Raw genomic sequence first — 72,089 nt, 5'->3', positions numbered from 1 at the left:
ACAAAGTCGGTTAGTAATGTTTCTTCACTTTGTGTCTTTATCAACATGTCATCCACATAGACCTCCATGATTTTTCCGATGTGGTCTGAGAAGACTTTATTCATTAGCCTTTGATAAGTGGCTCCCGCGTTCTTAAGGCCGAAAGGCATTACGATGTAACAATAATTTGCTTTTGGTGTGAGAAACGAGGTTTTTTCTTGATCCGGTGGATACATTGGGATCTGGTTGTACCCTGAGTATGCGTCCATGAATGAGAGATACTTATATCCCGATGAGGCATCTACTAGAGCGTCGATGCTTGGGAGTGGATAAGGGTCTTTTGGGCAGGCTTTGTTGAGGTCGGTGTAGTCGGTGCACATTCGCCACTTCCCATTTGACTTTCTCACCAAGACGATGTTTGCTAGCCATAGTGGGTATTTAACTTCTCTTATGAACCCTGCCTCTAGTAGTTCTTGTACTTGTTCTTCTACAGCCTGAGACCGTTCTGGCCCGAGTTTTCTTCGTCTTTGTTGTACCGGCCGGGATCCCGGGTAGACTGCCAACCTGTGGCTCATTAGTTCGGGATCTATGCCTGGCATGTCGGCAGCTTTCCATGCGAAGAGATCAACATTATCTCGTAGGAACCGTATTAGTGATTCCTTTGCGTCTCCTTTCAGGATTGTGCCAATATTAGTTGTTTTATTCGAGGTATCTCCGATCTGGACTCTTTTTATTTCTCCTTCGGGTCGTGGGCGGAGTTCTTCTCATCTCTGAACTCCGCCGAGTTCAATTGTGTGGAACTTTCCTCCTTCACCTCGGAGGTTTAGACTTTTGTTATAACAGCGACGCGCCATCTTTTGATCTGCTTTTATTGTAGCTATCCCTTCTGCAGTTAGGAATTTCATACATAGATGTGGAGTTGAGACTATTGCGCCGAGTTGATTTAACATTGTCCGACCTATTAAGGCATTGTAGGTTGAGCTTACATCGACCACGATATAGTCTATCTTGAGTGTTCTGGATTGGTTCCCCTTTCCGAAGGTTGTATGTAACGATACGTTTCCCAGTGGCTGTACTGGGGTATCCCCAAGTCCGAACAGGCTGTTAGGGTATGCTCTTAGCTCTCTTTCTTCTAAGCCGAGCCTGTCGAAGGCAGTTTTGAATAAGATGTCGGCGGAGCTTCCTTGGTCAATTAATGTACGGTGGAGGTTAGCGTTTGCCAATATTATTGTGATGACCATGGGGTCGTCGTGTCCTGAGATGATTCCGGATGCATCTTCTTTGGTAAACGTGATTGCTGGGATGTCTGGCGCTTCCTTCTTTCCTTTGACATGGTATACGTCTTTGAGGTGTCACTTGCGGGATGATTTGGAGATTCCTCCTCCAGCAAATCCGCCATGTATCACGTGGGCGTGCCTCTCCGGTGTGCGGGGTGATCGTTTAGATCGTCCGACATCTTCATCCCTTCTTCTTTTTCTCGGTTCTTCATCCCGATTGGCCAGGAACCGATCTTATTTTCCTTCCCTTACTAATTTCTCTATGACGTTTTTCAAGTCAAAGCATTCGTTGGTGGAATGTCCTCGGACTCGATGATACTCACAGTATTCGTTCCGATTTCCTCCTCCCCTTTTGCCTTTGAGTGGCCGAGCTGGGGGTATTTTTTCCGTATGGCAGACTTCTTTGTAAACATCTACCAAGGATACCCTAAGAGGGGTGTAGTTATGATATTTTTTTATTTTCTGCCCGGAGCGATCTTCCTTTTTCTTGGATTCTTTATCTTTATCTCGGTAGGCAGAACCGAACCTCGAGGCTTCCCCAAGTCGAGAATTCTCCTCCATGTTGATGTACTTCTGCGCCCGTTCTTGTACTTCATCTAGGGATGTTGGGTACTTCTTTGATATAGATTGGCTAAATGGTCATTCTCGTAGGCCATTTATGAGGCCCATGATGGCAGCTTCTATTGGTAGACTTTGTATGTCCATACATGTTTTGTTGAATCTTTCCATGTAGTTACGAAGACTCTCCCGATCTTCTTGCTTGATTCCTAGTAGGCTGGGTGCGTGTTTGGCTTTGTCCTTTTGTATGGAAAATCGGGCCAGGAACTTTTTCGTCGAAACTCGAGATGGATTTTGGAGGTAGGTTGTCGAACCATCTAATGGCTGTCTTGGTAAGAGTTGTTGGAAAGGCTTTGCAGCGAACTGCATCTGAGGCGTCAGTGAGGTACATTCTACTTCTGAAGTTGCTGAAATGGTGGTTGGGGTCCGAGGTGCCGTCATACAGAGTCATATCCGAAAGTTTGAAATCTTTTAGGATTTTGGTCTTCATAATTTCCCTGGTGAATGGATCTTGATCTTTGTGAGAGCTATCCTCTGGGGTGGATCGAGTAGCTTTAGTTTTGAGATCAGCTTCGAGTTTCATAAGCTTATCTTATAATTCTCGGCGCCGCCTTATCTCCCGATGTAGATCCTCTTCTTTTTCGCGTTGATGTTGGGCTTCTTTCTCAAGTTGCTTTAATCGATCTTGAAGTGCTTCTATCACCCCTGGATTTGATGAATTTTTGTCTTTATTGGATTCCGGAGCATCTTTAAGTATCGCATCCATGTTCTTGTGCGGCGTTCTATCTTCCAAACCTGAGTCGTGGTCGTTGTCATGGTTGTCCGCCATGGTGTTGGGATAACTTCCAGGTTCCCCAGCAACGGCGCCAATGTTCCGAGGGTTACCTGAAACTATAGGTCGATCTCAGTCGAGATCTTCTGTGTTGGTCGGAGCCGACGTGTCCGGCAGGTGTATAGCGGCCGGAGCTGGTGTGTCCGACTTGTGGAACTGAGAGTGCTGCTGATCCTTTGTCACCGAAGGGTGGGGGTACTTGCAAGGGACTCCGATGCTTAAGTTAGCAAGGGTATTAAGCAGGTATTGAGTAGAATCAGAGTATGAGTTATACCTGGGTGCTCCAGTGTATTTATAATGGTGAGATGTGGCCTCTTGTGGATAAGATAAGTTAGTTATCTTATCTTATCTTTATCTTATCTTCAAGTGAGGTCATCTTATCTTCAAGGGAACCGCCCTTCTCTTGTAGGCTTGGGCTGCCTTAGGATCTGGGGCGTGTTCCTCTATTTGGGCCCTTTGTTTGGGCTTTCTCGTGACTTGGCCGAGCTCTTTGAGAAGAGGTTGGATTGTCCTGACCTGAAGAGGTCGATCGCTTTGTCTGTAGAACATCCCGGGTCGGACAACTCGACCCAGGATATGAACAGAAGCTATGATCAATGCTGGTGCTGAAATCAAGGGACTTATAGCTTTGGTGAATTTTGATACCCTACTATGCATTACTTCTTCTTTTGTGTGTAATAATTGATAACATTAGAGGGCCTAGTGGCTTTACATAAGTAATTCAGATTATCTTTATGTTCCTTCTTTTCTAATTTTTCTGGTGATTTTTGTGGCAGTTTCATCAAGTTTTTGTTATGCACCACCCTTCTTCACTTCCCTCCTCATCCAACAGTTAAGATATTATTTTCTTCTTCCTCTTCTTTTTTTTAATAAGTCTCAATATATATTTATTATAATATATATATATAGGGTGTAGAATGCTAGGATTTTATTACTACTATTAGAATTGCTACTATTATAAAACAAATATAATCAGTGGATCAGAGCCTAAGACATGTAATTCATCATTTCTATGTATTTAGTTGTTTTCATATTCTATATATTTGTCAGATGATATACCAAAAGAAAGAGAAAAAAAACTCAAAAAAAGCTTTGCACTTTTGCTTTCCTTTTGAAACTTGTTTGAGATGCAAGAGTAGATTTTTGTTATTAATGCCATCAATTAACTTATTTTTCATGCAAATTATGGTCAATGATAGCATATGTATGGCTGAACAACCTAATTTTGTGTTACTTATGTGTAAAAAATACACTTCCAGAACCCATGAAATACACTGCCAGAACTGGAGATAACAGTCCAAGATCTTCTGGTACCTCACCGCTTAGGACTCTTAGAATTCAGTCTTTGGAAAAGCTGAATCCAATTGATTTGAAACGCTTGTCTTTCCATATGTCACCACCCCACAAGGCAACTCAAAACAAGAAGATTAATGAGGAACCAGACAGAGAAATGGAAGTGGATCACAAAGATGTAAAAGCTGAAAAGGTTGACACACCAGAGTTATAGCCGATAGTTTTAGTATGGTTGAACAATATACTGGGAATTATAGTTGATGATCAATATACTTTGTTTATGTTTTGAATTATATTGACTTGCTTGTTTATAGTACTTTTCTTTTAGTTTGATAATACAATGAATTTGTTTATTTTTTGAAATATTATAAAAATTCGAATACAAATTAGATAAAAATTTGTATTAAATTTATATTTATTTTGTATGAAAACAAATTTATTTTGTAATTAGAAAAATAAAAAATTCTATTTTACCTTATTGACGGATTTTCTGTCTGTAATTAGAGTGTGAGATGATTCTCTAAAGTTCAAATTACAGACAAAAAATTCGTCTATAATTACAGACAGAAAATCCATCTGTAATTACAGACAGAAAATCCATCTGCTTCGGGAAATGGATGGAGAATTTAAAGAGAAAAAATCCGTCGGTAACTGGTAAAATTCTGTTGGTAATTTTTTGACAGAAAAAAATCCGTTGGTAAATAATTTCCGACAGAACTTTTACAGAGGAACAAAATCCATCAGTAATTTCGTCGATAACCAAAAATCCGTCTATAATAAATACTAAATCTATCTATAAATCTATCTGTATTTATCTATTTTCTAATTCTGCGTATCGAATTCACTATCAGCAATTTTTAAATTTGTATCTGATCCGATTCGATTCACATATTTATAAGATAACAAAAAATATAAATGAACCCAAATCATCCTATTCCAAGATAAAAGAAGCTTCAATTTCTTCCTATGCTCATTTCTTTTCTTTCTTTGGTTTTTCTTATTAAAATCTTTATCATAAAATATGCCTTTTTCTTTTTAAATAGAAAGACTCAAAATCAAAATCCGGAGATATGAAATTAAGACTCAACGGAAAAAAAAAAAAGAGAAATCCACGTGCTTTGATGTATCTGTTGGATTTTCTTAGTCTTTATTAATGCTTGATGATGTTCTTATAATATAACAATTGTTTGTTCTTCCAAGTCCTATTGCAATCCTAAATTTTAGATATGTCTAAAATGAGTACAACAATTATGTATGTACTTATTGAATGTGCTATGTTTATATAAATTATTAGATTTTATTAGATAAAAATCAAAAGTTAATATAAAAGAAAAGTATTGATGGACTCTAATAAATATAAAATATTTTAATACATAAATAAATATTTTAAATGACAGTACTTTGATACATAATAATTTAAATGGTAATAGAATCTTTCATTCTTAAACAATTAAGTATAAAACATATAAATACAAAAAATGAGTATTTTTTTATTCATTAAGATTAATTATTATGCCAGAAATTTATATAATATTAAAAAATTATATTAAAATAATATTTTAAACTGTTACATAAAAATATAAAATAATTAAGATTTTATTTTCATGTATTATATATAATATTTTAAATAAATTATATTTTTAAAATATTTTGATGAAAAATTATATGATATAATAATATCTTCAACAAAAATAGTTAGTTAATAAATTTTGAATATAATAATCTAATTATTTATCAAGTAATCTAAAATAAAATTTTGATTATTTTATATTTTTATGTTATAGTTTAAAATATTATTTTAATATAAGTTTTTAATATTATAAAAAAATTTTGCATGATAATTAATCTTAATGAATAAAAGATACTCATATATTTTGTATTTATATATTTTATATTTAATTATTTAAGAATAAAAGATTATGTTGCCATTTAAAATATTATGTATTAAAGTATTGTCATTTAAAGCATTTATTTATGTACTAAGATATTCTATATTTACTAGAGTCCATCAATACTCTTCTTTTATATTTGCCTTTAATTTTAACCTAATAAAATCTAATGGTGTATATAAATATATCACATCCAATAAGCACATAATTATTGTACTCATTTTAGACATACCTTTAAATCTCCAGCATTAATCGTATTTGTCATAATAATTTCCATTACTGATAACAACTGTTGTCTCTTCTTGATTCTCATCAACTCTTGCTTTTGATAAGATTATACTTTTTTAATAGGGTTAAATATAATTTTGGTCCCAAAGGTAGGGGCTGAAATTTTTTCTATCCTCAATCTTTTTTTTGCTTATAAAATCCTCCTTAAGATTTAACTTATTTTTAAAACCGCCCTTCGGATCAAAATACCCTTCTCCTTCATTCACGAAAATTCCCAATTTTTATTATTCTTTTTTGTTCTTATCCATCAACAGCAACAACAACACTAAAATAACCAGCAACAACAATAAAATTAGCACCAATGAATCCAAAGAAAAAACAATGAAGCACAAGAACGATTAATCTGTATCCGAATCCAAATTCGAGTCGGAAGCATAAGAACAATTAATCAAAAGCAAAAACAATGAAGCCATTTCTTCTTTTTTTTTCTTTCTTCTTCTTCTTCAACAACAACAATGAAGCATAAGCAGAATTGGAAACAAAAGTTGAAGCAAAACTGGAAATAGAAATAGAAGAACAAACTGAAGTAACACAAGCATCAAAATTAAAAGAACAAAGAATCAGATGCAGAATTAAAAAAAAAAGCAAAATCAAAAGCATCAAAATAAGAAAAATCAGATGTGGAAGTAACAAAAGTAGAAGAACAAAGAATCAAAATTGGAAACAATGTGATTAACAAATTGAGAATCAGAATCAAAATTGGTGGATTAACAAAATCAGAATAGGAAACATGTGATTAACAATCTGATTAAAAAAACTAGAAACAGAAGCAAAATTGGGGATAAACGACGATGCGACGATGCGACACGAAGAGGGAGAAACTGCTGCCGCCGTTCGTGCATGTCGTTGCCACTGGAAGGATGCCTGGCCACCGTCGTCGTCACGGTGGGTTGAAGCCATCGACGTGCATGCTGCTGCCAAAGGAGTAGAACGTGAGAAAGAGGAGCAGCGAGATCTGGCGGCGGGGACCGACGTGGTAGTGGATTCGCTTCCCCTACTCTTCTCCACCTTTCCTTCCGGTCTTCCCCCTCTTCTTCCCTAGAAAAACCCCCTCCCCAACGTGATTCGTTTCCTTTAACCCATTTTTATATTTTTTTTAAATTAGGGATAATTTGGTAAAAAAAGTTAAAATTTTGGTAAAAAAGACAATTCTAAACATAAGTTAAACTTTAGGGATGATTTTGTAAGAAAAAAAAGTTGTGGCCGAAAAAAATTTTCAACCCCTACCTTAGGAACCAAAATCGTACTTAACTCTTTCCAATATAACTAAACTAGTAACAGTAGCCTTTTAATTATAATTTCAAATCAATTTGTACCTGAAATACTTAATACATAATTAATCGTAAAATTATTTGGTCAAACTTAATTAATGCAACTAATATAAAATACTAGAATCGGACAAGGAACAGAACTGGCAACAACCAATTTGGCCCAGTCAATTTTTGTTAAAACCAGTGGATTTGCGGGTTTGAGAAACCCAAATTTGAAATTTTTTTAATCTCTAAGACAATGTCGTTTTCTCTTTTTCCATTTCTTTTTTTTTTGAAAAAAACATCCTAATGCTCGAGTCTCAAAGGGAGCCTCATCTCCACCTAAATCATTCTTAGACTCAATCTCACAAAGGCAGAGCTCTCAGCCTCTCACTCTCTCACTCAGTCTATCACTGCTATCGCACGATTGCTTCAAGTTAACAGATCCTCTGCATCATCTTGCTGGCTCCGGTGCATCTTTTTCTCTATATCGTCGCCTCTGTCTATGGCTCGCCTTCACTTCGTCATGGCATGCGACTCTTTTGTTCCTATGCTTCTATCCTCGTTTCGGCTACATCTGTCATATTAGCTTGTTCTCACTACTGTAATGCTGCCTCCCTCTTGCTAGTCTCTACTTTGTCGTGGCTTGTTCTCCCTCTTCTCTGGTGCATGCTGTCAATCTTGAGGTGAGATTTTATTTTATTTTTTGTTATCCTATATTAATCTTTTATGGCTGATTACTTGATTGTTGTTATTTTATTTTTCAATGTGAGTTTAGTGGTTTATTGATGCTTTTTTTCTAATTGTTGTTGTTCATAGTTGATTTTGTTACTATTCTATAGACTTTGTAAATTTATTGTTGGATAAACTCGGTGAATTTATTGTTGTTGTTCTATACTATAGGATAGGCTCTACTCTATATTGATCTATATTATTGTTATTTTACACAATGGTTAGATAGGCTCTGTGAATTGATTAAATGATAGGTTATAATATTATATTGTTGTTGTCTTATTTTTTATTGAATTAGGATGGGTTCACTAAATACACCATCAGAAATACCATTATCCTAAGAACAAGGATCAACTCCTGACGTAACAATTGCAACACAAAAAAATAATAATTGAGAAAAAATGATCCCGCATGGAGCCATTATAAACAGGTTGTTGAATCTAGAAAAACTATTCTATTTTAAATATATTGTGAGAAGATTATTGGGGGTCAAAGAATCAATCGGTTTAAGCATTATTTGGCCGAAAAAAGAGGAGATAGTGAGACACGCTGAAAGGTGCTAGCACAAGATTTGTTCAAAACATTAAAGTCCTTCAAAGTAAGAAGAGGAAAGCTAAAAAATAGTATGCAAAAAGTTATAATAATTGTGATGAAATTGAAAGATAATTTGATGAGATCGAACGCAATGAAGTGTGACAGCAACAAAAATCAAGACTTCCACCACCTAACACTAGTAAGATTTGTTCAAAACATTAAAGACCTTCAAAGCAAGAAGAGGAAAGCTTAAGAACAACATGCAGAAAGTTATCATGATTGTGATGAAATTAAAAGAGAATTTGATGAGATTGAACGCAATGAAATTTGACAATAACAAAAATCAAGGCTTCCACCAACTAGGTCTAGAAAAGAAAAATATGTTAAAAGACTAGAATATTTTTTTACATTGGCAACAACATCTGGAGCTAAACTAAATATATAAAGTGTACTCCAAAGCAAAAAAAATTATGGAGAAGTGTGACATTGCCATTGCAAAATAGATGATAGATTCTTATGTGCCATTTAATGCAATTAATTCAACTTATTATCAACCAATGATTGATACTATTGCAAGCATGGTGCAGTATATAAGGGCCCAAATTATGGAAGAGTTCGTGAGTATTTGTTGAGTAAATTGGTTGAATATGAAGAAAATGATTGAAGGTTATCGTGAGATTTGGAAGTAAATTGGATGTACTATCATGGTCAATGGATAGACTAATCGTTGTAGGCGCATGTTAATTAATTTTTTAGTTTATTATCCTAAAATACTATTTTTCTAAAGTCAGTTGATACTTTTCGTGTTTCAAAAACTGTTGATGCTTTGTTTAATTTGTTTAGGGATATTATATTATTTGTTGGTCCTAAAAATGTTGTGCATGTAGTGGTGGATAATGCTTCAAATTATGTTGTTACTGACAGATTGTTGGAATCTAAGTTTTCTAAGCTATATTGGTATCTTTGTGATATTCATTCTATTAATTTAATGCTCTAGGAAGTTAGAGGAAATTAGAGGAAGTGAGTGAAACTGTGTCACAAGCTTCAATGATTACAAAGTACATATATAATCATTTCCATCCATTGTACTTGATGAGAAAATTTGCAGGTGGGTTGAAAAAACTTTGACCAACTGCAACTCGATTTGCCACTAACTTTATTGCTTTACAAAGTATTTTTGCTCAAAAGGATGCTTTGAGAGCTGTCAAAAAATGGACAAACTCAACTCACTCCAAAGAAAATAAAGATAAAAAAATTTGTGGATCAAGTCTTAGATTTTAAATTTTGGAGTCAATGCACTAATATTGTTAAGTTTACTGATTAGGCTGGACCCTAAAACCCACTACAAGAAAAAGCATCTCACTAGAATAAGTCAAACCTAAACCTAATTTCATCTTTTTCCCCATTTCACAATACATATTAAAAAAAATGACTGTAGCACCCCCACTCTCCTTCTCCCCGACCGTCATATCCACGATGTCATCATTGTTGCCATTTGGCTCGGCCTCTGCACTTTGCCACAACCACGCCAGTTGTGGCACTTCCCAAAGCTATCATCGAATATCCCATAGCGCCACTGCACCGCCTTTCCTCCGGCTAGATCTCTCCGAAATCCTCGAGCATTTGTTAGGCGAGAAACAACATTGGCAAGAGTGGACATTATGCCAGAACTGAGCTCCCTAGTCGGGTCATTGTGCCTCGTCTCCTCCATCGAAGCATGACCAAAATCACTTGTAGACGTTAGGCTAGAAATAGAATACTCCTTCACCGTGAAAGATGTCAAAATACTCCTTCATCTCCGATTTAATGGGGACCCCAAACAGTGTAATTATTGATGGATGTTTCTTTACTTTTTAGATGGATGTTTCTTCTTTAAACATGTGTTCTATAGCTCTTTAGATGGATGATTTTTTGTATTGTAAATAGATGTTTCTAAATTTAGGATTTCGGATATTCTTTATTATTGATGGATGTTTCTTTTTTCTTTAGAAGGATATTTATTTTTATTGTACATGCATGTTTCTTAGAATATGATTGTGGATTTTTTTTGTGTATACGATTTGAAATGTTTTTTCTTGTTACTGGTCTATATGAATAAGTAGATTTTTCTATTTAGCATTAGTAGATGTTTCTTTTATGATTTGGGAGTTTTTCAGGTTTTTATGCTTTTTTTCTCATTTATTGGATATTTTTATTGATTTATTTGTTATTTTTTATTAATTGGATGTTTCTTTTTTATTAATCAAATTAATTTTTTGGTATGAATGGATCTTTTGGAAGTTATCAGATATTTTTTTATTTATTGGATGTTCTTTTTATTAATTGGATGTTTCTTGTACTGTTATTCATGATTTTTAATTTTTATTATATTTACCATCAGGCTATAATATATGGGTGAATGGATCTTGATATGGTCAGAGAGACTGTAGAAAAAATAATGATCGATAAATTGAATGTAGATATTATCCAGATCTAAATGGATGAAAGGATATAGATGTGTAATCATTGGAAAGCCCTATCTCTTTCTCAACTGAAAAAAAACTTTGTGAACGACAGAGGTAAGAGGGAAGGTGATGTGGTGATTGACGCGCTGTGAATCGTGGCAGGAGAGGCGCTGCGGTGGTTGGGTGGCGTAGCTGCCAATGTGAGGGAGAGGGGCTGTAGAAGTTGTCTTTGTTGCTCTGAATCACGGAGTGTAAAAAGGGTTGCAGTGCTCAGGCAACGATACTATTGTGAAGTGGAATAGGGCTACGGCATTCGGCACTGGCGGTGGCACACCAGGAGGAAGCTGCGATGGTGGACGGCGTTTGATGGCACTGCACTTTGCTGTGGTTGAAGCTACGACGTTGTTTCCATTGCAGTGCAGTCAAAGCAGAAGGCATGAGTTTAATTGTGAGGGATCTATGTGAATTGAAAGGCGCCGTGGGTGTAGGGGGTTATTTTGTTTTTGTTTTTGAGTTATTCTAGAGAGACATTTTCTGTTGCAGTGGGTTTTTGGGTCCAGCCCAATAAGAGTTGGCAGGAGTTGACCAGACCCCGTGTTAGTTACCTAGCGGGATTGTAATCTAAATTGGAGATCTAAAAACTGTATAAAAATAACTATCAAGCTTCATCGTATATATAGTTTGATATCTTAAATATTACCATAAACAGAAACAGAAACAGAACCAAATTAGAACATAATTGTTAATAGAGTATTACCATAAATAGAAACAGAACCAAATAATCTCACCACATAAATAAAGCAGCAGCGATCTCTCAATCGATCAAGCGGCAGCTCTGGCAGTTATCTCAAGTGATAGCGGCTACCTGAAGCTCCGGTGGTGGATTTTCGAAGACTAGAGACACAACGACACGACTATAACAGAAATCAATGACAACAATATTCCCAGAAATTAAAGGAAATCAAAATCAGAGGGGAGAACGCCCTTACCGACAGTGGATCCCAGCGAGGCAGCGCTGTTTTCCAGCGACAGAGGCTCAGTGACGCAACCCCTAACAGCGGCGACGACAGTGACTCCACGAACGGCGACTGGGCGCAACAGCGCGAATAGCGCCTCCTCCTTCTTCCTTGGTCTTCCTCCCTTCATGCGTTTGTCTCTCCTATGCATCCTCAACGTCATTCGTGTTTGGAGATGCGACGGCGGTGGAAACTGACAACGACCCGCTCGCAATGAAGACGATAACGGCGGCGGCTTCCCTCGGCGATAGCAGAACACGAATTAATGGTGGCGATGGAGCCACAGCGGCGCTCCTTCCTCGCACTGCGCTTCCTCTCGTTCAACGTCTCGTCCTTCCTGACGGCAACACAACGGCGCGGCAGTAGTGATTTCCACCGGCAACGTCCTCCCTCTTCCCCCTCTCATTCTCTTGCTCTCTGATTTCAGTTTCCCCATTTCTTTTCCTTTCTTTCCCTCTATGTTCTTCCCTTTCTCTTTCCGTGTGTGTTTTTTTGTGTTGTGTGTGCATTTTGAAAAAAGTGGTGTGGGGCTTGGGAGGATTTAGGGTTAGGGTGAGTGACAATGAGTGAGTGAGTGTGGGTAGGGTTAGGGTAAAATTAGGGTTAGAATTTTCAATTTGAGAATTAGAGTTTAATTTTGAAAAAATATAAAAGTAGATATTTTTGGATAAATTAAGATCTGATAATTTTAATTTAATTAGGATATATAATATTAAATATTTATGAAAATTATATAAGTTTTATTAATTTTAAATTTAAAATCTCCTCACTTTGATTTAATTATTTTTTGATAAATAAGTTTTTGAAAATAAAATAATGAATAATTATAATAAATCACAAATAATTTATTATTTATTTTTTAAAAACCAGAAATTTTACTTGCTTAATAATAAGTGTTGGGTTATGGTTGGTTTAGAATTTTAGTAGAGAGAAGGAAAGAACCAGAACTCTATATTTTGTTCTTAAGGAAGCTTTTCAAAAATTTATTTAAATGTAAAAATATATTAAATTTTAGAATGATAATGAAACAAAAAATAATATTTTTTATAAATTTATCTTAAATAAGAGAATGAGGGTGACCCAGCGAGCAATTTTGCCTTCTGCAATGAGTAAAAATTATATATTAGTTTTATAAATTTAAGACTTAATTATTAGTAAAAATTATATATTAGTTTTATAAAAAGTTATAAAATAATATATGCCATTTTTAAAAAATTAATCATTTAATCTTTAATTTATTATAAAAATAATTAATTAATATAAATAATATTTTAAAAAAATTAAATTTTTAAAACAAAATAAAATTATTTTAAAGATTTTAATATTTTAAAATAATTTTTTTAGTTACAAAATTTTTTGTATTTTGTGATAAACAAATAACTTGTTACAAATAATATTAAATTTAGTGACAAATTAATTTTTTGTTACAAAATATTTTGAACTTTTGCAACAACTTCATCTTTTGTTACAAAATATTATAAAATTTTGCAACAAAATACCGGTTCGTTACCAAAGCCAATATAATTTGTAACAAAAAAATTAAATCGTTACAAAATAACAATAAGTTTTGTAACAAATTAGATTGTTGTTACAAAACATTATTTTTATGTAACAATCAGTAAATTTTGTTACAAAAAAAAAATAATTTTTTGTAACAATTTTAAATTTGTTACAAAATTTTTGTTACGAATGTTTCATTTTCTTGTAGTCACTACTAGAAATCTTGTTATTATAGACGGAAATTTCCGACGGATTTTATCCCACGGAAATACAGATGAAATTTTAGAGGAATTTTTTGTCAGAAAACCAAAAAAATGGATTAGTATAAATTACAGACGGAAAAGAGAATCCGTCGATAATTCCATCGGAAAAATTAATTTTTTTGCGTGAGAAATGGTTACAGACAGAAAATCCGTTTGTAATTAAATAAACAAAACGTTGCGTTTTGTTAAATTATTACAGACGGATTTTCCGTCTGTAATTTAAAATTTTCCATCGGAAATGTTGAAATAAGGGGTTTGCTTTAAGCGTGGCTCCTCATTTCACACGATACCTATCCGCGCCTCAACGCCCCTCTCTTCCAAACGCTCCATCGGCGGCGCCTCTCTGCCTTGCACCGCCGTCGCACTGAACTTCTATCACACTGAAGCTTCGTCACATCCCCTCCTGACGCTTCTTCGTGTGTTGCTCGCGTCGCTTTGTATCGAACCCTAATATGCAGAAATCGCTCCGTTTCGATCTTGTCTGAACTGTGCAGGTAACCCAAATCTCTTCCACACCTTTATCACTCTTCCTATTCGCTACTACACTGACGCCAGCCTCTCCTCCTGTTCGCCATTTTCCATCGAGCTTTTCTGCATCTCGTCCGATTCACCACCTCTCCTCAAACTTTGCAGCGCGCTGCCATCGTTTTCCTTCTCGCACTTCTGGATCTGCTACCACTCATAGAATTTCCTGTTCCAGAATATCGAGAATCTATCCTTAGATTCGGTTAATTTCTGAACTTATCACTTTCAGTTTTCTGGATTTTTATTTTCATGTTTGAAATACTGATTATGTTGATTTTGTTCTTCAATTAGTTCATTCTTTTTTCAGTTGCTGAGATGATTATATGGCTTTAAGTCTAAAACATGAGCAATAGAATAATGTTTGTGAGTAAAGTATAAAATATTGTGTTTTCTAATTTACATGTTGCTGAGATGATTATATTGGCTATTTTATGTGTTTTCTAATTTACATGTTTAACCTCATTGACTTTAAAAATATTGTGCACTTGTGCTTGCTTGTTTCTGTACTTTATCTAGTAAAAACTGCTTATAATTTTTTCATCATTTTGCTCAAAACTTGCTTATAAGAAGCCCATGACAAGTCAAGATCTGTTACCAAGGCTCCTGCCATGAAGGGTTAGTATAATTCTGGTCTATTTTCTTAGTTTCTTCCTATATCAATAACCTACATATTTTGTCTAAAAGAATATTTTGCTTTTACTGAATAAAGTTGGAGCTAGCTTCTAAACCTTCTAATAATTCAATTTTTAATTCTTGTATTTATTAGGATCTTTATTTTTTATTTTCATTTTGGTGTTAATCCTATATATATTTTTATGGTATATCAGTGGCTAATTAAAGAGATAAAGATCTAAGCTATTTCTTGTATTGATTTTGTATAGTATTTTGATTTTTTGTTATTATATTTACACAGTCCTTGAAATTTCAGAATTAGTATAGTTATGCCACACAATTTTATATTAAATTAGTTTGTATAGATACAAATTTCACCAATAATGAATTATCAATATGCAGAGGGCATGTATATTTTGAAAATGGCACTGATGGTTCAATTAAATGGAAATTTTGCAAGTTCGGGTCTTTGTTTGGCTATTGCCATTGTTCAGTTGTACATTTTTGTCTTTCTGAGCTGTTGAGTAATAATCCTGTTTATGCAGACAAATGAGCTCTATCAGCTGGCGTCTATTGCCTTCTGCTTGCTTGTAGCCTGATAAGGCCTTAGAGCTTGGAATCATAAACAGCCGCCATAAAGCCTTCATCACTTCCAAACTTTGGTGCAACAATGCTCACCATGACCTTTTCCTTCCAGCTCTCAAGACCACACTCAAGTATGTAAAGTAATTGAAAAAGAAAAAAAAGATATCATATATTGTATATAATCTCACCGATGTATATTTGCTCTTTAAATTGATTAGGAAACTTGGGTTGGACTATTTAGACCTCTACTTGATTCATATGCCAGTGAGGTTGAAACCTGAAGTTGATGGAGTTCTTGAAATAGGAAAGGATGATTTGCTTCCCTTTTGACATAGAAGGAACATGGGAAGCCATGGAAGAGTGTCAAAGATTAGGCTTAGCCAAATTCATTGGTGTAAGCAACTTTGGCATTAAAAAACTCACACAACTCTCTTAGAAAATGCAATTATTCCTCCTGCTGTCAATCAAGTAAGAAAATTCAATAGCAACACTTGCCAAAAGGGATTAAATTTATCAAATAAATATACATATTTTAAATAAAAAATTTTATGGTGTCTATAAAATTTGTGTCTAATTTGTTTAAAAGATGAGGGGTAAAGGAGTAAAGCCCACCATTTATATTTGATTATTTGTGTCAAATAGTTAAAAATTTAGACACATTAGAATGCACCATTTTAAATTGAATAATTTCTTTTTTTTTCCATTTTGACAATAATGATGTGGCTATATTCAATTTTGACTTTAGGTGGAAATGAGCTCATCATGGCAACAAGGGAAACTCAAAGAATTTTGCAAGCAGAAAGGAATCCATTTGGCTGCATGGTCACCATTAGGATCTTACACAAAATCATGGGGTACTAATTCAGTTATGGAGAGTCCAATCATTAATGAAATAGCCACTTCTAGACACAAGAGTGTGCCTCAGGTGCTCTTTCTTAACTCAACTCCAATCTTTGTCTTTAACTACCCCCTATATTTTCTCTTATAATTTTTGTGATTTTAAGGTTAAAACTTTGACCGGATAAAAATTTGTGTTATTCTATAAGGATATGGCCCATGCTTTTCAGGTTTAACCAAGTTGGAATCTCTGAATCTGAAGTAGTGTAATTGCATAATAGATGTCGATATGAAACCTCTATCAGGTTGGTTTCATATTCTTCCGTATGTGAGGCAAAGTCACTGATATTCTAATTATTACATTCACTGCACAAGCATACATGGTGAGATGAGTAACAGCACAGATTTTTCATTGAATTTACCTGCAAAGCTTACAAACCTGAAAAGTTTGAGATTTTCTCTAGTAAAGTCACAGATATTGGCATCTGTTTTTTAAAAGGTATTGGGCATTGCATTGTAGAACTGTTCCAACATATAGCCACTATCTTTATTTCCACAATGCACTGATATTGTGTTAATGGCATCTAAATGTCTTGTGTATGAGTGTTTCTGATTAACAATTTAAGAGAAAATGAATTTCATAATTTCATGTTCATCTTCTTTTCTTGCCTTATTTCAGGGCTACAAAATCTTGCTCTGTTAAATTTGGAAGGCTGCTTTGTAACAGCTGTATGCTTGGATACTCTTGCAGGTTGAATCACTTCACATACCTTATTTATTTATTTATTTAGGGGGAGGAATAAGTTTATCTTGATAATATCTATGCCAAAGAGCTTTAGGTGTATCTTCTTATTCATTTAAAAATTGAAGGTTTCAGGTTGAACCAACTTACGTTACTTTTTAGTTTTTAGAGAACTTCCTTTGTTGGATTTAAGATTAACTAATGAATCATTCAAGCAACAAGTTAATATTGTGATTGATTGTTTTCTTCCAGAGCTTCCAGCCCTCTCGAACTTGAATATCAGTAGATGTAATTTTACTAACAATGGATGTGAAATGTTTTCACGTAAGTTGTAGACTTGTCACTTGTACAGCTAGCTACTCAATATATACTTATTGGGTTTCACTTTTTGGTTGTGAATACTAAATTTGTATTATTGGCTTCTTTTCTTTGTTTTCTTTATTTCTATCAGGATTGGAAAACTTGGAAGTGTTAGACCACATATATTTTTTTATTCTAATGTACTTTTAGTATATTAAGAATATAAAAAATATTAATTTTAGTGTTTTCGACAATAATATCATTTTTAAGAAGCTAATTCCTACTTATAAACTTTAGCATTTAGTTCAAGAGACTAGATAAATTATGAATATAATAAAAAAGTTTAGCAGATTAATATTTTTTAGTTGATAATTTTATTTTTTTCTTTCAAAAAGAAAAAAAATATTAATTAGTTTGATTTTCTTTTTCTTTCTTTTGGTTAAATCTTAATCACATGTAGACTACAAATTTTGATTTGATGCCTTTGCAGTTATTACTATGTATGAGATTCTTAAGTTGATATAATTTTGCTTCTTGCTTCTTGCTTCATCAATTTTGCGGAGTTTGCTTGCCTCTTGTGTCGCAAGGTGTTGAGCGTCTCTGTGACAACTCCCTGTGGCCACAACTTCTGCAAATCCTGTTTGGAGAGTGCCTCTTCTGGCAAAAGCTTTATCAGAAAGAGGGGAAGCGAAGGTGGGCGCACCTTGCGAGCACAGAAGAATGTTATGAAATGCCCTTCATGTTCAATTGACATAGCTGAATTTCTTCAGAACCCAGAGGTAGTACATCATGTCTCTTTCTAATTGTCTGAGCATATTGTTGGTGATGGTATTTGGAAAAGCTTGAATTTGGTTTTACTCCCAAACTATTTTAATTAGGAAGGTGGATGTTATTGCCATTGACTATCTGTTTTTGCTTCTTGTTTTATATTTGACACCAAATGTGGATAACTTCAAATCCAACCCTTAATTTGTTTTATTTTCTGTTAAACCAAAGTCACTGAAAAATCTTAGGCCTTCTTTGAAATAAGATTCAATGGAGAGTTGGCAAGTTTAATTAGGTGGTGTTCACATTTAGAAATAAATCTTCTAAAGAGGAGCATTCATAAACATGCAATTTATAGTTTGTATGTGATCTTGCAATTGTATTTATGCTATAAAATATTACTAGGCTTCTGAAATCTGTCCATGTTCTGTTTTTTGACACCAGGAACTGCATATGCTCAGTCCAATGCAAACAAATCAAAGAAGAAGTAGATGAACAAATACTTTCAAGTTTCAGCCACACAAGCGCTTATGTTAGCTATTCTGAGAAGGTTAAAGCGTCAAGTAGTTCTAGTGCAGTTCCACTACCACCGCCACCACCGCCACCCTCAATGTCTTCAGATGAGGATGAAGATGACACTGAAGACTATAGCTGATAGTTTTAGTATGGTTGAACAATATACTAGGAATTATAGTTAATGATCAATACATTTTGTTTATGTTTTGAATTATATTGACTTGCTTGTTTATAGTACTTCATAATACGATGAATTTGTTTATTTTTCGAAATATTATAAATATTCAAATACAAATTAGATAAAAAGTTGTATTAAATTTATATTTATTTTGTATGAAAACAAGTTTATTTTGTAATTAGAAAAATAAAAAAAAATTATTTTACCTTACTGACGGATTTACAGACGGATTTTCTGTCTGTAATCAAAACGTGGGGTGATTTTTCAAAGTTCAAATTACAGACAGAAAATCTGTCAGAAATTCCATCTGTAATTACAGACGAAAAATTGATGAGTGGATAATTTATACGCTTTTTGGCATTGTTTTAGTATGTTTTTAGTATATTTTAGTTAGTTTTTAGTATACTTTTATTAGTTTTTAGTTAAAATTCACTTTTCTGGACTTTACTATGAGTTTGTGTGTTTTTCTGTGATTTTAGGTATTTTCTGGCTGAAATTGAGGGTCCTGAGCAAAAATCTGATTCAGAGGCTGAAAAGGACTGCAGATGCTGTTGGATTCTGACCTCCCTGCACTCGAAGTAGATTTTCTGGAGCTACAGAAGCCCAATTGATGCGCTCTCAACGGCGTTGGAAAGTAGACATCCTGGGCTTTCCAGCAATGTATAATAATCCATACTTTGCCCGAGATTTGATGGCCCAAACCGGTATTGCAAATCAGCTTCAGAATTCCCAGCGTTTAACGCTGGAACTGGCATAAAAATTGGAGTTAAACGCCCAAACTGGCATAAAAGCTGGCGTTTAACTCCAGAAAAAGTCTCTACACATGAAAGCTTCAATGCTCAGCCCAAGCACACACTAAGTGGACCCAGAAGTGGATTTTTACGTCATTTACTCATTTCTGTATACCCTAGGTTACTAGTTCACTATTAATAGGATCTTTTGACATTGTATCTGTACCTCATGACACTTTACACGTTTCTCATTGTATCTTCTACGGCATGAGTCTCTAAACCCCATGGTTGGGGGTAAGGAGCTCTGTTGTGTCTTGATGGATTAATGCAATTACTACTGTTTTTCATTCAATCATGCTTGCTTCTATTCTAAGATATCACTTGTTCCTAAACCTGATGAATGTGATGATCCGTGACACTCATCATCATTCTCAACTATGAACGTGTGCCTGACAACCACCTCCGTTCTACCTTAGATTGAGTAGATATCTCTTGGATTCCTTAATCAGAATCCTCGTGGTATAAGCTAGAATTGATGGCGGCATTCAAGAGAATCCGGAAGGTCTAAACCTTGTCTGTGGTATTCTGAGTAGGATTCAAGGATTGAATGACTGTGACGAGCTTCAAACTCCTGAGGGCTTGGCGTTCGTGACAGACGCAAATGAATCACTGGATTCTATTCCAACCCGACTGAGAACCGACAGATGATTAGCCGTGCCGTGACAGGGCGCGTTGAACATTTTCACTGAGAGGATGGGAGGTAGCCATTGACAATGGTGAAACCCTACATACAGCTTGCCATGGAAGGAGTCTTGCGTGCTTGAAGAAGAGGATAGTAGGAAAGCAGAGATTCAGAAGATAGAGCATCTCCAAAACCTCAACCTGTTCTCTATTATTGCAAAACAAGTACTTATTTCATGTTCTTTTACTTTTTACAATCAATCCTGATAATTATTGATATCTTGACTAAGAGTTACAAGATAACCGTAGCTTGCTTCAAGCCAACAATCTCCGTGGGATCGACCCTTACTCACGTAAGGTATTACTTGGACGACCCAGTGCACTTGCTGGTTAGTTGTGCGGAATTGCAAAAGTGTGATTGCAATTTTGTGCACCAAGTTTTTGGCGCCGTTGCCGGGGATTGTTCGAGTTTGGACAACTGACGGATTATCTTGTTGCTTAGATTAGGACTGTTTTATTTTAGTTGGTTTAGAGTCTTTTATTTGAGTTTAGTTTCATATTTTAAGTTTGGTGTCAATTGCATGCTTTTGTTTTCTTTTGATTTTTCAAATTTGCATGTCCCTAGTCCCTTTTTGATCTTTAAAAATTCTAAGTTTGGTGTCTTCTTTTTGTTTTCCTTTACGTTTTCGAAAATTTGTGTCTGATTTTCTAAAAATTTTAAGTTTGGTGTCATTTTGTTGTTTTTCTCTTTCCTCATTTCAAAAAAATCAAATCTTTTTCAAAATAATTTTCAATCATATCTTTTCAATTGCTAATTCCAAAATCTTCTTAATTAACTAATTGATTTAGTTTTCAATTTGCCTTGATCTTATTTTAGTTTTCGAAAATTTATTTTGTTTTCCTTTTGTTTTATTTTAATTTTTTCGGTCAAAAAAAATAAATAAATATTTTACTTTACTTGTGAATTCATATTATATTCCCTTTCTCCATCATGGACCTAAGTGGAATTGAACAGTCCAGAAGGACTCTGGGGTCATATGCTAACCCCATTACAGCTGTATATGGGAGTAGCATCTGTATACCTCCCATTAAAGCAAGCAGCTTTGAGCTAAATCCTCAACTCATTATCATGGTGCAGCAAAAGTTGCCAGTATTCCGGTCTTCCACAGGAAGAACCTACTGAGTTTCTGGCACAATTCTTACAAATTGCTGACACAGTACGTGATAAAGAGGTGGATCAGGATGTCTACAGACTATTACTGTTTCCATTTGCTGTAAAAGAGCAAGCTAAGAGGTGGTTAAATAACCAACCTACAGCAAGCATAAAGACATGGAAACAGTTATCATACAAATTTTTGAATCAGTTTTACCCTCCAAAAAGGATGACACAGCTAAGGCTGGACATCCAAGGCTTTAAACAAGAGGATAATGAATCCCTTTATAATGCCTGGGAGAGGTATAGAGGTATGCTAAGAAAATACCCCTCTGAAATGTTTTCAGAGTGGGTACAGCTGGACATCTTCTACTATGGGCTTACAGAAAAAGCTCAGATGTCTTTAGACCACTCAGCTGGTGGATCTATACATATGAGGAAGACGATTGAAGAGGCTCAAGAGCTTATAGATACTGTTGCTAGAAATCAATATTTGTACTATAGCAATGAGTTCTCTACAAAAGAAGAAGTTATAGCAGTAGCCACTGATCCTAATCCTCAAGAACAGATGGTTGAGCTTAATCAGCAATTACAACTGATGACAAAACAGTTAGGAGAATTTAAAGAAATGCTCCAAGAAACTAAAATTGCTAACAAGAACATAGAATCTCAGTTGAATCAGGCAAAACAGCAGCTATCTAAACAGATAACAGAAGAATGCCAAGCAGTTCAACTGAGGAGTGGGAAGACATTGAATAACACTGCTCAAAGTAGCAAAAAGCCAAATAAGGAACAATTGACAGAGGATGACCAAACCACTGTCCAAAATCCCTCTGAGGACAGTAAGAGCCCAGAGAGGAATACTTTTGGCGTTCAAACGCCAGAAAAAGGGGGAAAGTTGGCGTTAAACGCCCATTTCCTGCCCAGTTCTGGCGTTCAAACGCCAGAAAAGGGGGAAAAGTTGGCGTTAAATGCCCAAACTTCACCCAATCCTGGCGTTCAAACGCCAATGGGGAATCAGACACCTGAGAGTGCTGATAGTAACCCCTCTAAAAAGGCTTCTCCAACCACTTCTGTAAGGAATAAACCTGCAGCAACCAAGGTTGAAGAATATAAAGCCAAGATGCCTTATCCTCAGAAACTCTGCCAAGCGGAGCAGGAAAAGCAATTTGCCCGCTTTGCAGACTACCTAAGGACTCTTGAAATAAAGATTCCGTTTGCAGAGGCACTTGAGCAAATACCTTCTTATGCTAAGTTCATGAAAGAGATCTTAAGTCATAAGAAGGATTGGAGAGAAACTGAAAAAGTATTTCTCACTGAAGAATGCAGTGCAGTCATTCTGAAAAGCTTACCAGAAAAGCTTCAAGATCCAGGAAGCTTTATGATACCATGCACATTAGAAGGTGCTTGCACCAAGACAGCCCTATGTGACCTTGGAGCAAGCATCAATCTAATACCTGCATCCACTATCAGAAAGCTTGGTTTGACTGAAGAAGTCAAACCAACCCGGATATGCCTCCAACTTGCTGATGGCTCCATTAAATATCCATCAGGCATAATAGAGGACATGATTGTCAAGGTTGGGCCATTCGCCTTTCCAACTGACTTTGTGGTGCTGGAAATGGAGGAGCACAAGAGTGTAACTCTCATTCTAGGAAGACCTTTCCTAGCAACTGGACGAACTCTCATTGATGTACAAAAAGGGGAAGTAACCCTGAGAGTCAATGAGGATGAGTTCAAGTTGAATGCTGTTAAAGTTATGCAGTATCCAGACACACCAAATGACTGCATAGGCGTTGACATTATTGACTCTTTGGTGGAAGAGGTCAATATGACTGAAAGTCTTGAATCAGAGCTAGATGACATCTTTAAAGATGTTCATCTTGATCTGGAGGAACTAAAGGAAATAAAAGAAATTCTGAAAATTCCTCAGGAAGAAGATAAGCCTCCTAAACCAGAGCTCAAGCCACTACCACCATCCCTGAAATATGCATTTCTGGGAGAAGGTGACACTTTTCCAGTGATCGTAAGCTCTGCTCTAAATCCACAGGAAGAGGAAGCACTAATTCAAGTGCTAAGGACACACAAGACAGCTCTTGGGTGGTCCATAAGTGATCTTAAGGGCATTAGTCCAGCAAGATGCATGCACAAGATCCTATTGGAGGATGATGCTAAGCCAGTGGTTCAACCACAAAGGCGGCTAAATCTAGCCATGAAGGAGGTGGTGCAAAAAGAGGTCACTAAGTTACTAGAGGCTGGGATTATTTATCCTATTTCTGATAGCCCCTGGGTGAGCCCTGTCCACGTTGTCCCTAAGAAGGGAGGCATGACAGTGGTTCATAATGAAAAGAATGAACTAGTTCCTACAAGAACAGTCACCAGAAAGGATCATTTTCCTTTACCATTCATAGACCAGATGCTAGAGAGACTAGCAGGTCATGAATACTACTGCTTTTTGGACGGCTACTCAGGTTACAACCAAATTGCAGTAGATCCTCAGGACCAAGAGAAAACAGCATTTACATGTCCTTCTGGAGTATTTGCCTACAGAAGGATGCCTTTTGGTCTGTGCAATGCACCTGCAACCTTTCAGAGGTGCATGCTCTCTATCTTCTCAGATATGGTAGAGAAATTTCTGGAAATCTTCATGGATGACTTTTCAGTATTTGGAGACTCATTCAGCTCCTGCCTTAACCATCTAGCACTTGTTCTGAAAAGATGCCAAGAGACCAACCTAGTTTTAAACTGGGAAAAATGTCACTTTATGGTGACTGAAGGAATCGTCCTTGGGCATAAAATTTCAAACAAAGGAATAGAGGTGGATCAAGCTAAAGTTGAAGTAATTGAAAAATTACCACCACCTACCAATGTTAAGCCAATCAGAAGCTTTCTGGGGCATGCAGGATTCTACAGAAGGTTTATAAAGGATTTTTCAAAAATCGCCAAACCTCTGAGTAATCTGCTAGCTGCTGATACTCCATTTATTTTTGATAATTAGTGTCTGCAGGCATTTGAAACTCTGAAAGCTAAGCTGGTCACAGCACCAGTCATCTCTGCACCAGACTGGACATTGCCATTCGAACTAATATGTGATGCCAGTGACCATGCCATTGGTGCAGTGTTGGGACAGAGGCATAACAAGCTTCTGGACGTCATTTATTATGCCAGCCGTGTTCTAAATGATGCACAGAAGAATTACACAACCATGGAAAAAGAGTTACTTGCAGTGGTCTATGCCATTGACAAGTTTAGATCCTATCTAGTGGGATCAAAGGTGATTGTGTACACTGACCATGCTGCTCTTAAGTACTTACTCACAAAGCAGGATTCAAAACCCAGGCTTATAAGATGGGTGTTGCCTCTGCAAGAGTTTGATATAGAAATAAGAGACAGAAAAGGGACAGAGAACCAAGTAGCTGATCATCTGTCCCGAATAGAACCAGTAGCTGGGGCGTCCCTCCCTTCTACTGAGATCTCTGAGACTTTCCCAGATGAGCAACTCTTTGCCATTCAGGAAGCTCCATGGTTTGCAGATATTGCAAATTATAAAGCTGTGAGGTTCATACCACAGGAGTACAGCAGAGTGTAAAGAAAGAAATTAATTTCAGATGCCAAGTACTACCTATGGGATGAGCCATATCTCTTTAAGAGATGTGCAGACGGAATGATCCGCAGATGTGTACCCAGAGAAGAAGCACAAAGGATCCTGTGGCATTGCCATGGATCACAGTATGGGGGACATTTTGGAAGTGAGCGAACAGCCACTAAGGTCCTCCAATGTAGCTTCTACTGGCCTACTCTCTATAGAGATGCCCGAGAGTTTGTGCGTAACTGTGACAGCTGCCAAAGAGCTGGTAACTTGCCTCACGGATACGCCATGCCTCAACAAGGGATCTTAGAGATTGAGTTGTTTGATGTGTGGGGAATTGACTTTATGGGTCCATTCCCACCATCATACTCATTCTGGTGGCAGTGGACTATGTATCTAAATAGGTAGAAGCAATTGCTACACCCACCAATAATACTAAAACCGTGCTGAATTTCCTCCAGAAACACATCTTCAGCAGATTTGGTGTTCCCAGAGTCATAATCAGTGATGGGGGTACTCATTTCTGCAATAAACAGCTTTACTCTACTATGGTCCGATATGGAATTAGCCACAAAGTGGCAACCCCGTATCATCCACAGACAAATGGGCAAGCTGAAGTCTCTAACAGAGAGCTAAAAAGAATCCTAGAATGGACTGTAATAGCCCGAAGAAAGGATTGGGCAAAGAGCTTGGATGATGCTCTGTGGGCATACAGAATAGCATTCAAGACTCCAATAGGAACCTCACCATACCAACTTGTGTATGGCAAGGCCTGTCATCTGCCCGTGGAACTGGAACATAAAACCTACTGGGCAACCAGATTCCTAAACCTGGATGCTAAGTTAGCTGGTGAAAAGAGATTACTCCAGCTAAATGAGCTAGATGAATTTAGACTCAGTGCCTTTGAAAATGCAAAGATTTATAAGGAAAAGGCAAAGAAGTGGCATGACAAGAAGTTGTCATCCAGAGTCTTTGAGCCAGGACAAAAAGTTCTGCTCTTCAACTCTAGGCTCAGATTGTTCCCAGGAAAACTTAAATCCCGCTGGAGGGGTCCGTATGTGATTACAGGAGTATCACCATATGGATATGTTGAGCTTCAGGATACTGATTCTGACAAGAAGTTCATTGTTAATGGACAAAGGATCAAGCATTATCTTGAAAGCAATTTTGAGCAAGAATGCTCAAAACTGAGACTTGAGTGATTCTCAGTGAAGGTCCAGCTAAAGACAATAAAGAAGCGCTTGCTGGGAGGCAACCCAGTCCTTAGCAGGGTATCTGTTCTGTTTAATCAAGGTTGATACATATTCTAAAAGGGCAATTATCAAAATTGAAGGAATTCACAGAGTTACAGAAGGATTCAGTGCAAAAAGCAGAGAAAAAGAGCTTGCTGGCGAAAAAACGCCAGTAAGGGGTACTTTGGGCGTTAAACGCCAGAATGGGCACCATTCTGGGCGTTTAACGCCAGGTGTGCAGCATCCTGGGCGTTTAGCAAAACGCCCAGTGATAAAGGGATTTCTGGCGTTTAACGCCAACCAGGGTACCTGGCTGGGCATTAAACGCCCAAATTGGCCAACAAATGGGCGTTAAACGCCAGAATGGATACCATTCTGGGCATTTAACGCCAGAAAGGCAGGGGGAGGAGATTTTGTTTCCCACTTCAAATTTTTTCAAAATTTCTTGTTTTGATCCATATTTTTCTGCATAAACACATTACAAACTTTCATCATTCACCTTCCAATTTCAAAAATTAAAATCTTCTTCAAATCTATTTCAAATCCTTTCCTAGGCTCTTTCAAAATCTCAATTATCTCCTCAGATTTTTTCCATATCTTCTCAAATCTCCCTCAAATTTTCGAAAATCTCTCCTCCTCTCCTATTTAAACACGTTCGGCCACCCCCCTTTCCCCACACCATTCGAATTTTCTCTCCTCCTCTCTCCCCTCTTTCCTTTCTTTTGCTTGAGAACAAGCAAACCTCTAAGTTTGGTGTGCTTTTCCGTGATCACTAAGCCAAGATTCATCAAGATCATGGCTCCTAAGGGAAAACAAACCAATTTAAGAGGAAAGAAAGAGAATAATCCAAAGAATCTTTGGAATCAAGAGAAGTTCTTAACCAAAGAACATGAAGACCATTATCACAAAATAATGGGTCTGAGGTCAGTGATCCCGGAAGTTAAATTCGATCTGAAAGAAGATGAATATCCGGGGATCCAAGAGCAAATTCGAAACAGAGGATGGGAAGTTCTAACCAATCCTGAGATAAAGGTTGGAAGAAATATGGTTCAGGAATTCTACTCAAATCTGTGGCTGACAGATAAGCAGAGAATGACTGGAACTGCTTTCCATACTTATAGAACCATGGTCAGAGGGAAAGTTATCTTCTTCCATCTGGACAAAATAAGAGAGGTCTTCAAATTGCCTCAACTGCAAGATGATCCTGAATCCTTTAATAGGAGAATGGTGAGAGCAGATAAGGGGTTAGATCAAGTTCTAGAGGACATTTGCCTCCCTGGAACTAAGTGGATAACCAATTCAAAAGATGTCCCAAACCAACTCAAGAGGGGAGACCTCAAACCAATTGCAAGAGGCTGGCTAGACTTTATTGGGCGTTCCATATTGTCCACTAGCAGCCGTTCTGAGGTCACCATCAAGAGAGCAGTGATGATTCATTGCATTATGCTTGGAAAAGAAGTGGAGGTTCATCATCTGATTGCTTGTGAGATCTACACAATTGCAAATAAGAATTCCACTGAAGCCAAACTGGCTTACCCAAGCTTGATCTCCTTGCTCTGTAAAGAGGCTGGGGTGAAGATGGGAGTAGATGAATTCATACCCATTGAACATCCAATCACCAAGAAGTCAATGGAAGGACAAATGCAAGATAACTCTATCAAAAAGAGGGCGCAGGAGTTCCTCCCTGAATTTCCTGAAATTGACTACTGGGCCAGCCTAGAAGCATCTATCACCAAGTTGCAAGAAACTATGGAGCAACTTAAGGAAGAACAGCAGAATCAGAACTGCATGCTCTGCAAATTGCTGAAGGAACAAGAGAAGCAGGGGCGTGAACTTCAAGAGTTGAAACGCCAAAAGTTCTCCCCTCAATTTGAGGGAGCATCCACTTCTCAAAATCAAGGTTGTTGAGTCCTAACTCTGTGATAACCTCTATCATTAGGAGGCTATTTAAATTTTTGTTTTCTATTCCTACTAGTCTCATCTTATATCTATTTTTGAGTCTTGTTCTTAATTCATAATTAATAAAATTTAAAGTTCATGTCTTAAAGCTATGAATGTCCTATGGATCCATCACCTCTCTTAAATGAAAAGTGCTTTAATCACAAAAGAACAAGAAGTACAGGATTTCGAATTTATCTTTGAAACTAGTTGAATTAGTTTGATGTGGTGACAATACTTTTTGTTTTCTGAATGAATGCTTGAACAGTGCATATATATTTTGAATTTGTTGTTTTAAGAATGTTAAAATTGTTGGCTCTTGAAAGAATGAGGAAAAAGAGAACTGTTATTGAGGATCTGAAAAATCATCACATTGATTCTTAAAGCAAGAAAAAGCAGTGATTCAAAAAAAACGAAAAAAAATAGAAGAAAAAGAAAGAAATAAAGTTGTGATCCAAGGCAAAAAGAGTGTGCTTAAGAACCCTGGACACCTCTAATTGGGGACTCTAGCAAAGCTGAGTCACAATCTGAAAAGGTTCACCCAATTATGTGTCTGTGGCATGTATGTATCCGGTGGTAATACTGGAAGACAGAGTGCTTTGGGCCACAGCCAAGACTCATAAAGTAGCTATGTTCAAGAATCATAATTCTTAACTAGGAGAATCAATAACACTATCTGAGTTCTGAGTTCCTATGGATGCCAATCATTCTAAACTTCAAAGGATAAAGTGAGATGCCGAAACTGTTCAGAAGCAAAAAGCTACTAGTCCCGCTCATCTAATTGGAGCTAAGTTTCTTTGATATTTTGGAGTCTATAGTATATTCTCTTCTTTTTATTCTATTTTGATTTTCAGTTGCTTGGGGACAAGCAACAATTTAAGTTTGGTGTTGTGATGAGCGGATAATTTATACGCTTTTGGCATTGTTTTAGTATGTTTTTAGTATATTTTAGTTAGTTTTTAGTTAAAATTCACTTTTCTAGACTTTACTATGAGTTTGTGTGTTTTTCTGTGATTTCAGGTATTTTCTGGCTGAAATTGAGGGTCCTGAGCAAAAATCTGATTCAGAGGCTGAAAAGGACTGTAGATGTTGTTGGATTCTGACCTCCCTGCACTCGAAGTGGATTTTCTGGAGCTACAGAAACCCAATTGGCGCACTCTCAACGGCGTTGGAAAGTACACATCCTGGGCTTTCCAGCAATGTATAATAGTTCATACCTTGCTCGAGATTTGATGGCCCAAACCGGCGTTGCAAATCAGCTTCAGAATTCCCAGCGTTTAACGCTGGAACTGGCATAAAAATTGGAGTTAAACGCCCAAACTAGCATAAAAGCTGGCGTTTAACTCCAGAAAAAGTCTCTACACATGAAAGCTTCAATGCTCAGCCCAAGCACACACTAAGTGGACCCAAAAGTGGATTTTTATGTCATTTACTCATTTCTGTATACCCTAGGTTACTAGTTCACTATTAATAGGATCTTTTGACATTGTATCTGTACCTCATGACACTTTACACATTTCTCATTGTATCTTCTACGACATGAGTCTCTAAACCCCATGGTTGGGGGTGAGGAGCTCTGCTGTGTCTTGATGGATTAATGCAATTACTACTGTTTTTCATTCAATCATGCTTGCTTCCATTCTAAGATATCACTTGTTCCTAAACCTGATGAATGTGATGATCCGTGACACTCATCATCATTCTCAACTATGAACGTGTGCCTGACAACCACCTCCGTTCTACCTTAGATTGAGTAGATATCTCTTGGATTCCTTAATCAGAATCCTCGTGGTATAAGCTAGAATTGATGGCGGCATTCAAGAGAATCCGGAAGGTCTAAACCTTGTCTGTGGTATTCTGAGTAGGATTCAAGGATTGAATGACTGGGACGAGCTTCAAACTCCTGAGGGCTGGGCGTTAGTGACAGACACAAAAGAATCACTGGATTCTATTCCAACCCGATTGAGAACCGACAGATGATTAGCCAGGCCGTGACAGGGCGCGTTGAACATTTTCACTGAGAGGATGGGAGGTAGCCATTGACAACAATGAAACCCTACATACAGCTTGCCATGGAAGGAGTCTTGCGTGCTTGAAGAAGAAGACAGTAGGAAAGAAGAGATTCAGAAGATAGAGCATCTCCAAAACCTCAACCTGTTCTCTATTACTGCAAAACAAGTACATATTTCATGTTCTTTTACTTTTTACAATCAATCCTGATAATTATTGGTATCCTAACTAAGAGTTACAAGATAACCATAGCTTGCTTCAAGCCAACAATCTCCGTGGGATCGACCTTTACTCACGTAAGGTATTACTTGGACGACCCAGTGCACTTGCTGGTTAGTTGTGCGGAATTGCAAAAGTGTGATTGCAATTTCTTGCACCAAAAATCCTTCTAAAAATCCGTCTGTAATTACAGACGGATAATCTGTCAGAAAATCTGTTTGTAATTACAGACGGAAAATCCGTCTGAAAATCAGTCTGTAATTACAGACGGAAAATCCGTCGGAAAGTTTGTCGCCTTTGGGAAATGGATAGAAAATTTACAGAGGGAAAATCCATCGGTAAGTGGTAAAAATCCGTCTGTAATTTTCCGATGGAAAAAAAATCCGTCGGTAAATAATTTCCTACGGGACTTTTACAGAGGGACAAAATCTGTCGGTAATTTCGTCGGTAACCAAAATCCGTCTATAATAAAGACCAAATCCGTCTGTAAATCTGTCTGTATTAATCCATTTTCTAGTTGTGTGTGATTAGAGATGTAAAAACTGTATAAAAATAACTATCAAGCTTCATCGTATATACAGTTTGATATCTTAAATATTTTGTCGCTCTAACTCATTAACTTTTGACACTTGATCATTTGTCAATGTAATTATCTAAAAATATAATCTATTCAAAACGATATTTTATATTACTTTTTAAAAGAAGGGAAAAAAAGAAAGAAAAACAGAAACACAAACACAAAGAAAAGCAAGCATATATCATTGAAGACAACAAACTAAACCCAAATAAAAAAAGATGGACGAAATGCACATTGAAGAGACCAATAACAACAGTGGACTATCCTTGCCTTATCCGTAGTGGCATATTACTTATTGAGACAAACTAAAAACTAGTAGGCTTGTCCTTATTTACTCAAATTAAAATTAAAAACACAACACAATCTGGCGATAAGATAGGAAGAGGGTCGCCTTATTTAATATTCATCGTTGTTCCTCTTCAGTTGGACTTGAAAGTCCAAGATAAGATCTCGGTATTTTGCGAGTATTGCCCAGTTGAAGCAGATAGCCCTACCGCAACCTTTTGAGGAAGCTTAGTGCTCAAGTCGACGTCGTAAGAAAGAGTGTTAGGTTGGTTGTCGAGATACGTAGAAACACTGACGGTGATCCTCTTAAGGGCAGAGTTATATGTTATCTTTGCAGTGGTTACGGCTCCATCATGCCAGTTCCAGTAACCAACAGCCGACGATCTGATAGAGTTGATATTAATTCCGATGTGGGGATAACTGGGATCCCCAATCTCAAAATTGGAAAAGGTATCAAATTCAACGGCAACAATCTTGTCAGATGCATCGTTAAAGAGGCCGAGAAACTTCCCAGAAGATTCAGGTGGAATTTCAGTGTCAGCATTAGCAAGGAAGAAGGCAAGACCGTCACCAGGTCCGGGAGCAAATTCACTACTGTACGGTTTTGAGATGCGAAAGACGAAGGTGGTTTCAAAGCCTGCTCGGAAACCACTGTGGTCGTACAGGTGCACAGGGTCGGAGAATAAAACTCGGCCAACTCTGTTTCCTAGTGGGTTGCCATCGCTGTCCAAGTTGGTGAGTCGAATGACATTGTGATCGGTAATGGTTGCATCTCCTTGGAATTTGATCTCTTTGGAGTTCGTGGGGGCAAATTTGTGCAAGTTAAATGAGACACCCATGGCTATGGCTTTGTAGTTTTTGGAAATGAAATGAGATGTGAGTTTGGGTTGGGATGCCAAGCCTACCACAGCAGCTCGGTATTTATAGTGTGGCGATTGGAGTAAGTACACCTTATTAGCTTCTTAATTAGGTACGTAGTTTCGTATGCATGGCCTCTAACAACCATTAACACAATACGTCACGTCCATGCGGTAACATATATGGTGTCACCCTCTAGCCTCATCAATGCTTCTATGTAAAACACACGTGATTCAGATTCAATTATGGATTTTTTAACATAAGCTGTCAAATTATAAAGGATTATTATAATCTAAGAGCCCTTAAACTAGACTTATTATAATAAGACCGTGCTAATATAGTCTCTCCAATCTTATTTATTTATACATACTACACTACAAATTAAATTATTTTTAATCCTATGATTCCAACCATACTCCGCGTGGGTTTTTCTTTAATAATATCTCGGGATTATTTAATTTTGTTGTTCATTTCTTTAATGCAACATAAAAATATGTCTTGTATTAAAATTTATTTTGATTTGAAATATTTTATACTTTTTAAAATACAGAAATAAAAATAATGAATCTTTTTCTTTTAAATCATGTTTAGGGAAATATATATTGTTTTAAAGTTATCCCATTTTAATTTACATTATTTAAATATTCTTTAAACAAAATATATAATTTATAAGAAAATTAATCACAAATCATAAGTTAATAACAAAAAGGAAATATGGAATTTCGGTATGATGAAGAATTATCCAATTTGAACAGAACCCACAAAAATAAAATAAAAAAGAAAGAAATAAAATTATACTTTTCCAATATAACTAAACCAGAAACACTAGCCTTTTAATTATAATTTCAAATCAATTTATTCCTGAAATACTTAATACATAATTAATCGTAAAATTAATTTGGCCAAACTTAATTAACGCAACTAATATATTTATCATCACAATAATTAAATAAAACTTTTTAAACTCAACAATCTCATCAAGTTTTCAAACAATTATAGAATATGAAATTACTTTTGTTATTCCTAACATTATAAACACTTTATTACCACCAAAAAAAACAAAAAAAAACAAACAAACACAGACAATCTTCTCAACAAACAAATGAGAAGGATCTTTATGCTTTCTATACAAAATTATTTCTCCTCTCCAATCCTACAAATCTATCTTATTTGTTCAAGTTTTTATCCTAACATGCAAATAATTTAGTTTCCATTTAGAATTCAGTTACACTTATATTAAATTATTAGTTTCAACATAAAGTATGCTTGTACAAAGAAAAGATAAATTAATTTCATTAATTATATACTTAAAGAAAAAAATATCTACAGAATTAGTGTTGTAAAACCTGGATTGATTCGAACAATCAGACTGAAAAATTAATGACCCAACATCAAAACCGGTCCAAATTAGGTATAGGATAGGACAAGGAACAGAACATGCAAAAACCAGTTTGGCCTAATCGGTTTTTGTTAAAACCGATGAACTAGCGGGTTTGAGAAACCCAAATTCAAAATTTTTTTAATCTCCAAAACAATGTCGTTTTCTATTTTTCTTTTGTTTTTGAAAAAAAATCTCTAGTGCTCGAGTCTCGAAGGAAGCCTCATCCCCACCTAACTTTTTCTTAGACTCACTCTCACAAACACTAGAAATAATTACTGAAATAGCGATCGATTTTTTTTCTGGACAGGTATATTACACGTGAAGATAATCTTATATAAGTTCATATTTTAGAATTTTTATTTAGATAAGTTGTTAACTTTTTTATAGAGATATAATTGTTTATGCATTTTTTTATTATTTTAAGTTTTTGAGTTAATGAAGTAGTAGTATATAATATTATGATATAGTATCAAATTTTTAAAGACTTAAAGATTTAGAGTTCAATCATTATTAATCCTAAAAGAAAGAATTAATTTTAGCATAAGAGAATGAAAGATTATAAATACCAATTTAAAGTAGGGATGAACGCGAATCCCACTACAAGAATTTGATAAATTAGCGACAAATTTTTGCGAGAAATACTTTTTGTCATTAATCCGTCACTAACTTGCGAGAAATTAGTGACGCACTAACGACAAAATTAATGAGCGGTCACAAAATATCTGAACTTGAGAAAAGTGACTGATTAGCAAGAGATTCACGAGTATGTTTGTTTCTCACAAATTGACTTTTGTAGCTAAAAAAAGAGCAAGAAAAATTTTCTCGCTAATTTGTCACAAATTAATTAGCGAGTGACAATGTTCTAGCAAATCAGTCACTTAGGGATTCAATCGATTAAAAGTAAAGTAGCGAGGAATATTATTGTCACTATTCCGTCGTAATTGTTTGATATACAATTAGTGAAGAACAATGTTACTAGCTAATCTGTCACAAAGACTTGAAATACATTTTGTGATGGACAATTTCCTAGCTAATTTGTCACCAAAGTTTTTATTTTTAGCGAGCAACTAGTTTCTCGCTAATTTGTCGCATAATATTGTCAAATTCAAAATTAGGATAGCGACAAGAAATAGTTGTCGCTAACTCGTCGCAATGTATAAATCATTCAGCTAGGAAAATGTTCCTTGCTAATTAGTCGCTAAAGTGAAAATACGGATATTGAGCACCTGGGACCTAAGTAGCGAGAAATTTGCGACCGTTTAATAACTGACATACTTCGTTCGCTGATTTCAAGTCGCTGATTAACGGGCGAAATATATTTGTCGCTAAGTTGTCGCAAGTTTAGTTCAGCGAGCGACTTGGCAACTGCAATTTCGTCGCAAAGCAAAAGCTATATCCTACCTATTTTGTAGCAAATTACTCGCTAATCTCGTTGAAAATCCGTCGCAGAGTTATAACAAATCCAAAACTAACCGAGAAAATGTTAGAAGTAAGTGGTCGCAATTGAGTCACTAATTAAAAGCTTATTTAGTGAGGAATTAGCGACTGCTTAACACCTGATAGACTTTTCTCACTTATTTCATGTTGTTACTAATTTGTGAGGAAAAGCGTTAATCCTTATTCAGTCTTTATTTCATTTTGCTGTAACAATCCGAGTTTTTGGAAAATTAAATTTAATATATTTATTAAAAATTTTATTCTAAGTAAATTATTTTACTAAAAGTAATTAAATAAAATTTTATGATATATATATATATATATATATATATATATATATATATATATATATATATTGAATTTTAAAAGTAGTTAGGAGTCATAAGTAATTTTGATAATAATTGAAATTTAAATTAATTAAGTTTTTTTATATTTTCTTTAGTATACTTGGATATTTGGTATAATTAAAATTGATTATTTTATATAATTCGAAATCAAGTATTGGTAATGGAAAATAATAAAGTTAAATGATTTAAATTAAATAATTGATATTTTAGATTTAAAATGTACTTTATAAAATATAATTAATCTGTTCATTTTATAATTTAAACTAAAAATAATAATTTCAACTCAGCAATATCTATAACAATATATAATGGTAATACATGGATTTCGTGTCCAAAATTTCTTTTTAATATTACACTTTCTAATTAACTTTTCACTTAACGTCAATTATTCAGTTTAAAAAAAACTTCCACCAATTTCTCCCACCTTATAATCACGTTATTAGAATAACTTTGTACTTTTCATCCACATTATCTTCTTTCTTATTCCATTCTCTTCTCTCAGGTCTTCATCTATTTTTATTAATTCTTTTTTATCTCTATGTATCTATAACACCCGAGTTTTTAAAATTAAATTTTAATGTAACACCCTAACTTTTGGCACGTCATGATCGTACCAAAAGTGAGACATTACTGACCTATTTTCCGTATTTCCTATTTAATACTGAGCCTTTAGTTCGATTTCACGTTTCAGTTTTTGAGAAAAAGCCGAAAAATTTTGTTTCTATTAATTAAAATCATATATAAAGATCTCCAAGCAATACTAGTCACATAGTTGTTAATAATAATAAATATCATACAAAAGAATTCAAGTGAAACTTAGATACAACTCCTATTCCTCTGTATAAAATAAAATCTTAACTAACAAAGGCGAGGAAATTCTAGGAAAGCTACTCAACACATAAACTTAACTCAAATAAGACTAATAACTGCCGGCAGCTTCAAACTGAGTCTTCGAACCTGTGTCACTGAAAGGGTGGAAGATTTTGGGGTGAGAACAAACCACGCGTTCTCAGTAGGGATTGGGAATGCCGTAAGAGTAATAAAATAAAATGCAAATAATTAACTTACTTAGTAAAACTATTATGTTAAACCTTTGGAAATACTTTTATTTCAACCTTAAATAAATAATTACTTTTCTTTAAATTCCTAAACTCAAAACAGATCTTAATCACAAAATTAGCCATACCAACCATCTCTTAGTCACATAATCACTTTTCAACCACAACATCTCACCTCAATATATCCGTGAACTAACAGCACAAGTAAGGGATTCAAACCATCATACAAACAAGTCACAACAAGGCAAACAGCACAATCACAAAGAAATAGGATAAGCAAGCGCAATCAAATGCAAATGTGCAAACAACATGATGCATGTCTATCCCTAATGCAGGCCATGAGCTCATGTGTCGGTTGCCTACCCGCTCCCAACATTAGCCGGGCACAAGTCCCAGATATGGCTTTCCAGATGCATACAGTGTGCTTATAAGTCGTACGGCTAGGCCGCATACAGTGTGACTTTCCAAATCAATAAGCGTACATCTGGAAAATAGTTCTCAGTGTGTGGGCGTCCCCACTTTACATTTGGCATTAAGGCCCAAACAATGTCACATCTGCTCTCCTGTTGGCAGTCATTTCATTAATTCATACATTCCTTTAATCTTTGTTCTCTACTCTCCTGTGGCAGAGATTCCTTTAATTTTCTTTCTTTCCTTTACTTTTCATTCTTCCTCTTCTTTTCTTTCTTATCAAATCGAACTTAAAACATAACTTAAAGCAAAATCCCTTCTCAAAAGATTGAGTTTGAAACATCATACTTTTCTTAATAAATCGGTTTGAAAACAAAACTTTTTTTTGTAATAAATAAAAAACAAGTAATATTCTTAAATTAAATTTGCTTTTAAAACTAAAGAAAATTCATTTCTTCATTTAGACTTTACAAATCCCTCCAACCATACTCATTTAACATTTAATACTAACCAAAATCACATTCTTCCGTATTTTTACCAGCCCTTCATCAGCACCTATTCATCATCATGCTAATACCAAAATCAATTACCATCCACTTTCATAACCATAAATTTCAGCATCGAACACAATCTCAATTCAAATCCAATTCATAAACTCAAATCACATTTCAATTTAACAAGTAACACCAAATTGACCAACACTCACAACTACAATCAATTCTCATCAATTAAACACACAAAACACGTGTAAATTATTTGCAATTACTCAATAAATTTTTTGGCATTCTTAAATTAAAAACTTGTAATTTTAAAATATAACCCCTACCTCCGTATGAAATCAAAATCAACGAAAGTTCCGGAGAAAATTTCTGACCGAGCTGCTGAAGAGGAAAGCTTCAGAAATCATCTGTGCCTCCTAGAACTCCAGTTGGCCGAACTCAAGGGGAAGAGGAGCTACGTCACCGTCAACTTCCACCGATCAAAAGTGACGCCAATACGTAGAAGAGGAGGATACGAATACTTTTACCGGATTAAATTCTTTATTGGAGTTACGGATCTCAAGAAATCAAAGTCGGAAACCTTATGGTCATGGAGGTTCTCTCTTCCTCACTCTCGGTTCCTTTTTTTCCTTTCAAGTTCAGTGACAAATGAAGAGAAGTGAATATGGATTCTTGATTAAGTGGCATTAGTTTATTGAAATGAAAGGACATGTGTCATACTTTTATTTATATATATATATATAAAAGGGTAATGAAATTATATGATTATTAAGATACATATATATATATATATATATATATATATATATATATATATATAAAAGGGTAATGAAATTATATGATTATTAAGATACATATATACATATATATATATATATATATATATATATATATATATATAAAAGGGTAATGAAATTATATGATTATTAAGATACATGTGTCATGTTTATATATATAATAGCTAAATTTGGCTTTTCTTATCTTTCCTTGGTTTCCTTAAGGCTTCGGCCAAAGGAATAATAATAATAATAATAATAATAATAATAATAATAATAATAATAATAATAATAATAGATTAACTTAATTTTGTCTATCAAAATAGTTTTTAATAAATAGTTCAAACTAATAGAATAAGTTATAATTAAATTAAACTTCAATAATCATAAAATTTTATTTAATTATTTTTGTTAAAAATAATTTTCTTAAAAATAAATTCTTAATATAATATAATAATTTATAAATAACTAATTACTTAATTTTTAAAAATCTGAGGTCTTACATCCTACCCCACTTATAAAAATTTTCGTCCTTGAAAATTACTATAAAATAAAAAAGGTTCATATGGCATACAAGTACCAAGGTGAAAGTACGATTATAAAACTGAAGTTACAAGACAAGATTGATACAAAAGATGACATGGTTTCAAACGTGTGATGGTAAAACAAGGTGGCGAAAGATTATAAAATAGGCATGGGGCTAAAACGACATGCTTAACATTCGTATATTGAACGTGTGGTTTGTTCACACCCCAAATCTTCCACCCTTTCAGTGACACAGGTTCAGAGACTCAGTAAGAAGCTGCAAACGATTAGTAGATTTACTTGTGATTCCTATTATTTTTATAGAGTTCCCTCGTCCTTGTTGCTTCAGGGTTTTTATTTTATCCAGAGGGATAATTATTGTATTTGAGTTTTACATTGAATTTAATTGTATGGCATGTTTTATTATTAATAATTATGTGATTATTGTTATTTGGAGACCTTTTGTTATGTGATTTTAATTACTAAAATCTATTTTCTGGTATTTTCTTATAAACTGAAACGCGATATCGACCTAAAGGCTCAATATTAAATAGTAAATAAAGAGAACAGGTTAGTAACTCCTTACTTTTGGTACGATTTAGGGTGTTACATTATGGTATCAGAGCAGTTCATTCCTATTAGAGTCTTGGTTATGGACTGATTATGCTTCACTGCATACTCTGAGTGTCTGTCATGTAATAGGACTTGTCCTAATGATAAGAGTTTGAGTTTTGAGATGCATAACTGTCTGTTGATTAATGCTGTTAGCTTACCATTGCATACCTCATGGTAATAAGTCTGGCCAACTTAATACTAATGATTTATGTATATGAGAGTACTAACGGGTTATCATAGACGCAATAGAAGTAATAAGTAACGTAAATTCCTTTAACGCATAATCCTTATTCGTGCTAATGTGAATCTCTTCCTTGGTTGTTTGCCGTAAGACTTTTTGTTTCAAACTTCTTTCATCAGATATGGTTTCTTTCACATTTTGCAAACTGAACATGCAACACCTATCTATTTCTTTTCTTCGATATTTTTGAAAATGGAGTTGATATGAATCTTTTCCATTTTATATCAATTTTCGAGGGCAAAAATTTTTGTAAGGTGGGTAGGATATAACACCCAAGTTTTTAAAATTAAATTTTAAAACTTTTATAAGAAAACTTGCAAGGACAACTAATTAAACATACACAAGCATAATCATACAGGTACTGTCGTACATATATATATATGTAGAAATACTACTATATACAACCCAACACTCCGGGCCCTGGTCCATATAGAAAACCCCTAAACTGGCACCCGAACTAGCCTAGTCCACTATGTACACCCTACTCTCTCAGTGAGTCTGACTAAAAGTGAGAGATTAACACAAAGGCTAGGCTAACACAAAAAAAAACTATCAAAAGGCACAACCGCAGCTCCCAGGACTCAGCTGTCTTCTCGTGTTTATACATTCTTTAATGTTATTCTGAATTGTGGTGACTAGATATTTCGTTGTGAATTACTTGAACTGTGGTAATCCTGACTAAACTAACCACCCTCGACCTTACTAAGAACCCCCCAGTTCTTACCCCTTCTCTTCCTCCCCTTCAGATGGAGACCGGAGTTATATTTTACGAGATGGACCCTCCCTATATACACGAGGATATTGTACAGCATAGGTTTTATGTAGTATCTGCGGAGATTAGGACTCGTATGTACATTCTGCGTGATCATCCTTTCCATCATCCGATTGACACTCCACAGTTTAACCCCGACATGCCCTATGAATTCTCACTGCAGTGGCTCCACCCGGATGCTCCATTTCACCCGTTTGATGATGGGCCGGTGCCTCACCAGCATCCCGATCAGCCTACGGATCAGGCGGACCTTGAGCCTGAAAGCCCATGGAGGAGCATTTTCCACAGTTTTCTTATAAACGTTGAAAATTAAGTAATTAATGATTTATAAGTTATCATATTATATTGAGATTTTTTTTTTAAGAAATCTATTTTTTTAACAAAGATAATTAAATAAAATTTTATGATTATTGAAGTTTAATTTAAATATAACTTATTTTATTAGTTTGAACTATTTATTAAAAATTATTTTGATAGGCAAAAATTAAATTAATCTTTTATAGTTATTATTATTATTATTATTATTAGTTACTTCTTTCTTTTTTATATATATATATATATATATATATATATATATATATATATATAACCAATGAGGTATGTTTTTTTTCATGACACCTAACCCTTTTCTTAATAAATGCTTCAGCACTAATCCATTCTTTCTTTTAAATCATGAACAAGTCAATTAAGAAACAAAAAGAAAGGAAACGTGGCTTGTATATATATAACACTTTGACACCTAATGAGTTTTAGTATCACAAAATTCTCATTCGATACCCTTAGCCTTTAATCACATTCATCTCTTTCATATCACCGAATGAACGAAAGAAAAAAAAAGAGAGAGAAACACCGTGAGAAAAAGAAGAGAACGAAACCATGGAACCGTGAGTTTCCAACTTTGATTACTTGCGATCCGCAACTCCAATAAAAAATCTAATCCGGTAAAAGTGTTCGTATCTTTCTCCTCTACGTGTTGGCGTTACTTTTGTCCGGTGGAAATCGACGGTGACGTAGCTCCCCTACCCCTTGAGCTTGGCCAACTGGAGTTCTAGGAGGCACGGAGGATTCCGGACGTTTTTCCCTTCAGCAGCACGGTCAGAAAGTTTCTCTAGAGTTTCGAGTATTTCGATTACGTACGAAGGTAGAGGATTTTGTTTTGAAATTAACTGATTTTAAACTATGAATGCCATGGAAGTCTAGTGGGTATTTGTAAATAATTTATGATTGTTTGAAATGACTGAATGATGAGTTTGAGTTGTCTTTGTGACTGAATTTGATGAATATGTATTTGATTTCTCGATTGAAAAGAGGTTGAAAATGGTTCAGTTGGGACCCGAAAGAGGGTGGCTAACCCCGAGTTTTAGGGGAAGTGCTGCCGAAATTTTATAAAAATCTGAGGTTTTATTTGAAAAGTTATTTTAAAAGATTTGGTTTTGGAAAATTAAATTATTTGAGATTTATTTAGTTGAGAAAAGGTGTATTCTATTTTTAAACTAGATTTATTAAGAAAAATATAATGTTTTAAATCCAATTTTGTAAGGACAGATTTTGTTCTAAGTGTTGTTTTGAGCTTGGTTTTTTAAGAAAAGGAATCTCTGCCACAGGAGAACAGAGAACAAAGATTAAAGGAATATATTAATTAATGAAGCGTCTGCCACAGGAGAGCAGATGTGACATTGTTTGGACCTTAGTACCAAATGTAAAGTGGGGACTCCCACACACTGAGAACTATTTTCCAGATGTACGCTTATTGATTTGGAAAGTCACACTGATGCGGCCTAGCCGTACGACTTATAAGCACACTGATGCATCTGGAAAGCCATATCTGGGACTTGTGCCCGGGTAATGTCAGGAGCGGGTAGGCAACCGACACATGAGCTCATGGCCTGCATTAGGGATAGACATGCATCATGTTGTTTGCATATTTGCATTTGATCGTGCTTGCTTGTTTTGTTTCTTTGTGATTGTGCTATTTGTCTTGTTGTGACTTGCTTGTACATTGAATTGAATCTCTTGCTTGTACTATTTGTTTGTAAATGTATTAAAGTGATTACGAATTGACATTTGACTGAGGATTAACTACGTGGCTGAAAGACGAATAATGTGACTAGTTTTATATTTAAAATTTAATTTAAGTTTAGAGATTTTAAAAAGAGATAATTTGTTTGCTAAAATAGAACAAGAGTATTTTCAAAGGGTTCAATAAAAATAAAATTTTATTGAGTAAAGTTAACTATTTGCACTTTATTTTATTACTTTTACGGCATTCCTATTCCCTACTGAGAACGTGTGGTTTGTTCTCACCCCAAATCTTTCACCCTTTCAGTGACACAGGTTCGGAGACTTAGTAAGAAGCTGCAGACGATTAGTAGATTTACTTGTGATTCCTGTTATTTTTATAGAGTTCCCTCATCCTTGTTGCTTCAGGGTTTTTATTTTATCCATAGGGATAGGTATTGTATTTGAGTTTTACATTGAATTTAATTGTATGGCATGTTTTATTATTAATAATTATGTAATTATTGTTATTTGGAGACCTTTTGTTATGTGATTTTAATTACTAAAATCTATTTTCTGGTATTTTCTTATAAACTAAAACGCGATATCGACCTAAAGGCTCAATATTAAATAGTAAATAAGGAGAACATATTACTAACTCCTTACTTTTGGTACGATCATGACGTGCTAAAGGTTAGGGTGTTACAGTATCTTTCTCCCATTTATTAAATCAATTATGTATTGAAATACTTTTATTTTTTTGTCTCTAAAAAATTGCAAGAAGAGAAACGACTCATAGTTAAACATGCCAAAAACTCAATTACAAATTATCAATAAAACCTCTATTTTTAATGATAACTATAAGAAAAATGATTATATTTTTTAATAATTTGTGAGTGATGTCAGATAGTATAAAAGATGTTTATTTGTGATAGATTAGGTCACGGTCAAGGATGATTGAGAGAAGATGGAGTATACATTTTTTGCAATTATATGATTTACATAGACAAGAAAGAATGAAGCGATTTTCTAAAGAGAAAAAAATATGCTTAATTAAATTTTGACTGAAAATAAATTGTTTTATCATTTGTGAGATTTAGAAGAGATAAAGCCAAGAGAAAAAAATTAGTCTTATTTTATATAGTTTAGTTGCAGACTTAGTTATGATTTTTTAAAGTTGGATTATAAAATCTGATTTTCTACTTTACTTTTAAATGAAGTCAGAAATTTTGAAAAGCTATGACTAATCTCGTGGTGATCGGAATTGCTTGAGACCAAGTCTAGATTAAAATTGAGAATATGTGGAGCTGGACTGAAAAATTTGAGGCCTTTTCGTTAAATACACAATTTATGGCAAATTTTTAAAGTTGAGTCATCAAATTTTGTCTTGCTGCGGCTCCTCCAAGCTGAGTTTTGGAGCGAAACTAATTTTATTTTAAAATTGATTAACTTGGTTTATTTCTCTAAAATTTTAGAATTTTATAAGTTAAGGATTGGAAGTTGTGAATTTTTGAAAATTGGTGATCAAAACTGGAAAGAATCAGTTTTTAGCAAAATATGCATCAACTTCCAATGCTTGCAACTCTTAAAATTGAATAGCGATTGAGTTGCAAGCAAGGCACACTTGTTGCCAGATAATTTAGGAATCTCCAAACTAAATTTTAGCCTAATTAAGGTTATGTAGTAAAAGTTGTACAAATTCAAAGATTCTAAGCTCGTTGGTTTCTAAACAAATTGATGTAACATTACTAAGCTTTTCCTTTTACTGTTGCATGGAAGTTAAATTTTATCTTCATTTTCAAATCACAAATTGGATTGTGTAGGATAATATTAGTTGTATGATCAATGAATCTTATGATTCAGAAAATCCTCTCACTCCAAATGAAACTTTTTTACTTGTGAGAGGTGAAAAAAAGTGGTGCAAGTTATGGCATAAAGGCTTCAAAATCTAAGTTAAGGATTCAAGCACAACTTCAAGAGGCAATGTAAGACTGTGAGGAGCTAACAAAGAAAATAGATGTGCTCAAAGAAAAACTTGAAGAGCAACAAATACGGAAAGAGGAAGAATTAGCTCAATTGGAAGCTCAACAAGCCGTTGTGAACTCTTTAATAGCGCGCTTTGACAATGAAAGAAACTAGACCCTAAAGGTACTCCTAAAATTGCTTATGGTTTTAATACATTTTCCTAGATGATTCCTATATTATTAGTATAGTTTAATTTGTATATGGATCTATTTATGACATTTTACTTGTGTCATGGTTGAGAAATGATAAATGTCCTATTATTTAGTTTGATAAATTCGGTTGTGTATTCGCTGATAAATAAGTTATGAATTTGTTGTTTTTGTTGGAACCGTAGACGGTGGAAATATTAAAGTTTTAGGGGAGGTTCTGCCAAAATTTTTCTAAACATTTTGGATAAAACTTAATGGAAAAAATTATAATTAGTGTTATATCTTGTTTCTAATTTTATGTTTCGCTTTTTCTTATTTACAGGAGTGCTGAAATAGTGACCACATGCTACCTTGAGGGCTCAAAAATATTTTGATTCATAAAGACACTAATCTATGTTAGAACTTTTAATTTTTGGTTAAACTTATGCAAGACATATAACTTGTAGAACTAATCAATGTACTCACTAAGGTTATTTTGATTTAAAACAATTTTTGCTAAATGAGGCATGTTTAAATTATGTAAGTTTTTGCATATTATATAAATGTAGACTTGCTTATTAAAATAGTTAATATATTAGTTAATTTAAAAAATAATTTAGAAAATTATGCATGCAATAACTAAAGAAAAAAAACGTTACAAAATCAAGTTACATTTTGTAACAAAATTTTATGATAGGAAAAAATAGATTGTCACTAAAAATACCTTGAAGATCAAAATTTGTTACCACTTTTGTAACGACTTTTGGTTTTTTGTATCAGAAAAATTTGTTACAAAATATCACTTTGAATTGTAACAGTTCTATTTTTTGTTACAAAACTTTTTGTAACGGAACATACTGTAACGACCCTTTTTTTGTTACAAAATCCTTTTGTTTCAAAATTTCAATTTTTTGTAACAATTTTTTTTATTACAGATATTGCTTTTTCTTGTAGTATGATACTGTATTCTGATTTTCAGTCTCAACTTTTAACGAGCATAAATATAGAATTCATTACATCCATACATGTATTTTTTAGAAAATAAAATTATGAAATAATAAATTAAATTTCTGATTTATAATATTATTTAATTGATATATACCATCAATCATTTATTTTGTAATTTTTCTAGATAAATGTATTAATTTTACTATTATATTTTTAAAAATTTTATATGCGGTTAATTTTTGTGATAGGATTATGACACTAATGACAATATAAAATAGTAATACATGAATTTGGTGTCCAAAATTTCTTTCTAATATTACCCTTTCTAATTAACTTTCGACTTAACGTCAATTATTCAGTTTAAAAAAACTTCCACTAATTTCTCCCACCTTATAATCATGTTATTAGAATAACTTTACTTTTCATCCACATTATCCTCTTCCTTATTCCATTCTCTTCTCTCAGGTTTTCTACTTTTATTAATTCTTTTTTATATCTATGTATCTTTCTCCCATTTATTAAATCAATTATGTATTGAAATACTTTTATTTTTTTGTCTCCAAAAAATTGCAAGAAGAGAAACGACTTATAATTAAACATGCCAAAAATTCAATTACAAATTATCAATAAAGACTCTATTTTTAATGATAACTATAAAAAAATGATTATATTTTTTAATAATTTGTGAGTGATGTCAGGTCGTATAAAAGATCTTTATTAATGTTAGATTAGGTCACGGTTATAGAAGATTGAAAGAAGATGGAGTATACATTTTTTGCAGTTATATGATTTACATAGACAAAAAAGAATGAAGCGATTTTTTAAAGAGAAAAAGTATGCTTAGTTAAATTTTGACTGAAAATAAATTATTTTATCATTTGTGAGGTTTAGAAGAGATAAAGATAAAGGAAAAAAATTAGTCTTAGTTTATATAGTTTAGTACTCACTACGTACTCTATGATACTGTATTCTGATTTTCAATCTCAACTTTTAACGAACATAAATAGAGCATTCATTACATGCATATATGTATTTTTTAAAAAATAAAATTATGAAATGATAAATTAAATTTCTAATTTATAATATTATTTAATTGATATATACCATTAATTATTTATTTTGTAATTTTTCTAGATAAATATATTAATTTTACTGTTATTATATTTTTAAAAAACTTATATGCGTTTAATTTTTGTGATAGGATTATGGCACTAATGTTTGAAAAAAAATATAGCAAGAAGGATCAAGTTGTAATAATAATCAAAGTTTTTTTTAATATATTTTTTCTGCATAAATAACAGTTAAAAACTGTGAAAGTGTAATTTAAACTTTTTAAATGAGTAATTAAATCTAATATTTCAATTGAGAATTTGCTTCTACTAGCATTTTTTTTCTTTGTAAACTATTTTTTATTTTTTAAATACAACCAAACTACAATATTTTTACAGATAATTTAATAAATTGAATATAAAATTTAGAATTATACATGAAAATAAAGAATACTTTGAATATAATATTTTATCTTTGCTTCAAATTAAATACTGTTGAAAAAATAAATGAATAAACTTATATAATATTTATAAATAATTACTTTATAAATGTTTATCTTGATCTTGTTACACATAATAATAATAATATAATATTTTTTAATATTTTATTTAATTTAAATTTATAAATTTTATACAGTTTAAAATTTAAATAACTTATAAAATTTTTATATTTATTTTTAAATATTTTTTATTCTTAATTTTTAAATTATTTTATAAAATTTATAATTTTAAAAATAAAAATATAAAAATTAATCTTTTAAAAACAATAAAAATGCGGCCTGTTGAGCCGCTAGGATTAATAAATAGTGTTCCTAAAATATTTTTGATAGAATATATTTAATTTTAAAATTATTATTCTACCCTTTAATTTTACCTAAATATCTATTATATCCAAATTCATTTATAAAATCTATAATTTCTAATTATAACTGATAATCAGAAACCCTAATTTCACTCAAATCCTAACCCTCACATCTCTTCTCTTCACCACCGCACATACACATGAAAAATAAGAAAGAAAGGGAGAAACAGAATTAGGAAAAAAGAAAAATTTAATGCTTACATTTATATCTATTATAGTATTTTTAAATTTTAAAAGCTATTTTGTCAAGTATAATTGATATTTCTTGTAAAGCTATTTTTAATTTAATTTATCAAATATAAATGCTAAAAATTTTTAAAAAATCATCTTTTAAAAATTAACTTTTACAAACTATTTTATAAAATAAAAGCTTTACCAAATTATACCTGAGTAAATTTTTCTTCCCCTTTCCCCCCAAAAACACACACTACAGAATTATTTTTCCCCTTTCCCCTTTTTGGACATCAGAATATTAGATCAAAAAAAGGTTTTGCCCCCTTGCCTTCGCAATTCAACTTTGAATTATTCAAAACCCTAACCCTAACACACCCACACACTCACACTCATTCACCATCACTCACCATCACTCACCGCTGCCACCACGCTCCCTTTCACACACACACACCCCCTAGATCCGAGAGAAAGTGTGAACCAGAGAGAGGAGAGTAGGGAGACGGAGATGAGAAGGCACTAGCGAGAGAACAGAGAGTGAGAGAGGGTGACCGTCGTGGAGCAGGGAGCCCGGAGGAGAGAGAGACGATTCGCAGACGAGATGGAGAGAGAGGACGAAGACGCGACGCAAGAGAGAAGGAGGCTGTTCTGCCGTGCACTGTCGTCGCTCCTAGGGTCGATTGAAGCCGCTGCCGCTGCTAGGGCTTGTTGTGCTTTTGTCCTCACTTTCAGCTTCTACGATTACTTCCTGTCCGTACTCCTAACCCCTCTCTCTCTCTCTCTCTCTCTCTCTCTCTCTCTCTCCCCACTTTCATTTCATTCTCATTTGAATTTCAATTTCAATTTTGATTCGATGTCTCTGCAGGCAACAATATATTTTATAAGTTGTATTGAACTGGAAGAAGGGAAGGGGATGGTTTGAACTTTGAACTGTAATGATAAATTTAACTTACGAACACACCCTTAATGGCCCTTTGGGAAACAATTCCTATTGCAACCAATTTGAAGTCTATTAAAATAATCTGCCTACTTTTCATTCCTTTCTCTGAGATTTTTGTCTTTGGTTGAACTCTAAAGAGCACATTGAATCATGATTGATTTAACTTATAGCTAATGCTAGAGAATTGAGGCAACTTATTGGTGTTTATCTTATTGGTGTTGTATACATTGCATGATTTGAGTTATAATTTTTTACTGTTTGTAAGCTTGCTGTTTGAGTTAAAATTGTCATTGATATAATTATTGGTCGGATTAACTAGAAACGTCTAAAATGCTTTTGCTTTGTTTTGTTAACATTGATCTAAGAAATCTTTGCATTATGGTTAGAATTTTGTTAGACAATATGTTTTATTTTAGGTACACAAGCTTCTTGGCAGTTGCTATTAGGATTGTGCTCTTTATTTTGGTGGATTTTTTGCTGTACTAATATGTTTCTTTTTTTGGGTGGGAGGTGGTGTAACATCCCGTATTTTTAAAAATCTAAATATGAATAAATTACGATTTCATCTTTTTAAGTTTAAACTTTATAATTTTAGAAATTATTATTTTAGAAATAATTAAATAAATTTGGAGATAATTTTATTTTGAATCAATTAATATTCTTAAGTAATTTTATTATAATTAAATATTTTGTATAATTTTAATAATTAAAAAATGAAAAAGAATTGTACAATCTAATTTAAGTAACTTTTATTATGAAAAAGTTATAATTATTTTATTAATTTGAGCCCTTATTTTATAAATTATTCAATTAAGAATAATTAAATTAGTTTTATTAATATTTTGAGTTAAGTTAATTACAATTCTTGTGTAATTTCTATAATTGGTTATTTTATATAATTTGAAACTAAAATTCTATAATAGAAGTATTTTATAATTTAATTTAAGAAATTTGTATTGTGATTAAATTACAATTTATTTTATTAAATTGAGCTATAAGAGATTAATTTATTAGGAATGATTCAATTAATTTTTATAAATACTTTGAGTTTAAGTTAATTAATGTGTATGTATAATTTTTATTATAATTAGTTGTTTTATACAAATTGAAACTAAAATTTTGATAATAGAGAGATTATGAAAGATTATGGCATATAATCTGAATAATTGATATTCTCGAGTTTAAACTGTATTTTATAAAATGTGATTAGTATGTTTACTTTATGATTTAAATTAAAGATAATTATTTGAGTTTATTGATATATTAGTAAATAAAATTTTACGTGTTTTAAAAGTAATCTTTATAGTATTATATTTGATTTCTGAATTGTTATTTTATCTCAAATACCTTGTAAAATTATTATATTACTGGTACATATTTTACCCTAACCTTAAAGTTCCTAAATAAAACCCTAATTCCATTAATCCCTAAATCAAAACAAGCAAAACATACACAGAAGGGGAAGAAAATAAACAGGAAAACAGAGAGGGGAAACGGGAAGAAGAGGAAGGAGAAGAGAGGGATAGGATTGAAGGGAAGGCGCCGGGAAAATAGGAAGTTAGAAGAAGTGAGTGAAACTGTGTTAAAAATTTACAGGTGGGTTGAAAATACTTTAACCAGCTGCAACTCGATTTTTCACTAACTTCATTGCTTTACAAAGTAGTTTTGCTCAAAAGGATGCTTTGAGAGCTGGGTGACATCTAAAAAATGGACAAGCTCAACTTACTCCAAAGAAAATAAAGCTAAAAAATTTTGTAGATCAAGTCTTAGATTTTAAATTTTTGAGTCAATGAACTGATATTGTTAAATTTACTGATCCACTTGTTTTTGTATTGTGTATTATTGATAGTGAAAATAAAGTTGCAATGAGTTTTCTTTATCAAGCTATTTATAAGACTAGAGAAGAGATGGTGAAAAGATTTAAAAAAAAGAAGTTTGTGGATCTAATTTAAAAATTATAGATACACATTGTGATTCACAGCTTCACAAAAAATCTTCATGTTGTTGGTTATTGGTTAAACCCATCTTCACAAAAAATCTTCATGTTGTTGGTTATTGGTTAAACCCATCTTTTTATTCAATTCTTAAGAATTTGAAAAGCACAAGAAAATGACTTCTGGCTTATTAGATGTCAATGAAAAATATGATTATGGTGGTCCATATTTGAAATCTAAGCTAACAAGTGAGATTAGAATCTTTTAAAATTTTGAGCATGACTTTAAAAGGTTGTCTACGACACTGAATGAAGCACAATGATGTCAGTTGAATTCTTATTCAATTCTGCTAGATAACCAACAAGGGGTCCAGCCAACTCCTGCCAACTCTTATAAGGTTGGACCCTAAAACCCACTGCAACAAAAAGCATCTCACTAGAATAAGTCAAACCAAAACCTAATTTCATCTTTTACCCCAATTCACAATACATATTGAAAAAAATGACTGCAGCACCCCCACTCTCTTTCTCCCCGACCGTCATATCCATGACGTCATCGTCGTTGCCATTTGGCTCGGCCTCTGCACTTTGCCACAACCACGCCAGTTGTGGCACTTCTGAAAGCTATCATCGAATATCCCGTAACGCCACTGCGCCGCCTTTCCTCCGGCTAGATATCGCCAAAAACCTCCAGCATTTGTTAGGCAAGAAACAACAATGGCAAGAATGGACATTAGACCAAAACAGAGCTCCCTCGTTGGGTTACTGCGCCGCGTCTCCTCCATCGAAGCATGACCAAAACCACTCGCAGACGTTAGGCTAGAAACAGAGCTCTCTCACCAAGCAAACCACCCTCGTCGTCTAGCATAATTGCTCCAGCCCCAGCCTCCATGCATCCTACGTCGTGAAAGACGTCAGTTACTCCTTCATCTCTGATTTCATGGGGACCCCAAATAGTGTAATTATTGATGGATGTTTCTTTACTTTTTAGATGGATGTTTCTTCTTTAAACATGTGTTCCATAGCTCTTTAGATGGATGTTTCTTTGTACTGTTAATAGATGTTTCTAAATTTAAGATTGCAGATATTCTTCATTATTGATGGATGTTTCTTTTTACTTTAGAAGGATATTTATTTTTATTGTACATGCATGTTTCTTAGTATATGATTGTGGATGTTTTTTTGTGTAGACGATTTGAAATGATTTCTTTTATGATTTATCAGGTTTTTTATGCTTCTTTTCTCATTTATTGGATATTTTTATTGATTTATTTGTTATTTATTTTTTAATTAATTGGATGTTTTATTTTTATTAATCGAATTTTTTTTTAGTATGAGTGGATCTTTTGGAAGTCATCAGATGTTTTTTTTATTTATTGGATGTTTCTTTTTGATCAATTGGATGTTTCTTGTACTGTTATTCATGATTTTTAATTTTTATTATATTTACCATCAGGCTATAATATATGGGTTGATGGATCTTGATATAATCAGAGAGGTTGTAGAAAAGATGATGATTGATAAATTGAATGTAGATATTATCCAGATCTACATGGAGGAAGGAATATATATGTGTAATCATTGGACAGCCTTATCTCTTTCTCCACAAAAAAAAAACTTTGTGAACGAGAGAGTTGAGAAGGAAGGTGATGTGGTGATCGACGCACTGCGAATCGTGATGGGAGAGGCGCTGCGGTGGTTGGGTGGCGTAGCTGCCAATGTGAGGGAGAGGGGCTGTAGATGTTGTCTTTGTTGCTGTGAATCGCGGAGTGTAAAAGGGGTTACAGTGGTCAGGCGATGGTACTATCGTGAAGTGGAGTGGGGTGTGGCGTTTGGCACTAGCTGCGGCACACAAGGAGGAAGCTGCAATGGTGAACGGCATTTGGCGGCACTGCACCTTGCTGTGGTTGATGCTACAGCGTTGTTTCCATTGCAGTGCGGTCGAAGCAGAAGGCGTGAGTGTGATTGTGAGGGATCTGTATGAATTGAAAGGCGCCGTGGGTGTAGGGGGTTGTTTTCTTTTTTATTTTGAGTTATTCTAGTGGGAATTTTTTGTTGCAGTGGGTTTTTAGGTCCAACCCAATGAGAGTTGGTAACAGTTGACTAGACCCCGTGTTAGCTACCTAGTGGGATTGTAATCTAAATTGGAGATGTAAAAACCGGATAAAAATAACTATCAAGCTTCATTGTATATACAGTTTGATATCTTAAATATTTTTTCGCTCTAACTCATTAACTTTTGACACTTAATCGTTTGTCAATGTAATTAACTAAAAATATAATCTATTTAAAACGATATTTTACATTACTTTTGAAAAGAAGGGAAAAAGGAAAAAAATGGAAACACAAATAGAAAGAAAAGCAAGCATATATCATTGATGACAACAAACTAAACCCAAACAAAGAAAGATGGACGAAATGCACACTGAAGAGACCAATAACAAGAGTGGACTATCCTTGCCTTATCTATAGTGGCATATTACTTACTGCATATTATTTACTGAGACAAACTAAAAGACTAATAGGCTTGTCCTTATTTACTCAAATTAAAATAAAAAACAACACAATCTGGCGATAAGATAGGAATTGAAGAGGGTTGCCTTATTTAATATTCATCGTTGTTCTTCTTCAGTTGGACTTGAAAGTTCAAGATAAGATCTCGGTATTTTTCGAGTATTGCCTAGTAGAAGCAGATAGCCCTATCGCAACCTTTTGAGGAAGCTTAGTGCTCAAGTCGACGTCTTAAGAAAGAGTGTTAAGTTGGCTGTCGAGATATGTAAAAACACTGACAGTTATCCTCTTAAGGGCAGAATTATATCTTATCTTTGCACATGTTGCACATGACGAGAGAAGATAATCACTGAGAAATGATAAATTAAAACAAATATGATAACTAGTATTTAATTTATATTCATAATAATATCTCCGGATTATTTAATTTTGTTGTTCATTTCTTTGGTTTGATTATTATTTCTCTTAAACTATTTCTTGAACATTGAATATTTAATGCAACATAAAAATGTCTTGTCTTAAAATTTATTTTGATTTGAAATATTCTATACTTTTTAAAATACAGAAATAAAAATAATGAATCTTTTTCTTTTAAATCATGTTTAGGAAAATATATATATTTTTTAAAATGATCCATTTTTCTTATACATTATTTAAATAATCTTTAAACTAAATATATAATTTATAAGAAAATTAATCACAAATCATAAGTTAATAACAAAAAAGAAATATGAAATTTCGGTATGATGATATTTACTGAAAAAGAAAGAATTAACCAACTAGGACAAAACCCACAGACATAAAATAAAAAGAAAAGAAAGAAAAGAAAAGAAAATTGACTTGTCATAAAATTTCAATTATACTTTGGATTATTTTATGTGTGCGATCACAAGCAAATGAATTATTTGGATTTTTATTTATAATTAATTGTTATGTTAAAAAATGTATTACATCGGAATTTTTTGGACAAGTATATTGCACATGACAATAATCTTATATAAGTTCATATTTTATAATTTTTATGTAGATAAGTGGCTAACTCTTTTGATAGAGATATAATTATTTGTGTTGCTTTAATTTTGTTATGTTTTTGAGATAATGAAATAGTAATTTAATATTATGATATAGTATCAAAATTTTAATAATTTAAAAATTTAGAGTTTAATTATTGTTAATTTTAAAAGAATGAACTAATTTCAGTATAAGAGAATGAAGGATTATAAATACCAATTCAAAGTAGGGACGAACGCGAATTCGATCGGATCAGATATAGTCAAAATATTGATTCGATCCACAATAAAATTATCAGATCATCTACTAGAAAATTAGTTATTACAGACGGATATTTCCGACGAATTTTATCCCACTGAAATGCAGATAAAATTTTAGAGGAATTTTTTTGTCGAAAAACAAAAAAAATGAATTAACATAAATTACAGACGGAAAATAGAATCCGTCGATAATTCTGTCGGTAAAATTAATTTTTTTTGTGGAAAATGATTACAGACGGAAAATCCGTCTGTAATTTAAAATTTTCCATCGGTAATATTGAGTTAACCCTAATTTTATCACCACGCTATCGACGTCTATTCACACTCCAGTCACCGTATCGACCTAAACCTTCGAACGTTGCCAGTAGCCTGTGGGGACAGAGTTGTCGTCGAACTCTTCTCCTCCTCCTCTCTTCGCCGTCCCACAAATTTCTGAGTTAAGCTCGTAGCGTCGCCGTCGCGAAGGGTTCTTCCCCTTCTCACCGTGCGTTGTTTCTGATTCTCTGCTTCTCGACGTTTTTTATTTAGGATTAAGCTAACGTTTGCCTTTGATTTTGTGATTTCATTTCCGATTTTGTGATTTAATCTCTGATTCCTTTAATTCTTTTTAGCACTTTTACGAACCTCTCCCTTACATAACAGAGCACTTAGGTTGCAAATCCATAATGAATTTCGGGTTTTCTCGCTCACATCAGTCTGTAAGTTCTTTTCACGCTGATCTCAATTTTTCCCCTTTAATACCACTTGAGTTTCTCAATATAACCCTAATTTTAACGACCTTTATCTGATTTTGCTCATTGACTTCTTTTGACTTGTCCATTTGTAATTTGGAATTTTTAGCTACTTATATTGTACATAAGCATAACTATGTAACAATTCCCAAATTTTCCATTCTAATTTCAGAAAGAAGCAACTGAAGTAATTACTATTATTTTGGTGTTTCTTTATTTAATGTTAAGCAGGTCTTTAGCGTGTAATTAGCTAATTGGGATTAAGCTAGTATTTGCCTTTGATTTAGTCTCTTCTGAGAAAGAAAACACTATGAATATTAAGGATGAATTGATAAAAACTGCATTAATCTGCACAGTATACCTCCTCATTATTAGGCTTTTATTTTCACCTGTATGGTATGCACTACATTCATTCATTTTGAGGTTAAAGAGAAAAAGGAAAGCAAATATAATGATTAGTATAGGACGACACACACACACACACTCTTTGTACAAGAATCTTGGTTGTTCCAAAGGGTAATTATGTAATTTTATTAATAATTGTTGGTTTTACTTAATGGCTGACTTGATTAGTATGTCCTTTTCTAACGGGAAGAGCACATTGAGGCATTGATGCTTGACAGAAAGAAGAATGTTGTTTGCAATCTGTGCATTCATACGGATACCCACACAAATATGCATATCTACTCACTACTCACTACCCACTATATCTAGTTACCTAGCTTTAATATTCTCTTTCTGTTTAGTTTCACTAATCATATCATTCCACATTATTACTTTTTGGATCTTGTAATAACTCTACTCCAAATTCAAATTTACCAAGCTACACATATTAATCAACATTAGCAGTAGCGTATGCTTTTCCTTAATTTCTTTAGCATCATCACACGTCATTTTTAAGCATGAATTGAGTTCTCAATGCCCTTCACTACTTTAATTTTCTCTATTATCATGTACAAGTTTTATAGGTAGCTCTGAGAATAAATGAAAATCTACCCCCTTTTACATAAGGAAATAATGTTTTCTGCATAATTGTGTGGTTTTCTATATAGAATAACCAAGCTGGACTATCTTTCTGCATAATTGTGTGTTTTCTTCCTGCATCAGGTTTACCTTCTTAAAAGGTTCCAAATTTTTCTGATGGATAAGGTTGCTCTGCATTTGCAAAATAGTTAAAAAGGTAAGTCAGAGTTATATCTTATAAATTTTTTAGAAAAAGATTATTGACCATTGCTGCACCACACAACCTTTTGGTTTAGCTTTTTGATTTCTTCTGTTAGAATTTGTCCCTGTAGAATTTGATTTGATTAGTTGCTTTCTGCAGAAATTTAAGATGATGGCCAATTCTATATACATGTCTTCTATATTAATTATTTGTGACTAGTAATGTTGGACTAGGCGTTAATTTTATATGTAAGATTATTACTTGATGAGGATTGATTGTTCTGCTTATACATAATAACATGATTATTTCATATTTTGATTACTTTTATGCATCAGACGTTTACTATAAATATATGAAAGAGCTTGCCGTGTAGCTTACTACCTAGTTTCCATTTTATTTTATTACTTTAGTTCGTATCTTTATCACACCATACTTTGATTTGTTTGTCGATCAGTACTTGGAAATCATCATCAATTCCCACACACTTCACGTTGTTTTTGTTATTGTAATAGTAATATATGTTACGCTCTCAAACGGGTTGAAATACTGCCAAATGCATGCATTCCTGACCTTAGTTTATTTAATTTAATTTGGTTTCTTAATTAGGCATGCATAATTATTAGACCCCAGAAATTGAACTTGCTGATATACAAATTGAAAATACTCAAGCGTTTCCTATATTATTAAAGAAGTTATTAGTTAAGACCGTTAAATAATAATTTAATTAAATATGTTAAAATATTTAATAATTTTTAATTAATAACTTCATTTATCATTTTATTTCTTTGAGATTACCATTCTGCAATCTATATACATTCTCTTTTTACTTCTTCTAAATTCTTGACTTGTTGGACACGATTTCACACAAGAATGATAAACTTACCTATAATCTTTAATTTTCTTTTTAATATATAGTTAGTAAACGATATTTTAGTCAAATATATATTACTTTAATCTTAAAATATTATTTTATAAATATTCATAAATTTGTGTGTTGATTTTATAACTATTTTTTAGTTTTTTAACTTGTCAATTCTTTATGAAATTATTAGTTGGTTACCTTTCTCTCCTGGTTCTCAGAAAATTACAGAGATCATCAAGAAGCGATATGATAAACCGTACAAAAAGTTTGGAGATGTCCCTCTTCTGACAAAGAAGCTTTGGTTTAAGGAGTGGAAGGTAAAAGTGTTAGATTGAATAAAATTATTTTGGATTGAAATATAGTAGGTGATTAATTGATAGTTGATTGTTATTTGGATTTGTAGAACAAGTGAGAAACTATTTTATGCAGATATTGCTGTAACTTCAAATCTTATTACCTCATTAGACAAGGATTATGAACGAGACTTAGATGCATGATATAATCTATTTAGTATGATTACTTTAACAGTATTTTTTATTGTTCTACTCCTCTCAACTTTATTGTTATGGTAGGCAGCTGCCAGAGAAAATGTGTGTGGGAGCTTTGCTTCTTGAAGGTGACAATTATGAGTTTTGGGTGACATTGGGATGTTTGTCTGATCAAAATACACTAAATCAACATGCTCTAATCAGAGGATTGCAGTTGAATGTATCTCTAGCTATTGCTTGGGGATATCTTGGGAAGGTACTCTCATCTGTCATTTATAGTAAGAGATAGTCCGGCGTGGTAACTGTTACTGTATGCATTTACTATTAAATAATTAGCTGTGCTTGTCAAATATTTTGGGGGGGGGGGGAGATAGAATTGGAAGACAGTAAGTTGAATATCAAATGCTATCCCCAGCACATCATCAAGTTCTGTGTGAAAAAAAATAAAAATAAAATATGGGATTGGAACAATTTTTCTACCTGCCCCTGCCTAATCTGAAATGAATGTTAAAAAGTGAATTTTATTTGGATTGCGGGTTTCGAGTTCTAGTGCTAAGAGTTTTGTTCTATTTCAGAGATAAAACTTGTGGATGTTCTAGAGATAAACTATTCATCTGATGATCAGCCCAATCCCCGTGGTGAAATATGTGTCAGAGGTCCCATTATTTTTCAAGGTTATTACAAAGATGAAGTTTAGACGTAACCACCTTGCTTGTTCTGTGATTTCTTTTAATATTTTCAATTAGATTTTTATATCTTTTATGAGATTTACCTTGTTCGTTTAAGATTTTCTTGAATTTTGATTAAATTGAGCAGGAGAGAAGTGATTAATGAAGAAGGATAGTTGCATATAGGAGATATTGGAATGTGGTTACCTGGTGGTCGTCTCAAAATTATTGATAGGTGAGATAGTACCATCCTAATTATATTTCATATGTTTTAGTACTAAGCATGGCTTCTTAAAGTACTGTCCATCAATGAAGTGATACTATTCCCGTTGGGCTGCACATCTGCTGTGTTCATTGAGTAGACTATCAATGCATTTTAAGGTGAACCTTAGTATTATCTTCTTCTGGTGCTCTGTTCAATGAGTGCCATTTTTGCAAGACTTCTAACTTAGCATTACTTCCATTTAACTTTCATATATTAGACTTCAGACAAATGAGCTAAAGCATATATTACAGCTATCTTCCTGTCTACTTCTTAGCTACATGTAATATACAAACAAGAGATTTTATTTTGTTATGACCGAAAAAAAAAAAGAGAAGAGGGTTTAATGAGTCACGTGACTCACCCCCCTTCCCAACCCCACTTATTTTCTTTTACCCGAAACCCTTCTCCCTTTCCTTTCAATTTCATTTATTCTTCTTCTTCATCTTCTCCCTTCCATCATCTCATCTCTTCTTCTTGAAATCATACACTATCATTAAATCCACTTCTTTCATTTTACTTCCTTCTCCTTCTCTTCTCTTCTTTATTTTATTCATTCAAATTTCTTTTATCACAACCCTAAATCATGGAGCTTCAACCTATTTAGTGAAGAAAGTATTCAACTTTTGAGTTCTAGTTATTATTGAGGCTTCAAGGTAACTCTTTGACTCAATAATTAGCTATATCTCAAATTTTTAGCATCCATATACTTGTGGGTATAGCAAAATCCGAATTAGGGTTAGAAAATTTGGGGCTTTTGTCAATGTGAGTAAGATTATGTTAATTGACAATATTAGTAGCTCACAAATATCATTATTGTCATATTTCTAGAGTTGTAGAGTTATTGGACATCATTTGGTAGCTCGTTGACGCGCTCAGAGTTGCTTCCGGTTCTTTGAAATCAAGTTGTGAGTGGATATTATATCTATAATTGTTTTTAAATATATTATTATCAATATCTATCTTGAATCATTAATTTTGGAGTTTGAAAATATTTTATTATTGTGATTTTTGAAATTTTGAAAATAAATATTGATTTGTGAAACTTACAATTTTATAAAAATACACACGAGACGATATTTATATATTTTGTAAAGTATAAATGTTTTCTTATTTGACTTATTTAAATTTTAATTAAATTTTAGTATGCAATCTTATATATATTGATTTGCTATGGAATTTAGTAGTATGTTATAAGCACTAGAGATTTTTTTTAAGTGATTTGGTTTGAATTGGCTTGGGAGACTCTGACTAGAAAACCACAGTTAACGGCGGTTATGACGTTAACCTAGATGCATCTGGCTCAGACCTCAGCTAGCAGGGGCGTTGCTAGCCTAACGTGTAGGCCACACGTTGGATCTGTTATACCGTACGGGCACACTAGAGGAAAGGGCTACCCTTAGAGGTGGAGCCGCCCTAGGTGTGTAATATTTGATTTGATTTGACTTCTGGAATGAGAACTCCCATTTCAGTTCATCCGCTTAATTATTTATCTAATTATTTGTATAAGTAATTAATATGAATTCTTCATCTTCAGAAAGAAATATAATTTTCAAGGTAAACTTTGTATTGTCTCGTGTGGGTTATAGATGTAATATTTTCTCACTAAGTTGCAAAACTCACCCTATTATATTCCATGTTTTTCAGATACAGGAGTCATTCCAGGTTCCATTCCACCTGCCCCTCAGCAGATCTTAGTCATTTTGGTGAGCCCTTCTTCTTTCCAAGGGCTAAGTAATTATGTAATGGAACCTTTGCTCAAAATTTAGATTATGTCAATGCTCCATATGTCACAGGCAGGATCCTCGTGTGGGTTATGTTATTTTAAATTTTGAACTGTTGGGGTAGTAATTATGATTTGGTTATGTAAGACTTATGGATCTAATCATATACTCTAGTTATCAACTTGATATATATATATATATATATATATATATATATAATGCGTATTTTGGATATATTTGATTGTAGATATGATTGGAATGTGTTGTTGTTGTTGTCCTTGGAAATGGATGTTTATTATTAATACATGGAGTTAATATTTATGTTGGTAGGGTCCTAGAAACAGAGGAGATTCTGTCCATTTTTCTAAAAATTTGGTCTTTTGGCTTGCTGAGGGACTTGTCCCTTGAGCGCCAGTCATGGCTTGGTTCGGGCCATGACAAAGTGGTATCAGAGCCTTAGGTTTTTCTGTGTAATATGGAGCAAGTGTTCTTTAGTAAGATCACAATTGTGCAAATGGAAGCCGGCCCATTTTCACAAAGTGTGATGTTACTAGAGGCCTATAGGAAGTTGTCCTCAATCTTTTGGTCTCATAATTTTTTCTGTTTGTCCTATTGTCTTTGAACTTCATATACATATGTCGTTGGTGATCCAATTGCTTTATTTACTCAATAGGTGGAAGATGCCACCTAAGAAAAGACGTGGTGGAGCTGTTAATGCTCCTGATACTTCTGAATCCAATAGGGCAGTTTCTCCGCCACTTGGAGCGCTTCGACAAAGGCCAAGGAGCCAAAGGATAGCTGATAGGCGTAAAGGAGAGATTCCCCGTGAGAGAGTTCAAGAGAACCCCGCAGTAAGAGAGGCTCAACCGGACTTAGTAGCTGAATTGAGGGGAATGAATCAAACTCTTAATGCGGTGTTACAGGTTCTAACAAATCCAAATAAGGGTGGAGCAGGAATTCCTAATATGCCAAATCCTCAGCTTCATAGGGTTCGTCAATTGTTTGGGGATCAAGAGCCGCCAATTGAAAAATATTTGAAGTTGAATTCGTCCACTTTCAATGGAGATTCATTAGATGAAGATCCACAACAATATCTAGAGGATGCGAAGAAAGCAATTCGAGCTCTCAGGTGCACCAAGGAATGGGCTGTTGAGTTAGTATCCTACAACTTGCGTGGTTCAGCAAGATATTGGTATGAGTCTCTTCTTGAGAGCAAAGAAGCAGCTGGACTTCCTCCTCCTTCTTGGGAAGAGTTCACTGAACCAAGCATGGAAGTTTAAGGACAACTGTGGGTCGGTGGCTACCTAAGGAAACTCCGATTTGATCCGCCCCTCAGCTGGGAGGCATCTACCTCATCCCGATCACAAGGAGAGGTTTACCATGATGGGGGTACTTATCTTTTTTCCCTTCTGGAAATAATGAAATGCAGCGGTAGTCTACTCTTCTAGCTACTTTTAGAAAGAAGGCCTCAAGGTCGTCCTTCCGCGTATATCACAAAACGTCTTTTTTTCTATCTTCTTATTTATTAATTTGACTAACCGCCCTTTCCCTTTTCTCTAATAAGGCAACTTCTAAAACTGTAATCCAGCTAACAAGCAAGCAGAAAATGCAATTGCCTTTGAAAGATTAAGGCAAGAGAATATGACCGTGACTGAGTATGCTAAGGAGTTTACTAGACTTTCTAAGAGTGCTCCATACTTAGTGAATTCAGAAGAGATGAAAGTACGCCGGTTCGTTCGTGGGTTGGTAGAACCTATGTTCACCACTCTTATGCCTGAAGTCGGACGCATGTCTTTTAAGGATGTCCTAAACTCTACTTATGAAATTGAAGCTGGGATAGCGGAGAGAAATGCTTTTAAGGATGTTGGTAAGAAGCCTAAGATGAAGGGAAAATTTTCTGGTGGAGCTAGTTTAGGAGGATTTCAGTCTCATCATGGTCAGACTAATCAGCAAGGTTATTCGGGGTATCGAGCTCTTCCTCAAACATCTTTTGGTGGGGTTGCTTCTTCTGGATCTGCTCCCATGAGTGTTTCGAATCCCAGACCTTTTGTTAAGAGCACCTCTCAATCTAGTGCACAAGGTTCAAATCAGACAAGACCAGCTCAGCCTTACTGCCATCAGTGTGGGAGTTACCATTCTGGTATATGTTTCAAGGCTACTGGAGCATGTTTTGGTTGTGGTCAATATGGTCATCTTAGGAGAGATTGTCCAAATGTTAGAGGAGGCTTTGCTCCAGGCATTGCACGTCCTACAACACCAATGCCATCATCTTCAGCTATGTCTATTGGAAATTCTTCTGGTCCTAGTGGCAGAGGAGCAGGTGGCAGGGGTCAGACTTATAACAGAGGAGGGAGCCAAAGAGGAAGAGGTCAGGCACGTGTGTATGCTTTAACACGTCAAGATGCTCAAGCTTCTAATGCTGTAGTGGCAGGTACTTTACAAGTTTGTTCTTTAGATGCTCGAGTGTTATTTGATACGGGTTCTCATTATTCATATGTATCTCCATATCTTGCATCTCGTTTCGATAAACAACCTGAACTGTTATCCCACCCATTTCATGTTGGCACTCCAATTGGAGTCTCCACGGTGGTTCGAGTCATGTTTCGGTCTTGTGTTGCTAGAATTAATACGGTTGAAACCTTAGCTGATTTGATCCTTTTAGAACCAATGGAAGATATTGATGTCATCTTAGGCATGGATTGGTTAGCAGCTTGTCATGCTGATGTGGGCTGTTACTCCAAAACTGTGAAGTTTGACATACCGGGTATCTCACCTTTTATTTTTAAGGGTGATGATTGTCCCACTTTAGCTAGCATTATCTCATCTATGAGTGCGATGCAATTGATGGATAAGGGAAACCAAGGATTTCTGGCAGTTGTTAGAGATATTGATGCCGAAGTGCCTAGCCTTGATCAGGTTCCTATTATTAGAGAATTTCTTGATGTGTTCCCTAATGAGCTACCGTGGATGCCGCCTGACCGTGAAGTTGAGTTTTCCATAGAATTGGCTCCGGGAGTCCAACCTGTGTCCATTCCTCCCTATCGTATGGCTCCAACTGAATTACGAGAATTAAAGGTTCAATTAGAAGATATGCTAGAGAAAGGATTCATTCGTCCTGGCACTTCTCCGTGGGGAGCTCCTGTTCTATTCGTAAAGAAGAAGGATGGAACGATGCGACTATGTGTGGATTATCATCAGCTCAATAAGATAACTGTTCGCAACAAGTATCCATTGCCAAGGATTGATGATTTGTTCGATCAACTTCAAGGAGCTACCTGTTTCTCAAAAATTGACTTGCGTTCAGGGTACCATCAATTGAAGATAAAAGAGGAAGACATTCCAAAAACTGCTTTTCGTACTCGCTCTGGGCACTTTGAGTTCTTAGTAATGTCCTTTGGTCTGACAAATGTGCCTGCATCTTTCATGGACTTAATGAATCGAGTCTTCAAACCTTTCTTAGATCGTTTTGTTATCATCTTCATCGATGATATCTTGGTGTATTTGAAAAGTGCTACAGAGCATGAGTATCATTTGAGGATTGTGTTACAAACCTTAAGGGATCACAAACTCTATGCTAAGTTTTCTAAATGTGAGTTTTGGTTGGATCAAGTGACATTCTTGGGGCATGTGGTATCAAAAGATGGAATCATGGTGGATCCAAACAAAGTTGAAGCCGTTCAGAAGTGGCCAAGGCCTACTACAGTGACAGAAATTCATAGCTTTCTAGGGTTGGCCGGCTACTATCGGCGATTCATCAAGGACTTCTCGAGAATTTCGGCACCATTAACTAAGTTAACTCAGAAGAATGTGAAGTTTCAATGGTCAGAAGCTTGTGAGGAAAGTTTCCAGACACTTAAGGCTTGTCTAACCTCAGCACCGGTTCTTGTTTTACCTTCTAGGTCAGGGGGATTCTCAGTCTTTTGTGATGCATCTCGGATATGATTGGGTTGTGTATTGATGCAGCATGGCCGCGTCATTGCCTATGCCTCGCGACAACTCAAGAAGCATGAGCAGAATTATCCAACCCATGACCTGGAAATGGCAGTAGTCGTTTTTACTTTGAAGATTTGGAGACACTACCTTTATGGGGAGACCTGTGAGATCTATACGGATCACAAGAGTTTGAAGTATATATTTCAACAGAAAGATTCAAATTTGAGGCAATGGAGATGGATGGAGTTGCTAAAAGATTACGATTGTACCATTTTGTATCATCCTGGAAAGAAAAATGTTGTAGCAGATGCCCTCAGTATAAAATCTATGGGTAGCTTGGCTCATATCACTCTTGGAAAGAGACCAATTATTGAAGAAGTCCATCAATTGGAGGCTGGTGGAATTCAATTTGACCTTGGAGAATCAGGAGTTTTCTTAGCACATGTTCGAGCCCAATCTTCCCTAATAGAACAGATCAAGGTTGCACAAAGTGATGATCCGAAACTAAGAAAGCTTATGGAAGATGTTTGCAATGGGAGGAACTCAGACTTTTCTCTTGATCAAGATGTATTGCGCTGTGGTCAACGCTTATGTGTGCCAGATAACCCCGACTTGAAGAAAGCTATTTTGGAGGAGGCTCACAATTCTAAGTACACAGTTCATCCTAGCTCTAATAAGGTGTATCAAGATTTGAAACAATTGTTTTGGTGGGAAGGCATGAAGAAAGACATAGGAGTTTTTGTTTCTCATTGCTTAATTTGCCAACAGGTTAACGCTGAACATCAAAGACCTGCTGGGTTATTGCAACAGATTGAGATACCTGAATGGAAGTGAGAAAGGATTACGATGGATTTTGTAACAGGTTTACCTCGTAGTTTTAAAGGTTTTGATTCAATTTGGGTAATTGTGGATAGAATGACGAAGTCAGCTCACTTTCTTCCGGTGAAAACAACTTTCAGTGCATCTCGATATGCTCAACTTTATGTTGATGAGATAGTTAAACTACATGGAATTCCAGTATCCATTATTTCAGATCGCGGACCTCAGTTCACCTCTCATTTTTGGAAATCTTTTCAAAGAGCGTTAGGAACTCGTTTGGATCTTAGCACAGCTTTTCACCCTCAAACTGATGGGCAATCAGAGAGGACGATCCAGATATTAGAAGACATGTTAAGGTGTTGTGTTCTAGATTTTGGTGGGAATTGGGAAAACTATCTACCTTTGATCGAGTTCTCTTATAATAATAGTTATCAAGCCAGCATTCAAATGGCACCATTTGAGGCTCTTTATGGTAGAAGATGCAGGTCACCTATTGGGTGGTTTGAGGTTGGTGAGGCTAAGCTTTTGGGGCCAAATTTGGTACAAGATGCAGTTGAGAAGGTTCGCATAATAAGAGAACGTTTATTAGCAGCTCAGAGTAGGCAGAAGGCTTATGTTGATAACAAAAGGCGTAACTTAGAGTTTTCAGTGGGTGATCAGGTATTTCTTAGAGTGTCGCCTATGAAGGGAGTGATGAGGTTTGGGAAAAGAGGCAAGCTTAGTCCTCGATACATTAGTCCATTTGAGATTTTGGACAGAATAGGTGCAGTTGCTTATCGCTTGGGATTGTTGCCTGAGTTGTCTACGATTCATCCAATCTTTCACGTATCAATGTTGCGCAAATATCTTCCTGACCCATCTCATGTGCTCGTACCACAAGCCATAGAGATAAAGGAGGATTTATCATTTGAAGAGGAACCGGTGGCTATAGTCGATCGCCAAGTAAAGAAACTACGTTCTAAAGAGATTGCATCTGTGAAAGTTGTTTGGAAGAATCATTCAGTAGAAGAAGCAACTTGGGAAGTAGAGGATGCTATGCGCGACAAATATCCGTATTTGTTTGAGTCTGAAGGTAACTATCACACTTATCACCATATATGAATTTGAAATTCGGGGACCGAATTTCTTAAGGGGGAAAGAATGTTATGACCGAAAAAAAAAGAAGAAGAGGGGTTTAATGAGTCACGTGACTCACCCCCCTCCCCAACCCCACTTATTTTCTTTCACCCGAAACCCTTCTCCCTTTTCTTTCAATTTCATTTCTTCTTCTTCTTCTTCTTCTTCTTCTTCTTCTTCTTCTTCTTCTTCTTCTTCTTCTTCTTCTTCTCATCTCTTCTTCTTGAAATCATACACTATCATTAAATTCACTTCTTTCATTTTACTTCCTTCTCCTTCTCTTCTCTTCTTTATTTTATTCATTCAAATTTCTTTTATCGCAACCCTAAGTCATGGAGCTTCAACCTATTTAGTGAAGAAAGTATTCAACTTTTGAGTTCTGGTTATTATTGAGGCTTCAAGGTAACTCTTTGACTCAATAATTAGCTATATCTCAAATTTTTAGCATCCCTATAGTTGTGGGTATAGCAAAATCGGAATTAGGGTTATTAGGGTTAGAAAATTTGGGGCTTTTGTCAATGTGAGTAAGATTATGTTAATTGACAATATTAGTAGCTCACAAATATCATTATTGTCATATTTCTAGAGTTGTAGAGTTATTGGACATCATTTGGTAGCTCGTTGATGCGCTCAGAGTTGCTTCCGGTTCTTTAAAATCAAGTTGTGAGTGGATATTATATCTATAATTGTTTTTAAATATATTATTATCAATATCTATCTTGAATCATTAATTTTGGAGTTTGAAAATATTTTATTATTGTGATTTTTGAATTTTTGAAAATAAATATTGATTTGTGAAACTTACAATTTTATAAAAATACACACGAGACGATATTTATATATTTTGTAAAGTATAAATGTTTTCTTATTTGACTTATTTAAATTTTAATTAAATTTTAGTATGCAATCTTATATATATGATTTGCTATGGAATTTAGTAGTATGTTATAAGCACTAGAGATTTTTTTAAGTGATTTGGTTTGGATTGGCTTGGGAGACTCTGACTAGAAAACCACAGTTAACGGCGGTTATGACGTTAACCTAGATGCATCTGGCTCAGACTTCAGCTAGCAGGGGCGTTGCTAGCCTAACGTGTAGGCCACACGTTGGATCTGTTATACCGTACGGGCACACTAGAGGAAAGGGCTACCCTTAGAGGTGGAGCCGCCCTAGGTGTGTAATATTTGATTTGATTTGACTTCTGGAATGAAAACTCCCATTTCAGTTCATCCGCTTAATTATTTATCTAATTATTTGTATAACTAATTAATATGAATTCTTCATCTTCAGAAAGAAATATAATTTTCAAGGTAAACTTTGTATTGTCTCGTGTGGGTTATAGATGTAATGTTTGCTCACTGAGTTGTAAAACTCACCCTATTATATTCCATGTTTTTCAGATACAGGAGTCATTCCAGGTTCCATTCCACCTGCCCCTCAGTAGATCTTAGTCATTTTGGTGAGCCCTTCTTCTTTCCAAGGGCTAAGTAATTATGTAATGGAACCTTTGCTCAAAATTTAGATTATATCAATGCTCCATATGTCACAGGCAGGATCCTCGTGTGGGTTATGTTATTTTAAATCTTGAACTATTTAGGTAGTAATTATGATTTGGTTATGTAAGACTTATGGATCTAATCATATACTCTAGTTATCAACTTGATATATATATATATATATATATATATATATATATATATATATATATATATATATATGATGCGTATTTTGGATATATTTGATTATGGATATGATTGGAATGTATTGTTGTTGTTGTCCTTGGAAATGGATGTTTATTATTAATACAGGGAGTTAATATTTATGTTGGTAAGGTCCTAGAAACAGAGGAGATTCTGTCCATTTTTCTAAAAATTTAGTCTTTTGGCTTGCTGAGGGACTTGTCCCTTGAGCGCCAGTCATGGCTTGGTTCGGGCCATGACATATTTTCTGTTCCTTCTTGTTTAGGTGTAGGTAATAGGTTTTTTCTTTATCATCATTTAGTGATATCTAGGGTGGGCAATCTTACTTGAATACTGTGTCATGTTTTCTTAAGAGGCCTCAGCTATTCCATCATGATTGTTACTTTAATTGACACATTCACATGGCAAAACAGAACATGCACTTAAGGGATCAAATTCAATTATACCATTGAACCATTTTATTCTCTTATTTGCAGGTATATATATGGCAGTGTTTCTCCTAAATTAGATGTCTTTGCTTTTGGGGCTTTATGAGCTTATTTCTACTAAAGAAGCTGTTCCGAGGGTTACCTGAAACTGTAGGTTGATCTCGGTCGAGATCTTCTGTGTTGGTCGGAGTCGACGTGTCCGGCAGGTGAATAGCGGCCGGAGCTGGTGTGTTCGACTTGTGGAGCTGAGAGTGCTGCTGATCCTTTGTCACCGAAGGGTGGGGGGTACCTGCAAGGGACTCCGATGCTTAAGTTAGCAAGGGTATTAAGCAAGTATTGAGTAGAATCAGAGTATGAGTTATACCTGGGTGCTCTAGTGTATTTATAATGGTGAGATGTGGCCTCCTGTGGATAAGATAAGTTAGTTATCTTATCTTATCTTTATCTTATCTTCAAGTGAGGTCATCTTATCTTCAAGGGAACCGCCCTTCTCTTGTAGGCTTGGGCTGCCTTAGGATCTGGGGCGTGTTCCTCTATTTGGGCCTTTGTTTGGGCTTTCTCGTGACTTGGCCGAGCTCTTTGAGAAGGTCGGATTGTTCTGACTGAAGAGGTCGGTCGCTTTGTCTGTAGAACATCCCGGGTCGGACAACTCGACCCAGGATACGAACAGTGCCCCTGCTTGAGCTCGGTCTTCTTTTTGAGGTCGAGTCCTTGAGTTCGGTCTTTCTTTGGTGAAGCCGAACTCAGGCATTTTGTTGATTCCTTTTATAGCAGCTTTGAATGTAGAACGTTTCTTCTAAAAGACGCGCGCTTTTATATCGGCGCTTTTTTGAGAACGTGCGAGGGTTTAATGCCTTCTTTAATTTGAGCATTTATTGCCTCGTTTCCCTTTGGCTCTTTACTTTGATTTTGAAAACCCAGAAATGGTTTCTCTCCTTTAGCCTTTTCGTAACTTCTTTTCTCTGCTCTCTTTGCTTTCTGTTCTTTCGTTTGTGCTTCTGCTTTCTTTTGAAGTTTTTGTAGGTTTTGTGTTTTCTCTTCTGCGACATTGCTATTGTTCGTGTTTTTGCTTGTGAGAGGGCATCCCAGATTTCGTCTTCCATCTTCAATTTCTTTGAAGATTGCTGTTCTTTCCAGGTTAGTACTGGCTTTCTTGTAGCTTGGTTTTCAATTTTTTGGTGAAGCTTTGATTTTGCATGTTTGAAAGTTTGAATCTTTTCATGGTCTTGTATTTGCTTGACATGTTTTTCCTCTCTTTCTTTATGCATTCTCTTGGCTTTTCCGTTGAGGCTTTCTAGGGTTTTATTGTCGCTTATGGTTTTTTCCTGCCTGATACTTGATAAAAATCTGCGTCTGTTTCTCGCTTTGTTTGGAGAGTTGCTTTTTGTCTGATCTTGAAAAGGTTGCATCTTTAATGGTCTCTGCTTGGCATGTTTGGTAGAATGTAACGATTTTTGTATTTCTCCTTGAAGAAAGGTGTTTTGCTATTTTTTGAATTTCTTTTTGAGACATGCTGGGATGTAAGCTTGTAGATTGATTTCTGGAAACCTTGCTTTGTTACTGCCTCCAAAGATACCCTAGGACTTTGGTTTGAGTCTTGGGTTTTCTTTTTCTTTGTTCAATCGCCTGAGAAGTATTGACCGAGTTGTTTTCTCCTTTGTCCGAGATGTTTGTGGTAACCCCATCTTCTTTTCTTACTTGTAGGGTTAGTTGGCCTCATGTCTTCTCGCAATAACATTGTAGAGATGTCTTCCAGAGTTCCCGAGGGGATGTCCGATTGGATGGACTCCCTTGTTTGTTGTGTGTTTCTGTTGTGGATGCTGAGTTTTGCACAGAGCTGAGGAAGCGCCATAGGATTTGTGGTAACAATGCCCGTGAGGAGGATTATGAGCTTGTTGCTCCTGATTCTGACGAGAGAGTTTGTTTTCCGACTTCCGTTGAGGGAGAGCGTCCTTCTTTTATGCTTATGATACTTCTTAGTCAGTTGACATTATTTTCTTTTACTGCTTTCGGACCGACTTTGTGTCGTGTAATTGCCATCCCAGCTTCACCTTTGGTTTTTTTTTTCAGCTTCTCTGCCAGAATTAGATGTACTTCAAATCTTTTTCTTTCTTGTTTGTTCCGCAGCTGATTTTAAAAGAAAGCTTATGGTTTTTAAGTCGGAGCTAAAGTTTTCTATTATGCGAGTCTTTAGATTCAGAATTACTTTTTAAGTTCTGCTGTCGGGGGCCGCTTTTTTTTGATGAAAATATGAGCTTTTTCCTCTAGGTGAAGGATTGAGTGTTCGCTTACTGGGAGATGCTTGATGATGTTGAGCACGCCTTTGTTGTTGTTCTTGAGGATCTCTGGGGGAAACCACCCCATCTTGATACAAAAAGATTTTTGAATGACCCGTCCTTGGTTCGGACTGTTTTGAATGACCCGTCCTTGTTTCTATACTTGTTTCCCTTTTTTTTGGATTTGTAACTCTTTGTTGTGGCTGATTTTGTATTTGCAGATATGTCAAAGAACAATGACTCCATGAAGGCCTTTAAAAGGGCAAAGAAGGAAACTGCTGCTATAACATTTCGGCTGGCCGGAGAGGGATCTTCTCAGGTTCCAGTGAAGCCTCCTGTGCCGAGTTCTCCCGGGCCGAGGAAAGCAATTCCTACTCCTCGATTTCGTCAGGTCGATCCTCCACAGACTTCTGCCGTTGCTTCTGGTGCTCCTCCTTTAAAAAGCAAAAAACATCCGAGCCTTTAACCTGGATGCCCCGGATTTTGATGCTATCGAGTTTGTTGACTAGCAAATTGCCCCTATGGTGGGCTTTCTATGGACAACGTGTCTCTTCTTCAACATCTGGATTTTATCACCAAAAGTAGTGTGAAAATAGCTCATATGGGTGTGGCTATTTTCTGGACAGTTCAGGGGATCCCGATTAATGCACAAAATCCTTCATGGAGGAGGCAAATCAGAATTTGATCGGATCAAGGGTCTGAAGGATGAGTTGGAGGTGAAGTTGGCGAAGGTAGAGAAGGAGCTGAAGGGTGAGAAGGCCAGCTCTATTGCTTGGCGCTTCTTTGAAGTTGGCTGAGGACATGGCACTGAAGCATAAGGATAGCTATGTCTCAGCTTATAGGGAATTAATGCATCTCTGGGATGATTTGGAAACTGCTCGGATTAATTATGCCGAGCTTTAGCGTCACCTTGTGGGCAGCGTAACTGCCGCCTCCGAGAACCTGATGGAGCAGTTCCGGATTGTTGCTCCTGATGCCGACTTGACTCTCATCAGCCTGGACAATGTTGTGAGGGATGGTAAGATTGTCCCTGATGACCAGGATGATGATGATATGACCCTCCCCAATCTTCTCTTAAAGTGTCGACCTCCTCGGTTCTCCCGTTACGTCCGATCCGGATTGCCAGATCTGACCGGGATGATGGAACTGTAGCTGTGCCTATTCAGATGCCTCCTTCTCGCCGTACTGACGCGGAACTCCAGATCTGGTTGATTTCTTCTAAGTATGTGTAAATAGCCCAGTTTGTGGCTGACGTTATGTTTTGTTAACTGCTGCGAGTTGCTGCCTGGCCTTTTTATTTTGAAAAACAAAAGTAGCTTTTTGAGGCTGATTTCGGTGGCCTCTTGAAGCTTTATCATACTTATGCTGTTATTTATGCTTTAACATGGTATTTGTTGGAATCTTGCTGCTTGGCCTCTTAGATTGCTTTCGTACTTATTGTTTGTAGCTTGGATCCTCTTGAGGCCGTGACTGTGGGGGGTCCGACTTGTTTCTCGTTTCCTCGCTTTTGTTTGTATTTTTAGCGCCTCATAACCGATTTCTTTATGTTGGTCCCTTCTAAGTTATTTTTGTAATCCTCTTTTCTGACCTTTGTCAGGTCTCTTTAAGGGATTACTTTTATAACTTATCTTTGTAGGAGACCGACTTCGTTAGGTCGATCTCTTCCTAGTTGTTTTTGTTAATCCTCTTTCTCGGACCTTTGTTAGGTCCTCTTTCAAGGGATTACTTTACAACTTGTCTTGTAGGAGACCGACTTCGTTAGGTCGATCTCTTCTAAGTTTTTTTTTTGTAATCCTCTTTCTTGGACCTTTGTTAGGTCTCTTTCAGGGA

The 72,089-nt window shown here is 34.8% G+C and overlaps 1 protein-coding gene and 4 long non-coding RNA genes across 8 annotated transcripts; 4 read left to right on the top strand and 1 right to left on the bottom strand.

Annotated features, from left to right (window-relative positions):
- Window positions 1–14,668: 14,668 nt before the first annotated feature.
- Window positions 14,669–15,988, top strand: LOC140173140 (uncharacterized). Its single transcript, XR_011865148.1, has 3 exons — window positions 14,669–14,995; window positions 15,538–15,708; window positions 15,796–15,988. It is a non-coding gene; the product is annotated as an uncharacterized lncRNA (long non-coding RNA).
- A 362-nt stretch (window positions 15,989–16,350) lies between these two features.
- LOC112709256 (uncharacterized) lies at window positions 16,351–17,514 on the top strand. The gene is made up of 4 exons (XR_011865147.1): window positions 16,351–16,502; window positions 16,645–16,719; window positions 17,094–17,165; window positions 17,409–17,514. It is a non-coding gene; the product is annotated as an uncharacterized lncRNA (long non-coding RNA).
- A 13,688-nt stretch (window positions 17,515–31,202) lies between these two features.
- LOC112711103 (lectin-like) lies at window positions 31,203–32,242 on the bottom strand. The gene has a single exon (XM_025763664.2). It carries the CDS (start codon window positions 32,167–32,169, stop codon window positions 31,465–31,467), a length of 705 nt encoding a protein of 234 aa, XP_025619449.1. The 5' UTR covers window positions 32,170–32,242; the 3' UTR covers window positions 31,203–31,464.
- An 8,804-nt stretch (window positions 32,243–41,046) lies between these two features.
- LOC140174983 (uncharacterized) lies at window positions 41,047–42,785 on the top strand. The gene is made up of 2 exons (XR_011865146.1): window positions 41,047–41,392; window positions 42,578–42,785. It is a non-coding gene; the product is annotated as an uncharacterized lncRNA (long non-coding RNA).
- Window positions 42,786–55,809: 13,024 nt separating this feature from the next.
- Window positions 55,810–60,168, top strand: LOC112713010 (uncharacterized). 4 transcript variants are annotated; one of them, XR_011865871.1, is made up of 7 exons: window positions 55,810–55,998; window positions 57,064–57,162; window positions 57,418–57,589; window positions 57,909–58,007; window positions 58,150–58,236; window positions 59,095–59,171; window positions 59,911–60,168. It is a non-coding gene; the product is annotated as an uncharacterized lncRNA (long non-coding RNA). The 4 variants fall into 4 exon arrangements; XR_011865870.1 differs by having other exon boundaries at window positions 57,909–58,032; XR_003158035.3 differs by lacking the exon at window positions 59,095–59,171.
- Window positions 60,169–72,089: the final 11,921 nt, after the last annotated feature.

The sequence above is a fragment of the Arachis hypogaea genome, chromosome 9 (assembly GCF_003086295.3).
Source record: "Arachis hypogaea cultivar Tifrunner chromosome 9, arahy.Tifrunner.gnm2.J5K5, whole genome shotgun sequence".
Classification (NCBI taxonomy): domain Eukaryota; kingdom Viridiplantae; phylum Streptophyta; class Magnoliopsida; order Fabales; family Fabaceae; genus Arachis; species Arachis hypogaea.
The sequence above is the reverse complement of the archived record's forward strand: the minus strand, read 5'-3'. Positions and strand labels throughout refer to the sequence as shown.

Coding starts and splice junctions, on each gene's coding strand:
- LOC112711103 (XM_025763664.2), bottom strand. CDS start 32,169: ATGGGTGTCTCATTTAACTTGCACAAATTTGCCCCCACGAACTCCAAA.